This window comes from Eptesicus fuscus, chromosome 22, assembly GCF_027574615.1.
Source record: "Eptesicus fuscus isolate TK198812 chromosome 22, DD_ASM_mEF_20220401, whole genome shotgun sequence".
Classification (NCBI taxonomy): domain Eukaryota; kingdom Metazoa; phylum Chordata; class Mammalia; order Chiroptera; family Vespertilionidae; genus Eptesicus; species Eptesicus fuscus.
This window is the reverse complement of record NC_072494.1, coordinates 12,894,167-12,962,712: the sequence shown is the minus strand read 5'-3', so window position 1 is coordinate 12,962,712 and position 68,546 is coordinate 12,894,167. Positions and strand designations below refer to the sequence as shown.

The 68,546-nt window shown below is 45.1% G+C and overlaps 3 protein-coding genes across 3 annotated transcripts; all 3 read right to left on the bottom strand.

The window, feature by feature from the left end:
- Window positions 1-14,863: 14,863 nt before the first annotated feature.
- On the bottom strand, window positions 14,864-20,276 carry S100A11 (S100 calcium binding protein A11). Its single transcript, XM_008147256.3, has 3 exons — window positions 20,193-20,276; window positions 16,161-16,313; window positions 14,864-15,175 (listed from the first exon to the last, which is right to left on the bottom strand). Exons 1-3 carry the CDS (start codon window positions 20,193-20,195, stop codon window positions 15,023-15,025), a joined length of 309 nt encoding a protein of 102 aa, XP_008145478.3. The 5' UTR covers window positions 20,196-20,276; the 3' UTR covers window positions 14,864-15,022.
- Window positions 20,277-25,045: 4,769 nt separating this feature from the next.
- On the bottom strand, window positions 25,046-40,083 carry TCHHL1 (trichohyalin like 1). The gene is given in 5 exon segments (XM_028154311.2): window positions 25,046-25,083; window positions 37,234-37,362; window positions 37,365-37,454; window positions 37,457-39,497; window positions 39,946-40,083. Coding segments are annotated over 5 exon segments (2,436 nt in total).
- An 8,018-nt stretch (window positions 40,084-48,101) lies between these two features.
- On the bottom strand, window positions 48,102-53,574 carry TCHH (trichohyalin). The gene is made up of 2 exons (XM_054712071.1): window positions 53,437-53,574; window positions 48,102-52,671 (listed from the first exon to the last, which is right to left on the bottom strand). Exons 1-2 carry the CDS (start codon window positions 53,572-53,574, stop codon window positions 49,156-49,158), a joined length of 3,654 nt encoding a protein of 1,217 aa, XP_054568046.1. The 3' UTR covers window positions 48,102-49,155.
- Window positions 53,575-68,546: the final 14,972 nt, after the last annotated feature.

Sequence of the window (68,546 nt, the reverse complement as noted above, 5' to 3'; positions counted from 1 at the left end):
GCGCCCTTTAGAAGAAATATCTGGAAGAAATTTAGCGAAAAACCGAAGTGTTTCCTAGCGGATGCATATCCCTCCCCCGTTCCATTTATTTTCATTGTGGTTTAGGGTGAAAGGCGAACCACTCGCAGCTGTTGGAGGAAAAGGGCGCAGTGTCCAGGCCTGGGTTTTCCTTTGTTCCCCCGGGAGGCCCTGGGAGGAGTGAGCGATCCCAAAGGAATGAGCAGACTCAGGGAACCCTTCAAGGGCCGAGAGGTGACTCATCTGGGCTCTTTCTTGCCAGGAATTCCCCACTTGGATCACAACTCTCATTCCTGCAACCCTAGTGTCCTGGGGAGCAGTTCTTCAAAATCTTCCCGTTGCTTCCAAGTTCTTTCCAGTGGAGAGAGTCCTGGATCCCTTGAGTTCCAGGGAAGATGCAGCTGGATTCAGAATAAGAACGCCTCAGTCTGATTAATCCCTATTTGATTTCTTCATTTGATTCACAAACCTTTGGAATGTTTAGTATGTTGCTGGGCCCTTGGAATTCAGTCACTCCTCTCAAAGAGCTTCAAGTCTTGTTGAAAGATAGATACGCAAACAATGAAAATCTGTGAGTTCGTTGAATGGTAAAGAACTCTATAGGAGCCCCGCCCATGTGGCTCAGTGGTTGAGCATCAGCCCATGAACCAGGAGGTCACGGTTCGATTCTGGTCAGGGCACATGCCTGGGTTGCAGGCTTGATCCCCAGTGTGGGGTGTGCAGAAGCAACCGATCAATGACTCTCTCTCTCATCATTGATGTTTCTACCTCTCTCTCCCTCTCCCTTCCACTCTGGGGGAAAAAAACAACACATTAGGTCTGATTGAATAATTGAATGGACACCCCTCCCCTGAGACCTGACCTTTAGACCACTTCACAACAGACATTCCCTTTTGCTTAGCACTTGCTAAGACCACATTCATTCCACTTGTATCTTTCCCCTCAGGACCCACCCAGAGAATTCTCCGCCCAGAAAAAGCCTGCCTAGAGTCCTTTAAAATCTCTGACTCCCTGTCCCTGGGTTCTGGGGCCATTTTGGGGCTCAGCCCATCTGGTCTCCAGATGACCTAATGAATTTATAATCCCTTACCACTTTGGCCTCATGCGTTCCTCCTTCGGCAACCCTACATATATACATTGAGTGGCCAGGTTATTATGATCTCTGAATGCATAATAATCTGGCCACTCAGTGTGTGTGTATATATATGTGTGTGTGTGTGTGTGTGTGTGTGTGTGTGTGTGTGTATATATATATATATATATATATATATATATATATAAATATATATATATATATATATATATATATATATATATATATATATATATATATATTAGAGGCCCGGTGAATGAATTTGTGCATGGGTGGGGTCCAGCCAGCCTGGCCAGGGGGAGGGGACATGGGCGGTTGGCCAGCCTGCCTACTGGTTGAACTCCTGGTTGAGGGGACAATTTGCATATTAGCCTTTTATTATATAGGGTATACACTGAGTGGCCAGATTATTATGCGTTCAGAGATCATAATAATCTGGCCACTCAGTGTGTGTGTGTATGTGTGTGTGTGTGTGTGTGTGTGTGTGTGTGTATCTACACTAATAAAAAGAGAAACATGCAAATTAACCATCACTCCACCACACCCACAAGCCATGCCCACCAGCCAATCAGGAGCAAGTATGCAAATTAACCCAACCGAGATGGTGGCTGCCCACGGAGCTGGAGCAAGCAGGAGGCTTGGGTTACCCCAGCAATGGAGGAAGCCAAGCTTCCCACCCGCCCTGGCCAACACTGGCCTCCGCTCAAGGCTACAAAGTTTCAGTTATAGAAGATAAATAAATCCTAGATACTTGCTTCCAGCTGGCCCTGGCCTCTGCTCAAGGAGGCGCTGAAAAAAAAAAAAAGAAAAGGATAAAAAGGAGGGGCTGGGACCTTGGGTCGCCGGGGAGTGATCAGGCCAGGATGGGATGGCAGGGGCCATTGGGGTAAGCAGACTAGCAGGGGGCCAGTTGGGGGTGAGCAGGCCATCAGTGGGGGTCAGTTGGAGGTGATCAGGACAGTGGGGGGGCAGTTTGGACTGAGCAGGCCAGCAGGGGGGCAGTTGGGGGTGAGAAGGCCAGTGGGGAGGGAAGGTGGGGGCGAGCAGGCCAGCAGGGGGCGCATTTGGGGGTGAGCAGGCCGGCAGGCAGAGTGGTTAGGGGCAATCAGGCAGGCAGGCAGGCAGGCAGGCAGGCAGGTGAGCAGCTGGAGCCAGCAGTCCCGGATTGTGAGAGGGAGTCCAACTGCCGGTTTAGGCCCGATCCCTGTAAACTGGCAGTAGGACATCCTTTGAGGGGTCCCAGATTGGAGAGGGTGCAGGCTGGGCTGAGGAACACCGCCCCCCCCGTGCACGAATTTCGTGCACCGGGCCACTAGTATGTATGTGTGTGTGTGTGTATATATATATATATATATATATATATATATATATATATGTGTATGTGTGTGTGTATATATATATATATATATGTTAGTGGCCCGGTGCATGAAATTCGTGCACAGGTAGGATCCCTAGGCCTGGCTGGCGATCAGGGCTGATCTGTGGGGCAACTGGCGGGGCGATTGCGGGGGGGCTCCCCTTGGCACCCACTTTGGCTGGCCTGGGGCCTGAGGGCTGGGGGCAGCTCCTGTGTTGAGCGTCTGCCCCCTGATGGTCAGTGCACATCATAGTGACCAGTTGTTCTGCCATTTGTTTGATTTACATATTAGGCTTTTATTATATCCTGTCTAATAAAGAGGGACTATGCTAATTGACCCTCACGCCATCACAAAGATGGCGGCACCCATAGCCAATAAGGAGGGAATATGCTAGTTGGCTGCCCCACCCTCAAAGATGGCAGCGCCCACAGCCACAAGATGGTGGCGCCCAGTCCCCTCAGCCCCCCCCCCCCCCCCCCAGCTGCCCAGGGCCACCCAAAGCTCAGGTAACCAGGGCTGGCCGAGGCTTGTGCTGCCAGCAGTGGCAGCAGCAGAGGTATGATGGGGCGTCGCCTTCCCCTGATTGCCCGGTCACCTCCTGCCCCTGAGGGCTCACGAACTGTGAGAGGGGGCAGGCCGGGCTGAAGGACCCCCCCCCACCACACTCCAGTGCATGAATTTTCATGCACCAGGCTTCTAGTAGGATTATACATTTACATAATATAGGGATTTGGGAGGATTTAAAAAAAATTAAATACAGAAGGCATTCTTGAATTTGATCCCTAATGGGAATTCAGAAAAGAGAGTTGAAGCAATGGACCTGGATCCACACTGTCTCTCACCTTTCACCAAACATAAAACTTGCCCACTGAAAAAATGGGGGACAAAGGAAGAGTTCCAGGTGCAACCCAATAGGAAAAAGACTCAGAAGTCTTCTGTACCTCAACAATGTACATTCACTTTTCCTTAAAGAAAGGAAAAGTGAATGTCATTAGGCATCAGCCCAAATTAGCAAATGATAGCCATTGTAACAACTGCTATTAAATCTGTTGGTGGGTTGGGTGGCAGTTATTTAGTGAAGGGTTAAAGAGCTGAAAATAGTTAAAAATAAGTAAATTTAACTTCTTTTTGCTTTTGATGTGATTCTTTTTTTAATTTAATTTTTCTTTTTTAAAACATATTTTTATTTATTTCAGAGGAAGGGAGAGGGAGAGTTAGGTAGAAACATCAATGATGAGTAAGAATCATTGATCGGAGGACCGAGCCCACAACCTGGCATGTGCCCTTGACCGGAATCAAACCCAGGACCCTTCAGCCTGCAGGCCAGTGCTCTATCCACTGAGCCAAACCAGCCAGGGCTTGATGTGATTCTTAAATTGTGATCACACTGACTTTAAAATTATCTATTCTATTTTATTTTGTCCCATAATACTTTATCTTGACTATTTTCATGCCATTAAATAGTATGAATGTTCATTCATTCACTCATTTATTTTGAACTTTTTTTGTTGTTGTTAATCGTCACCCGAGGATATTTTTCCATTGATTTTTAGAGAGAGTAGAAGGGAGGAGGAGAGACAGAAAGGGAGAGAAACATCAATGTGAGAGAGACACATTGATTGGTTGCCTTCCACACTCATCCTTTCCAGGGCCAGGGATGAGCCTGCAACTGAGGTACGTGCTCTTGACTGGAATTGAACCCAGGACCCATCAGTCCGGGGGCCAATGCTCTATCCACTGAGCCAAACCAGCTAGAGCTCATTCTTTTTTTCTTTTTTCTACCCAACAAATAATGATTCAGCTACACTGTGGCCTCTCTCTGTCTTTTCCAGCCTGCCAGCCATACTCCCAGGCCCTAGTGGCTTTGGTGCTACAAGATGGAAGGGACCTGGGTTTCTGAAACACTGCTAAGTGCTGAGGATACAATGGTGAAAATGGTCAGCAGCATGGACCCTATTCCTACCCTCATGCAGCTTTTGGTCCCTTTATGTACTTTTTTTTTTATATTGGGGCAGTGAAAGTTCTGTCTCTGCCAGTAATTTATTTAGCACAGGTTTGCCGTGGGAATTATAATAATGTCACAAGCCAATAGCATACAGGATAATATCTCTTAACTAGAGGCCCGGTGCACGGATTTGTGTACCAGTGGGGTCCCTCGGCCTGGCCTGTGGGGATCAGGCCGAAACCAGCTCTCTGACATCCCCCAAGAGGTCCCAGATTGCAAGAGGGCAGTTCTCAGGTGATGCACCCCGGAATCGGGCTCCCTCCTTTCTGGTTCCCGGTGTGTCGCCCGAGAACTGCAGCTGCCAAGTCACTACAGCTCAGCAGCTCCTGCGTTGAGCGTCTGCCCCTGGTGGTCATTGTGTTTCATGGTTACCGGTCGGATGGTCGGACGGTCGCTTAGGCTTTTATATATACAGGTAAGCCCCAAACTCCAAACAAATCACAAACTAAACACACGGTTGTTCTAGGCAAGGGAAGGTGAAGAAAGGAAGTCCAAATTGAATATGAGGTGTACCTTCTTACCAGAGGAGGCACTTGGGAGAATCAGTGACTAACCTGCCAGGGCACAAGTCCCATGTTGCTAGAGCCCGTTGCTAGGGAATGAAGACACCAGTGTGTATGTGTGTGTTTGTGTGGTGGGGGGGCGGATCTCTTTCACAGGCTGCTGTGGGGAAAATCTCAAATAGTCCTCGCAAACGCTCAGTATCTTTACGTGTTTTAAAATTGGTTTTAGAGAGAGAGGAAGGAAGGGAGAGGGAGAAACAGCGATAGGTCGCCTCCGCACGTACCCCAACCGGGGATCAAATGGGCAACCCGGGTATGTGCCCTGGCCGGGAATCGAACTTTTCAAATCAGCATCCGGGTTGCTCAGCGAACTGAGCCACACCGGCCAGGGCAAACTCTCAATATATATATATATATATATATATATATATATATATATATATATATTTTTTTTTAATATATTTTATTGATTTTTTTACAGAGAGGAAGAGAGAGGGAAAGAGAGTTAGAAACATCAATGAGAGAGAAACATCGATCAGCTGCCTCCTTCACACCCCCTACTGGGGATGTGCCCGCAACCAAGGTACATGCCCTTGACCGGAATCAAACCTGGGACCTTTCAGTCCGCAGGCTGACGCTCTATCCACTGAGCCACACCGGCCAGGGCAAACTCTCAATATTTATAGTGTAAATGTCCCTTTGCCAAAGTTGCTTCTCCACATGTTCTTATCATAATCTCATGGGGCCCCTTAGCAGCTAGGCTGCTGACTGCTTATCACAACAGATGAAGAATGATGACATCGTGGCGTGACTTACTTCATTCTTATATCAAAACAACTTTTTTTTTTTTTGGTCTTTGCCATAAACAAGTGCAGTAAAACTTCCCCTAAGTCATAAACAAGTGTATTTGAAATCACATCCAACCAATACACAACAGTACTGGTCGGTGCATAAAGCTCCAAGTACCTGCCAAGCCTATAATCTCTCTGTAGGAGAAGCGGTCCCAGGCAGTTCTTTCTGCAGGAAGCAGCTGTGTGCCTCGCAAACCACATGCACACCGCGACAGCTCTGCTTCCCTGGTGACAACTGATCAGACCAGGGACGGGCGCCTGAGCCAGAGCTGCCCAGCTCTGGGGCGGCAGGTGGTGAAGGAGAGATGCACAGGGAGGAGCAGACGAAATGGCACAAAGAGGAAGTGGCATTCAAGTTCTCCACCATGCCTGTGGTACATCCCAGGGTACAACACGCGGGAGCAGGAGGCATTGTTCTACTCATGAGGCCCACTTCTCCATCTGGCATAGCAACAAAGCCCATAACCCAGTGGTTTTCAATCCTTTGGGGTTTGTGGTTGCAGCAAAGACGTGAGCCTGTCCACCAGAAATGTGTGTTCTTCCCGTCACAGGGTAGAGGTGTCCTTGGGAAGTAGCTGCTCAGCCGGGGATGTGTTCCTAGCAGCCCCTGCACCTAGGTGGGACTGGAACTAGTCACCAGCAAATGGGACTGGAAGTGATATGTGTCACGTGCAGGCCCAGGTGATTAAGAGGTGACTTTTCACATTCTTCCTGTCTGTCAGACTCTGAGGCTTGAGGGGTGGAAGAGCCTGGGTTCCTGAATCACCTTTATTGGTCTAGTTCAGTGGTCGGCAAACTCATTAGTCAACAGAGCCAAATATGAACAGTACAACGATTGAAATTTCTTTTGAGAGCCAAATTTTTTAAACTTAAACTTCTTCTAACGCCACTTCTTCAAAATAGACTCACCCAGGCCGTGGTATTTTGTGGAAGAGCCATACTCGAGGGGCCAAAGAGCTGCCATGTGGCTCGCGAGCCGCAGTTTGCCGACCATGGGTCTAGTTACATGGGTGAGAGAGAACCCCAGATTTGGGGGGTTATCTGTTACAGCATAATTCTAATGCATAGAATGGCGTTCTTTTGAATGGTAGTATTTTTGGCAGCCCTCTCAAAAGGATTAAGTTGCATGAATAATAGCAATTATACTACTTTACTGATCACATGCACATTGTGACATTGTTTGAGTAGAACGATTTACTGCCCTGGTCACCCTCTCTTACATATGCTCACAGGTCCTGGCAAATGCATACGGTTTCTTGGTTTCTTCATGTGTATCACAAATTGCCATGCAGTCTAGCTCAGCAGTCTGCCCAGACACTATGTGAATCACAGCTGTAGCAAAGGGGAGAGTTCTCCAACAATTCAGGAGCTCTAGTAGGGAGTCACCACGGTCCTCCATGGCACTTCAGTTGAGAACCCCTGATTTACAGTAGCCTGCATAAGGCTTTGGCTGGCAAAAAAACGCCCCCAAAAAACACACAAAGCAACAGACCCCCAAGTGTGGCTATACTTGTACACCCTAAATAGGGAAATAGAATTTATTAAACATTTCCCATTGTTTAACATTTAGGTTATTACCATTATTACTGTCATAGGTAGTAATTAGATATAAAAAGATTGCTTTTGAATGAATACCTTTGCCCACATGTTTATTTTCTCAGGGTAGATCCCTATTGGGGGCCATCTTTTTGTTTGTTTGCATGTTTATATGGATCTTAAAGGACGAGTAGGGATTAGCCTGCCTATGGGGGCAGACAGGAAGGAGAGCACGTGTCGGAGCATGGAATTGGGAGGGAGAGTGTCTATTCTGGGAACTGCCCCAGTTCTACAGGGGGAGAGAGCAGGGTCCCTCAGGGCTTTGGATGAGGCTCAGCCTGAGAGGAGGTGCATTTCCGGTGGCCCCTGGATATACTCTGCTAAGGAGCTTGGAGCTCGTTTCTGAAGGTAACTAGGAGCCACTGAAGTGTTAGAGAGGGAGAGTGTGACTCCTCCACTCACCAGCTGTGTGGCTGAGTCTCTTCATGGAGAAAATAAAGACAGACACCTATCTGCTGGGGCCCAGAAAGAGAAGGAACCAGCTAATGACCATCAAGGCATCCTGTATATATATATATATATATATATATATATATATATATATATATATATATATATCCAGCCTCTCAATAACACTCAAAAAAGAGACAAGCAAAACCTTAAGGAAAACCAGTCGTAAGTTACGGAGTCTGCCTATGTTATGGGTTGGGGTGGCCGACAAAGCAAAAACCTGGGAATTTTAGCCCTCCTCTTCCACTTTCTAAGTCACAAGGAACCCTCATTTCCCAGGTCTCTTCCTAGAAGGAAGAAAACAAGATCCTGTCCCTTGAGGCAAGTAATTAGGCCAGAACAGAACACCAGATTGTCTGAACCCCAGGAATGCTTGGTGTTGGGGGAGAACTCTGCAAGACAAGACCTGCCCACCATGGGCTGTGGCCGGCCAGTCCAACATGCAGTTCCCTTTTCCTGATTACAACCTGAGAACAAGTGGTGTTCCAGGCAGAAATTCTGTGGGCTGCATGAAAGGGAGAGTTATTTAAGCCACAGATACTCCATGTTCTTTGATGTTAGAATGTGGCCGGGGAGGGCTCGGAGCCACAGCAATGTGACTCCATGGAGCCCATGACTCAGCCCCCTTGTGAAAGGCCGGCTGCTTGGTTTGAACAGATTTCCTCAACAATGTTAGCCAGCAGAGGCTCTGGGGTTTCCCTGGAGTCCTGTTTCCTGGCTGGAAGCTGCAGTGGGGCGCCGGGTCCTGGGAGAGGGTGTGTCCTCACTTCCTAGCTAGTGCTGTGGGGCCCTCTGGTGGCCGCAGAGTGAGTAGCTTGGCAGTGGGGTTTGCTTTCTCCTGAGTGGCCCTAGCAGAATTAGAAGCAGGAAGTCTTGTCTAGAAACGCAAGGATTGAATTTGGGCCTGGGAAGTGTACCCAGCTGGGGTGAGATGGAGGCTGTGATTTAAGTTGGCACTTTGCCCTCTTTGCTCATGCCTTAGGTGGCATTTCTCAGGACTTAAGCCAGGGGTCCTCAAACTTTTTAAACGGGGCCAGTTCACTGTCCCTCAGACCGTTGGAGGGCCGGACTATAGTTTAAAAAAAACTATGAACAAATTCCTATGCACACTGCACATACCTTATTTTGAAGTAAAAAAACAAAATGGCAAAAACACCCGCATGTGGCCTGTGGGCTGTAGTTTGAGGACGCCTGACTTAAGCGGTGGGAAAAATAATGCTTTGTGTATAAGATGACAAAATAAATAAATAAATAAAATAAAGATGACATAGAGATGTTAGGCTGAAGTAGTGTTTGGTGCTATATGGATCAAAAACCTCAATTAAGGACTAGAGTTTAACCAGTTTTATTGGTTGGATTTTGAGTGAATTCATTCCAACAGTTTTGAGCACAGATATTCTGAAAGCCAAAGTGCCTGTTTATTGGAGGAGGTACTTCCTGGGAACCAATGGTGTTCTCTTTGAGGTCTCTATTGGTCATATATAAGAATGAAAAGGTACCCCAGGTATTACTTATTAAAAATTAACGCCATAGTTTTATAGTCTACAAAGTTCTGTCTCATATGTTATCTTATTTGTTCTGTATAATCACCCCAAGAAGTATTTTAGATTGATTGTTATGACTATAGTAATCATTTATTGTGGTTTGCCTATATCATCTCTAAGTCCCACAAAAGACCTGTTAATTCTAAGTCTGTTATATCCAAGGCCATAAGCACAGCCCTATTAGGACCCAGATAAGTCTAGTCTCCAAGCCTCTCTTGCCACCATCTCACTCTGCCTTTCTTTGGGTAGAGACAGCTGCTTAGATAAATAACCAAATCTAGGCAGGACCACGAGGAATGCTCACCATTAGCTCTGATGGGAGGTGGTGTGTGTAGCCAGGAAGACCAGCAGGAATTCAGAACAGCAGGCTCCTTTCTGGCCAGGACCCTTAAGTATAACTTCATGGGAGCTATGAAGTGAGTCCTGAAGGTTGGGTCAGATTTGATAAGAATTGGTGGGGCGAGTGGAACAGGTGCTGAGAAGAGGGCAACCCAGGGGAGTAACAACACAAATAAAAACACAGAGCGGGTGGGTGTGTAGGACATTTGGGGAACAGCAGATGCATCTAGAAAAGGGGTTTGGGTGAGTGATAAAGGCTAGGTGATCGATGCTTTTGAATTCCAGGCTAACGATTTAAATGTAAGCTTGAGTAAGAACCACTGACTGGAGGTGGGAGAAAATGCGGGCAGGAGGTGAAGGAGGCGAGGCTGGCGATGATGCAGGCCTGGACTGGGAAGATGCTGGTCAGAGTGGGCAGGATGGTACAGATCTGAGAGAAATCTGCAGGAAGAATCCCCAGGGCTCCAACACTGAGCTGCGGGGCCCGAGGGCGAGGAAGGGCCACAACCCTCTGGAATTAGCAGCCGGAGACAGTGGTCTGGGAAGGAGGGTGCCGAACAAGCTGCCGGGAAATTTCTAGGTGGAAATGACCTGCTTTGTGATGAGTCTTGGCTGGTCCCACCCCTGGCAGGGTGACCTGCAGGGGAGAGTGTGCAGGCTCGCCCAGTGGTCACTGCTTCCCTGAGTGGCTCCCAGCACATGCTCTGTGGTCAGGCTGGGATCCTGGCAGGAGGCCTGGCTCCAGCAGCGTTTCCCAGCCAGGCTCAGCCATCTGGTGAGGAGAGCATCAGACTGGGATTCTGGAAGCTGCGCGCAGCTGCGGGGCGGCTGCCTGGGGGAACTCACAGATGAAGGCGACCTTCAGGACTCCCTTCACTCCTTGTGCTGGAGGAATTCCCTTTCCAGGTGAGGGGTCAGGCTGTAACAGAAGGCAGTGAAGGGAGGCCGGGACCTCTCCTCTCCCAGATTGGGCAGCCTCTAATTTGTCTCCCTCAGTGCTTGTAGTTCCTTGGAGCCAGAGATTTGTTTTGGCATTGAGGGGAAAGCAGAGTTTTACCCCAAATATGCCTTTTGGGGCATTGATTTTTTTAAGCTGGATATATATATATATATATATATATATATATATATATATATCCAGTATATATACAGAGTGGCCAGATTATTATGACCACCCCATCAGAACTTCGTTGGGCCACCTTTTGCCTTCAATACTGCGGTGATTCTTCTTGGCATTGACTCCACGAGATGTTGAAAGGTGATGCGAGGAATCTGACACCATGCCTGATGAATAATAGCACTGTCCAGTTCCGTGAGATTTGATGGTTGTGGAATCAGCTGCCTGATTGATGGCTCTTTTAACTTTGTCCCACAAATGCTCAATTGGATTGAGATCTGGTGATTGTGGGGGCCACCTAAGCAAGGTAAAGTCTCCCTCATGTTCTTGAAACCACTCCTGCACAATACGAGCACCGTGGCATGGCGCATTGTCTTGTTGGAAGAAGCCATCTCCACTGGGATATGCCATCAACATGATAGGATGAACTTGATCAGCAACGATACTTAGGTATGTTGTGCTATTCAGACGTTGTTCCACACGAATTAAAGGGCCCTAATCATGCCAGGAAAACATGCCCCAAACCATAACACTGCCCCCCAGCTGGAAGGGTTGTACTCATGCATGTGGGGTGCATGCTTTCATGCTGTTTCCGCGAAATTCTCACTCTGCCATCTGCATGATGCAACTGGAAACGTGATTCATCAGACCACATGACTTTTTTTCCAATGCTCGACTGTCCAATCCTTGTGTTCCTGTGCGAATTGGAGACGTTTTATCTTGGTAACTGCAGACAGCGAAGGTGTTCAAACAGGCCTTCGTCTTCCATATCCCATAGGATGCAGTGTACGGCTAATTTGCCTACAAACGTCAGGTGGTCATAATAATCTGGCCACTCAGTATGTGTATGTGTGTGTGTGTGTGTGTGTGTGTGTGTGTGTATATTTCAGAGAGGGAGGGAGTGGGAGAGAGAGATAGAAACATCAATGATGATCGGCTGCCTCCTGCACCTCCCACACTGGGGATCGAGCTTGCAACCCTGGCATGTGCCCTGAGCAGAAATTGAATCCTGACACTCATAGGTCAATGCTCAACCACTGAGCCATGCTGGCCTGGCTAAGCTGGTTATTTTTAAGAAAGGCTCAGGGAGCCGAAACCGGTTTGGCTCGGTGGATAGAGCGTCAGCCTGCGGACTGAGGGGTCCCGGGTTCGATTCCGGTCAGGGGCATGTACCTTGGTTGTGGGCACATCCCCAGTGGGGGGTGTGCAGGAGGCAGCTGATTGATGTTTCTCTCTCATCGATGTTTCTGACTCTCTATCCCTCTCTGTAAAAAATCAATAAAATATATTTTTTTAAAAAAAGAAAGGCTCAGGGAAAACCGTTAAGGGAGCTAGCATCATAGATAACTATATTTTAAGATGGACTAGAGTGTAATAGACAGGGAGGCACCTGGCAAGGCCTGTTTGATCCAAGTCTTCTCTGTGTTCATTGTTAAAGATGGCCCAGCAAACACTTGTTTACCAAACATTTACTTTTACTTTTCCATCTCCGTGTGTATTGCCTTTCTGCCCTTTGAAGGTTTAAACCACAACCTCCCCCCTTCTCCTTAGCTCAAGATGGCACATAAGCCTTAACTGCTCCATCTGTCTCATATTCTTAGGGAACCCCCGTATGTATGTACATAATAAATTTGGTCATTTTCTCCTGTCAATCTGTCTCACGCCGAGATCACACACTGGCATGTGGTAGGTTGAGGACCAGAATCCAGGCTTGCTAAGACCCGGGGAAGAAGACTCTGTGGCGTGGTGAGAATCCAGGGAAGAGATGACTTCAGGAGGCATGCATGGGTGCAGTCCACTGTTGGCAGTGCTGTGCCCCGAGGACTCTGAGGGTGGCGACCAGGTTACTGGATTTGCTAATGTGGTAAGGACTGGTGTGATGCTGGGAAAGCGATCCTCACCGTGGGGAGGAGAAAGCAGCCCAACTGCAAGGAATTGAGGAGGTCTGTGTGAGGAAAGGAGGACAGGGTGAGCTAGCATTTCTGAAGCAACCTCCGCTGCCCAGTTGGCATTAATTTATACCTTACCCATCTCCCACATTTGGGTGTCTTCCTCTGCCAGTTCATCTCTTTATGGGCTAGCTTTATAACGTTCCTGGATCCTTGTCTTTGCTTTGCATTTTTAAATATATATATATATTTATTGATTTTAGAGAGGAAGGGAGAGGGAGATAGAAACATCAATGAGAGAGAATCATTGATCAGCTGCCTCCTGCATGCCCCCCCACTGGGGACCGTGCCCGCAACCCAGGCATATGCCCCTGGCCGGAACTGAACCCGGGACCCTTCAGTCTACAGGCCGACGCTCTATCCACTGAGCCAAACCGGCCAGGGCTGTTTTGCATTCTTACCAGTGACTCCACAGGTCATGTTTCTTATTTTATTTTTCAAAATATAATTCATTTATTTTAGAGAGGAAGGGAGGAGAGAGAGAAACAATGATGAGAATCATTGATTGGCTGCCTCCTGCACGCCCCCTCCTGGGGATCAAGCCCTTGGCCAGAATCGAACCTGGGACCCTTCAGTCTGTAGGCTGGCGCTCTATCCATTGAGCCAAACCAGCTAGGGCTTATTTTATGTTTAAAAGAATATTTTTATTGATTTGTAGAGAGCGAGAAGAAGGGAGAGGGAGAGAAAGAAACATCGATGTAAGAGTGAAACATTAATCGGCTGCCTCCTGCACGCCCCCTACTGGGGAATGAGATGCAACCCGGGCATGTACCCTGACTGGGAATAGAACCATGACCTCCTGATTCACAGGTCCACACTCAACCACTGAGCCACAGGTCATGTTTAATGATAATGTTACAACTAAGTCGCTGTGTGGATAAAATATGAATCTGGTGACAGCAACACTTCTCTCTGCTTCGGTTGCGGTCTCAGTAGAGAGAAGTGGGGCGAGGGCTGGGATTACCTGTTCATACAGGTGCTCGAATTCATCGGAACCCAGTTCCCAGCCAGTGCAGACTTGCTTTTCCCTCCCAGAGTTTTCTTTCTTGACTGTGGTCATCCAAGAATGCACTCGGTGATGACTGGGGAGATTTAGGAGATTAGGGAGAGCAGAGAAACAAAGCATGATTTATCGCAGCAGCTGCGCGGGTGTGGTCCCCTCCATCTCCCTGTTCCAATTCCCAACACACCTCTCACCAGGTTCACGGCCGGTACAATAGGGTCATTGTGAGGTGGGCGGGTGAGGTGAGTCACCAGGTCTTCCCGAGGTGAGGTGGGCGGGAGATCCTCCCAGCCATCACCGGAGCTGGGCCGAGAACTGTTGGTGCAATGCCCAGCTTCATGATCCTTTATATATTTGCATGACTATATATTTTATTTATAAGTTCTCTATTTGATTCTTTTTCTCTCTTCATCTACTCCTGTTCTTGTTTTATGTATCCTATTTCTTGTTTTATTTACCTGAACATTTTAAAGATACATTCAAGTCCATTGCAGATTGCTCTCTCTTGTTACCTGGGTGCGAAGTCTCTCATCTGTTGCATATACTGATGGCCCCTCATGTGCAGTGTAATGTTTGTCTGTGAGCCCATTTTATTTTAAAATTCATGTTTGTTGTTGAAAGTATTACAGATGTCCACTTTGTTTTTTTCTCCCGCATTGACCGCCTCCTCCCCGCCCTCATCCCTCCTAAGCCTTTGCCACACTATTGTCTGTGTCCATTCAGTCCTCCTTCCCCGCACTGAGAAAGTAAGCTCAGTGAAGGTGGGACCTTGTCTGTCTCGCTGACTGTATCCCCAGAGCCTATGCCAATGCCTGTAGTAGGGATAGATATTTAATGAGTGAGTGATGACAAGTGACACCTCTCCATCAGTCTGAGCAATTTAGAGATGGTTCCGGTTGGTATCATTAGTCATATTATGAATATACCCAAGATGCATTTTTACTGTTTACTGTGCTGTTTCCAGTAACTGCTTTAATCAATTCAATTTACCTCCCTCCCACCGTTCTCCCTCCCTTACACAAACTTACTCTCCAGTGTGTGTTTTAAAAAATATGTTTTATTACTACCAGCAGAAGCGGCCTGCATGGGGTGGCAGGTACGCTGGGCTCAGGGTGTGTGTGGTCTGTGAGAAAATGATGATGACTGGGAAGCTTGAAGGAAAGGGGCTGGGGCTGGAGGCCAGCTCCAAGGGTTCTTCAGACAAACTTCTGGGAACGCTTAAAGGTATCATGGCAAGCTACCGCCAAGCCGCCGACAAGATTAAGAAATTCTTGGAAATCTAGCTGCCCATCAGAGTTGAGGTCCAGTTTCTTCATCATGCGGTCAAGGACACCGGGGTCCTTCTGGTTCTGCAGAGGCAATAATAACAATAATATTCATAGTATCTTTATGAATAGCTCAGGATAGCATATAAGCCTTAACTGCTTTACATTTATTATGTACGTATATACGGGGGTCCCCTAAGTGTCTAAAATGCTTTCAAATGTGCTGCCAACATTTTGTTCTTGCAAGAGTAGGGGCTCTAGTATTCCCACTACCCAGACACAGAATCAGAGGTAATGTGACCTGGCTAAGGGGAAGACCTGAGGCTTGAACCCAGGTTTTCTGGCTCCTAGTCCAGGGTACTTTATGTGACAGTTAGGGGTTATTCAATTTTATAAAAACAGTGGAACACTTCCCCCCCCCCCCCCCAAGTGTTCCATGCAACTCCAACATACAAACTCTATAAAAAGTAGAGTGATTTGAAGTGAAAATGGGATGCCCTGTTTATCAGCCTTATCTCCCACTCATCCAAACCCACAACACACGCACACAATTACAGCCACTGGTTCTACATGGCTACTTAAATGCACTACATTAGAAAGTCAACAGGCACATGTGGCCAGTGGCTACCATATCAGATAGTGCAGATATATAACTTTTTTTTTTTTTTTTATCATTGGAGAAGGGACCATTGGACAGGACTGCTCTAGAGGCTTTGGGGTAGAGGGACAAAATTAGAAATCTTTTCTATTAGGCCATTTACCATTTTGTAAGCTCTTTTCCCTAAATGGTGGGGAAGTTCTCCCTATGTCAGGTAATTTGATGACTTTGATCTTGAAAACACATCTTATTCAAATGAAAAGAGAGAGGAGGTCCTTTACTAGTCCTTCAGAGCTCACTCTGAGGCCTGGGAGCTCAGCCCAGGCTGCTCTGTGGACCCCCAGCTTGGAGTGAATGAAAAGGAGGCAGGAGTGTGGGGTGGGGGTTAGCTGCTGGCCCTTCCTTCCTGGCCAGTCTGCAGTCTTGTTTCCTGCTCTGGGTAGCGTGGGGGGTGAGGGCTGGGACCTGTACCTTTGTGAAGGCAGCCAGTTCCGTGTTCATGAAGGTGAGGAACTCCGTCTTGGAGAGGGTGAAGCTGTTGCTGTCCTTTCCAGCGTACCTCTGGAAAACAGCAATCAGAGACTCGATGCACCGCTCGGTCTCTGTAGGGCTGGACATTTTTGCCTTGGGAGAAGAAAAAAAAAAAAATTCAGGGCTTAGACGAGGGCAACGCATCAAGGACCGGAAGCTGGAGAACACTCCAGAGAATCTCATCTCTTCAGTTTGGGTCAAAGCAGTTCCTAAAGGACTGGGTTGTTTTTTAGGGGGCTGAGGGGCCTAAGACAAGCACAGAAAGTCACATCCTGTGAGTTCCCCTCCCCCCACCCCCATCACGTCATGGTTATTCCAGGTGAAATACAGTGAGTGGAAGTATGGAGCATGTGGGTAAGTTTGAAAGCAGTAGGCTGCCAAGATGAGAGGAAGGGTGACAGGGTCTATTGGTATTTTTTTGTTGTTGTATTTTTTTATTAATTTTTTACAGAGAGGGAGAGAGAGGGAGAGTTAGAAACATCAATGAGAGAGAAACATCGATCAGCTGCCTCCTGCACACTCCCTACTGGGGATGTGCCCGCAACCAAGGTACATTGCCCTTGACCGGAATCAAACCTGGGACCTTTCAGTCCGCAGGCCGACGCTCTATCCACTGAGCCAAACCGGTTTCGGCTCTACTGGTATTTTTGGAACACGTGCATAAATATATGTATACATCCACAAATTCATGTGCATCTCAAGTATTGTGTACAGATTTAAACATGTCCTGTTTTCCAGCGTATAGAGAGTCTACTGGGATGAACGAAATGGCAGTTCTTTGTAAAGCAATACTGAATTCCTGGGACTCATGCATTTCTAGTTGAAAACTAAAAGCTATTATTGTGTGTGGGGTGAGAGATCTGAGAATTTTTTGGATGTTCAAAAGCATCTTTCATATTTTATTTATTTATTATTATTTTTAATCCTTACCTGAGGACATGCTTAGAGAGAGGAAGGTTGGTGAGGGGGGGCGGGGGAGAGAGAGAGAAGAAGAAACATCGATTGGTTGCCTTCTATATGTGCCCCGACTGGGGACTGAACCGCAACCCAGACATGTGCCCTGACTGGGAATCCAACTGGCATCCTTTTGGTGCACAGATGATGCTCAACCAACGAGCCACTCCGGCTGGGCAGCAACCGTGTATTTTACATGTGAGGAAATGGAGGCATGAGAAGGGCATAGCAGAGTCATCCATGGAATCTTGCCCTCCAGATCCCTTTCTGCAGCCCTCAGCCTTTGCTCCTTCTCCTTCCAGATGTCATGAATTCCCACAGGAATGACTGGTAGAACTTCTCTGGTTACTTCAAACCAGGAAGGTTGACATGGGGGCTCTCAGATGGCTGCTCACACAGTTCCCAGGCTTTCTACAGAGCTGAACCACGGGCTGAGGTTACACCAGGAGCAGATTCAAAGCCTGTGCTGGGCTCTGCTTTCCCTTGAAGAGAAATCTTCAAGTAAGTTCTGTCCTGCTGAGTGTGCCCATCATTCTAGTGGGCACCTGGGGGCCCCAGAAGTGAGGGACTGCTGGGCTCCCCCTAGTGGATAAGAGCAGCAACTGCAGACTTCCTGGAACACTCACGGGGCCACACCCTTCCTCTGAGGCTTTATCTGGGGCATTAACAATGGTCTGTCTATGTGTGGATGGTGACTTTTCTTGAGTTGTACTTCCTGGAGCCCAGAGGTGGAGGCTTTCAGGCCCCATAATGAGCTAAAGATTGATCAGAGCCCCGAGGCTGTGGTGGCTGAGGGTCTCCCTCCCTCCTTCCTGTAGGCTTTTCCCTTCCCAGTCTCTCTACTAGTAGGTGCTTTACCAGCCCAGCCAGGTGCCTGCTGCCCACTTCGTCTGGGAGAATCTATGAAGCCCTTCCAGAGGAGAGTTCTGAAGCCCTTCCGGAGGCGGACTCTTTCCCAACAGTCACATTGTTGGAACTTTTTCTTAAGGAGAGAAAAGTGTTGGAAGGTTCAGGGTTTGGGGGAGAAACAGAATAGCATAGTCTAGAAACATGTGTTTGCACAACAGCTTTTCTCATCAGGACTCCTAGTAAAACGCACCGTCTTACTAATGTGTCAGATGACCAGAACAAGATCGGCTCGGAACAAGATCGGCTAGGAGGGTGTGCCAGATGGGGTAGAAGGTTCTAGACCAAGGGGCAAGGGACTGGTGACCTTTTTATAGGCCCACAGAGGCCTCCTCTGCCCCGTTTCCTTGTGGAATTCCGATTGCTTTGCTTTTCCAGTTTTTAAAGTGGCTTCTGCTTTACTTTTTTCCGCTTAACACTGTTCTTGCCTGCAGGAATTTAGACTATTTTTGTCCTCTTGAAAACTTGCTATCAGCCACAGGGAGAAACCTTGTTTCTCCTCAGGGGTAATTTTCCAGAGCAAACGGCAAGCAACGCCACGATCCCATGAGATCCCATGACTGACATGGAGCTGTGAAATTTGTAGAGCTGGAGGGGTGTGGGGAGACAGTGCTCAGGGCGGGGCGGTTGCTGAAAGGGAGGAGAGCAGCAGGTCTCCTGCCCCGAGGCCAACACTCCACACAGCTCATTGCATCCTCAGAGTCGTATTTGGTGGGAACTATGGTAGTGGCAGAATTTTAACAAGGCAAACCAAACACTCAACATTTGAGGGGAAAAAAGAATAAAATAAAAAGGAACGTGAAGAAGAAGTAACACTTGAAAGAAGACTCAAGGACTGAAGTTCTCATTCTTAACCAACACCCCCCCTGTTCCTCCCAAGGACCCCCCGGTGGCACCCCCCTTCCTCCTCCAGGGCATTCATTGCCAGGTTTCACCACCTGCTGGCGCCGCCTCTGCCTCTCCAAGTTCCCCTGTGACTTTGTCGGTTGTTGCATGGAAAGGAGAAGAGGAAAAGAGTAGGTGGGGACACAGATTGACACACCGGAGCAGGGGTTGGCCCATGTGCTCTGTAAACGGCCGGATGGTAAGTATTTCAGGCCAGTGTGGTCCGTCGTGGCTCCTCACTCTGCTTTTGTAACGGACCAGCAACCACAGGGACACCTCGTAATGAATGGGTGCGGCCACGCGCCAATAAAGCTTGACTTGTGGATGCTGAAGTTTGGTTTTCATACACTTTTCACGTGTCACAAAGTACTATTATTCTTCCTTTGATTTTTCTTTCAACCGGTTAAAAATGCAAAGTCTACTGGTAGCTTGTGGCGGGAACAGAAACCCCATCTGGTCCCCGGGTGGAAGTTTGCTGCCTCCCTGCACCAAAGAGGAGGCAGGTTTTGGAGGTGGCTTCATGGCAAAGGTAGAGAAGTCAAGGATTCAAGGTGGGGATGGCAGGAGCTAAGGGGGCACACAGGTGGCGCAGGGAGTGCCTAAAAGAAAGTGTGTGTGTGTGTGTGTGGTGGGGGGGCAGGCGAGGGAGGAAAAGGAAGGGAGGGGCTTAGCTGGGCAGGGCTCCTTCCACATTCTTGGCTGAGGTTCTGCTCCGGGGACGGGCTGGCTTCCGTCTCTGTCCTGGCCCTTTGCCTGCAGTTACTGAAACTTAGATTTTCCCAGGGCTCCGACGACTGTTCTGAAATGGGCCCTTCCTGGTCCACAGGAACAGCCGCGCACAGAGCTCCACCCCAGTCTGCGAGGTGTCTCCCGGCTCCGGGACCCCCCGGGGGCGCGGGCCGCAGCACCAGCAGGACCCCCGCCCCTCCCCGCCCGAGGGACCCGGAGCGGCCGCCGCCCGGCTGGCCAGGCGATCCCCACCCCTCAGCCCGAGCCCTCTCTTCCCCCCGGAAAACAAAGCGTCTCCGGGGGCCGCCCCTGGGCTGTGACTCCAGGTGGAACCTTAGGGCTTTCCCCCTTCCGTCCTCTCTTCTCGGCTCCCTCCCACGGATGGCGTTTTCCTGCCACGTCCACACGGAAACCACCGATCAAAAGCCTGGTGGGAAGGATGCGGTGGCTTTTTTTTCTTTTGATTTCAGAGGAAGGCAAATAAGACGTCGGGCTTACCATGTCGGAGCGGAGCGAGGCGCAGAGGCTGTGAGCGGGGCGCGGCGCGGCGAGGTCTGGGCTGGGGCGCCCGCCGGGTCCCTGCCCCGTCCCCCGCCTGTCCCCGCCCCGCAGCGCGGCCTGACTCACTCCGCCCGCCCCCTCCCCGCGCCCCCGCCGAGCGGATCTGGACTTGTCCGCCCAGCTCACAGGAAACCCATCGGAGCCTTCAGCAATCTCTCTCTCTCTCTCCTTGCCCTGTGACCCTTGGAGCTTTTTTTTTTTTTTTTTTTTTACTTTTTTGAATTAGAAGTTGTACCGGCCACATCTGTGGGCGGGTCTTTTCCTTGGAGGAGCTCCTTCTGCTCCTGATACCCGGAAAGATCCCGTTTGAAATGGGGTGTGGCCCACTTTGCAGAGCAGAAGCTCCCTGGAAGCGGGGCGCCGAGGACAGTTAACAGAGCGGGGATGTGTGCCCAGGGGAGCACCTCGCTCTTCCACTTCTCCCTAAACCGGTAACCGTTCAACAACCACAAAACTCCAGACCCCACACTAACTGCAGTTACAAACGGACCCAGCCTCAAGGCCTGGGGTTGAGTTCCAGCCCTCCCTCTCTTATTGGAGGAACTGTTTCCTAATTCTGAGCTGTAGTTTTCTCGAGGGTAAATTGGGGATAATAATTAAGGAGATAATAAATACAAAAGGGCCCTTTTAATGGTGAGTGTTATAGAACGCGAATGACTGCTTGTGGTATTGCTGTGGGTTCCATGAAATGTGCTTTGTAAACTGTGCTCTGCTGATGTTGGGAGTCATGATCCCTCTAACCAGTGGTTCTCAATCTTCCTAAGGCCGCGGCCCTTTAATACAGCTCCTCACGTTGTGGTGACCCCCAACCATAAAATCATTTTCGTTGCTACTTCATAACTGCAATTTTGCTACTGTTCATGAATCGTCATGTAAATACCTGTGTTTTCCGATGGTCTTAGGCTCTACAGCAGCGGTTCTCAACCTGTGGGTTGCGCATGAATCGTAATGTAAATATCTGTGTTTTCTGATGGTCTTAGGCTCTACAGCAGCGGTTCTCAACCTGTGGGTTGTGCAGTTCTCAACCTGTGGGTCACGACTGCTGTAGAGCCTAAGACCATCGGAAAACACAGGTATTTACATGACGATTCATGAACAGTAGCAAAATTGCAGTTATGAAGTAGCAACGAAAATAATTTTATGGTTGGGGGTCACCACAACATGAGGAACTGTATTAAAGGGTCGAGGCCTTAGGAAGGTTGAGAACCACTGCAAGCCCTTCCCTCCTCTCACTTCCCGTTGCCTCCGTCCTCGGAGCCGCCCTCATTCATTCCCTCACCTTTGAGATGGCATCTTCAGAGCAGCCAGCGTCCCTGGGCAAGCAGGTGGGGGCTAACTGTTTTAACTGTTGGCTTTCCTCCACTGTCTGCCCAATTTATTTATTTATTTTTGAAATGTGTATTTAATTGATTTGAAAGAGAGAAAGGAAGTGGGGGTAGAGAGAGACACATCGACTTGTGGCTCCACTTACTTATGCATTCATTGGTTGCTTCTTGTGTGTGTCCTGACGGGGGACCAAACCCACAACCTACGTGTATCTGGACGATGCTCTAACCACGGATCCACCCAGCCAGGGCCACATTTAGTTTTCTTTATGTTCTTCCAGATATCTTTCATGCCGATGGTTGGGAACCAGTCATAGTCCTCCCTCAGAGTTGTTTTTCGGTCCTCAACTGTTGTTTCAAAGTTGAGAAATGTTCTCTTTCCTAATGAGCCACAGGAAATTATCACATGCACGTTACATTTCTACTCCCAAAAGGCCACACACTATCAGATCCATGTCCAATCTGTTGTGATCCGAATGTGTCGACAAAATATTCTGGGTGGCTCTGTATTGCTTACTCTTCGTCTAAATTCTCCATCTTGGAATTCAAGGTCCCTTGTGGTGTAATCCCAGCTGTTTTTTTCATTATCTCCATTCGCCGTGAACTCGGGTTAAGTGGAACTTGTCACTGTTGCCTGTCAGCAGGGTTGACCCTTTAGCCAGTTCTCAATGGAAAGGCCACAGTAGTTGTGAAAATATTGAAATTCTTCTCTGCCAGTTGCTGAGTGGCCTCTTTCTTGCCTAAATCCCGAGTGCCATCCATGTGAAGCTCCAGCCAGCCCTGTCCCTCTCCTGAGCAACGAATCCCCAAAGCCAAGTAACGAGGGTTAATGCATGGTGTGGTGAGGGCCTCTTGGACTTGCTGCAGCCATGCAGCCAGGCCACTATTCTGATTGGTCAGTGCTAGGTCATGTTTTGAATATCTTCCAGCCTTTAAGAGCCCCACAATTTCCCACCTGTTTTTTTTTTTAGTAATCCTCACCCGAGGATATGTTTTTTTAAAACTAAATCTTTGTTGTTGCAAGTATTACATATGTATTACATATGTCCCTCTTCCCCCCATTGACCCCCTTCTAGCTCCGCTCCTGCCTCCCCCTGCCTGCCAGACCTTCACCACCCTATTGTCTGTGTCTATGGGTTATGCATATATGCATACAAATTATTTGGTTGCTCACTCCCTACCTACCCACCCTCCCCCGCCTTCCCTCTAAGATTCCGCAGTCTGTTCCCCCTGCTTCTGTGTCTCTGGATCTATTTTGTTCATCAGTTATTTTGTTCATTAGATCCTACATATGAGTGAGATCACGTGATACTTGTCTTCCTTCGACGGGCTTATTTTGCTTAGCATAATACTCTGTCGCTCCACGCTGTCCTCAAAGAGTAAGAGATTGTTCTTTTTTACAGCTGCATAGTGTTCCATGGTATAACTCTACCACACCAGGCCCTCAGAGCCAGGGAGTCATTACAGTTTTGCATGTGAGAAAGAGCTAGTTAGATTTGTTTTTAATGAGTGGGGAAGTCACATTTGTTTCACCAAATAGGCCTCTTTGCACAAAAATCAGCTTAAAGACCAGGTGTTTGCTCACACGCACACGGTGTACCGTATATTTACTAAAATGCCATGAGTGAATTACTCTTCATTCTTTTTCCTATTTAGCCAGAAGTTGGCTTTTAGGCCCACAAGTTGCAACCCCGAATGTATGTAACCTCGTCTGTCCCACAGCCAAAAGGGGTCCAATGGACCCGTGGTGAGCATTGGCCATATTTCCCCACTGGAACCACAGACTGTGGGATGGACTCTTATCACAGTGTTTACACAACAGTCAACAGTGCTCTCTGTAGGAACTTCCATTACCCCCCGCCCCCATCAAACGAAACATTATTGTAGCAGTAACTCCTGCTGTTAGTAAAATAGTGATTTGTATTATGTAATCAACTTTGTGAAGGAAAGTGATCTATTTTTAAAAAAATATATATTTTTATTGATTTCAGAGAGGAAGGGAGAGGGAGAGAGAGATAGAAACATCAATGATGAGAGAGAATCATTGGTTGGCTGCCTCCTGCACACCCCCTACTGGGGATCAAGCCCACAACCCGGGCATGTGCCTTTGACTGGACTCGAACCCGGGGCTCTTGGCTCAGTGGATAGGCCAACGTTCTATCCACTGAGCCAAACCGACTGGGGCACAGAAGAGATATTTTAATGGTTCCTTCCAGGTCAGAAATCCTCTGAGCCTGACACCCTCCAGAGGCGTAGTATGTTTGGAGCCTGCCTCTCATTTCTCAAAGTTCAGACTTGAAGCACCGTCTTCACTAGCTAATTTGTAGTTGCAGATTTAAATATTGCTGAAATGTGGGCGGTTTCCTCTCTGTTGACAGCCTTTTGCAAAGTGCCTGCCGAGGTGGGAGGTGGCCTGTTCCTGGAACCGGCTTTCATGTCTCTGCACATCCTTTGCCCTGCAGCCCGGCCACAGCCCAGCTTATGTGGAACATCCCAGCGTTTGGCAGGAAGAGAACAAGGTCTAGATTCCCAAGGAGAGAATGTCTCCTCTCTCTCCTCCACTGATCAAATGTGGAGGCGACTTGGGTTGTTTTCTGGTTTATAAGACGAGACATCCCTGGGGCTTTGATCCCTCTGGGTTTTTATTATGATTTCAAGGCGTATGTTACTCAGGCCACTGAGACACTCAGCTAAGTGTTTGCTGGGTGAATGGATGATTTTCATGTAGCGGAATCTTGGAGCCGATTCCACTTTTGAGATCCAGGAGCAGGGGCAGGGTGAGAACTTGGTTTCTGGGCTTTCCTGCAAATACTCGCTCATCTTACAATTCAGCAGGGCAGCCCCTTCTTCCCGAGAGCTTTCCTGCCGGCCCCTCCTGCCCTCACCCCGTCCAGGGAGCTGACCGCTGGCTCCAGAGTACCGTGCACAGATGTCCTCGACTGTGTCGGGCAGCTATTTATCTGCACGTACACCTCTTTTTGCAGAGGCTGCCAGCTCCCTGAAGACAGAGGCCATATCTGACCTTTTCAAAATCTGCCAACTCATTGCACAGTTTTGGCTTCCAATCTGTAAATCTCCTGTGACCGTAAATTTCAACCTTTCTGTTCTTCCTCTCTGTGATCGTACCTATCAAACCAAGTCTTCAGCACTTTACAGTGAAGTGTTTGCTGTAGACATTGTAGATATGTCTCTAATATGCACGTTTTAATTTTCTCTCTTTAAAGTAATTCTTATTACCTAAAAAGCAATATAGACTTATTATTTAAAAATTTCAAAGATGCTGAAGTGAAAAGCAAAAGCTTCTTATCCCCCTTAGACCCACTGGCCTTTGTCATTTGTTTCTTGGGGTGTTTTCAGTGGTTGTTTTGATTGACATTCGTGGAGTCCCACGGCATACACTCATTCACCACTTGCTTTGTTTTCACGTAATGATCTTTTTTGGACATTTTTTTCATATATCAGTGCCTATATTTCCACCTCCTTCTGAATGACTACATAGCATCCTGTAACACAGATACAAAATCACATACTGTATCTACGTTACAGATATATATTTGTGGGAACACTAACAGTGGGCTTTTTATTGAAAGACAACTAGATAGTTTCATTTTTTTCCCCCTAAGAAATATTCTAGAGCCCGGCCGGTGTGGCTCAGTGGTTGAGCATCAGCCCAGGAACCAAGTGGTCACAGTTCAATTCCCGGTCAGGGCACATGCTCCAGTGGTAGGCTTAAGCCCAGTGTGGGGGGTGCCGGAGGTAGCCGATTGATGATGTTTCTCTCTCACCGATGTTTCTATCTCTCTATCCCTCTCCCTTCCTCTCTCTCTAAAAAAAAAAAAAAAAAAAAAAAAAAAGTTCCAGAAATCCTGCCCATGCACAGGCATATCTGAGGAGAAACACTTAGAAGTAGAATCAATGGTTTCCAGAATATGAGCCTTTACAATTTTGACAGATATTGCAAAATTGTCCCTCAAGAGTTAATAGTTTTTTTTTAAATTGCAATTTTGTTCAATTACGATTGACATTCAATATTATGTTAGTTTTAGGTTAGACACATCTCTCTTGCAAAGTGATCCCCCCATAAATAAGCCTCGCACCTACCTGACACCACATCTAGTCATTACAACATTATTGACTGTATTTCCTAAGAGTTAATAGTTTTTGATAGAAAACAAGTCACTTCTTAGGTCTGTGAATCGGCAAGTCTGCTGAGACACAAAACGTTGAACGGACACAAAGGAGTTAAGTGCTGTGGTACATTCTTGTGTTTCAGCCTGAATTGGCAGCATCTCTGGAGCCTGTTACCTCGAATGTTGCTTTGGTTTCTGGCTGCCTCCTTCAGCTGCCCTCTCCTCATTTCCCAGCCCAGCCCACAGCTCCCCTCCCTCCACACTGAGTGGCTCCCCTTCCCCCCCCCACCCCCCGGTAAAATTTCCCTCCGTTGCTTAGTCACCCCTTGCAAACAAACCCAGCCACGCCCAGGAACAGGAATTACCTGTTTCTCAGTACCTCCCGCTGCTGAAACCCGCTGCGATTTCCCAGTTATTACCCTGAGTGCCTGAGCGGGCCTCCCCTGGTGGTTTGGTGGGCATTGTTTAGGGGAAGAGAGAAAAGCAGATGCTCTTCTAGAGCAAGACGGTGTGAAGTTTAAGAGGGCAAATTTAAAACACGAAAGAAAGCAGGCTTCAGAGGCTCACAGTGGCCCTGACCGGTTTGGCTCAGTGGATAGAGCATTGGCCTACGGACTGAAGGGTCCCAGGTTCGATTCCAGTCAAGGGCATGTGAAAGATGAGACAGAGGGCCCAAAACCAGGACTACAGGCTTTATTAGAGGAGAAGGACCCCTGCCGGGCTGTCTCGCAAGGGGAGAGTAGCAGAACTTGCAGAGGGGAGCACGCCTTTTGAGGGGAGGAATGGGAAGGGATGGGGCTTAGGGTACTCGGCACGCGCTGATTGGTGGTTTCATATAAGGCACATGATTAGGCACTTAGGTATTTAGGAATCAAGAGCTTAGGGTATTTGGCAGGTGCTGATTGGTGGTTCAATGTATAGTCCATATAAAGTGCCTGGTTAGGTGCTCAGGAATGTCCAGGCCGCAGGTGCAGTTTACATCACACTCCGTCCATCAGCTGGGGGAAGGGAGGATCTATCAGCATATACCTTGGTTGTGGGCACATGCCAGTAGGGGGTGTGCGTGCAGGAGGCAGCTGATGGATGTTTCTCTCTCATTGATGTTTCTAACTCTCTATCCCTCTCCCTTCCTCTCTCTGTAAAAAATCAATAAAATATATTTTAAAAAAGAGAGGCTCACAGTGTGGGGATGGGAAGATTATTTAGTCTGTAAATATTTATGGAGCTCCTAGCTCCTACCCTGTGTCAGTTTAACACACCAAGGCACCCCGTGCGTGCCTGTGGGGTGTTGGGCATGAGTAGGGCCGGGTGCCTGCCTGGGCCTCCTGTTCTGGTCCCATGTGCCAGGAGTAGAGCGGGGCCTCTCTGTACTTGTGTCTCTGGGTTTTATTTCTTACGGAGAATGGCCCTGTCCCTCCCCTCTAGGTCAGGCTAGTCAGTAATAGGTCGAGTTGCGGACAGAAAACCATAGTGGTTTTGATGGCCTCAGTGGAAAAAATGACGTTTGCTCCTGTAGGATTTGGGACCTGGGGCAGGGTAGAAGCTCGGAGCCACTACCCAGGAAGTGACTCAGGGACAAGCAACGTCCGAGTTCTGCTTTCCTATCTTCAAGGAGAGCTTGTGGGGAGGTCCGAGGGTGGGTCCCTGAGTGGAGCTGCTAAGGGCTCACAGGACCCAGCTGGGGGCGTGGTGTGGGTGTGGGTGGTGGTGGAGGTGATGGGGGTGGGGTGGTGGTTGGGGGAGTTTGGGGATGGGAGTGGGGTGAGGATAGGGTGAAGGGATAGGGGGTAGGGTGGGGTGGTGAGGTGGTGGTGAGGTGATGGAGTGGTGGGGTGGGGTTGTGCCTATTTCTGATAGGCTCTAGGTTCCACTTGATTTCTGACCTAGGACACCTCAGTAGCCAGAACTCTGATTTAGAGGTAGAATACCACCTGTTGGCACAGATATTTGGGGGCTATTAAAATGCCAGGAGGCCTTGTCCCAGAAGCTGCCAGAGGGAAGTGCTGTCGTGGTACCTCATTCCCACCCCCACCTTCATTGCCCACAATCTCAGAAGGCAGCAGCCCCTGGGACTTCAACTGTGGGGAGGACAGCAGGGGCTGGCGTTGCTGCGGGTGCAAGCTGGTGGGGGGAGGGTGGGGCAGACACACCTCCTTCATTTCAGGTTGCAGGAATTTTATGAGGCCTTAAACCTTCAGTATACCAGGAAAACTAATCCTCAGCATTTATCATCTGGACCCAATACACCCTTCATCTATCATCTATCTATCTTTGAATCGTTTTATAATTTGTAAAAGTAAAGACTAGAAATCTTACCATTTACAATAGTATGGATGGACCTAGAGGGTATTAGGCTAGGTGAAATAGATCAGTCAGAGAACGACAAATAGCATATGATTTCACTTATATGTGGAAACAAAGGACAAAAGAAACGAACAAAACAGAAACAGACCCATAGACACAGAGAACAGACTGATGGTTGCCAGAGGGAAGGGGTGTCGGGGGCTGGGTGAAAAGGTGAAGGGATTAAGAACTACAAATTGGTAGTTACAAAACAGTCATGGGGAACAGAGTTAAATGAATAAATGGCAATCAGTATGTACCTGTCAATAATTGCTTTAAATATAAGTGGCTTAAATGCTCCAGTCAGAAGACGTAGGGCAGCTGAATGGATAAGAAAGAAAGACCCTGCATAGATATGCTGCCTAGAAGAGATCCACCTCAGAACGAAAGATGCACACAGACTAAAAGTGAAGAGATGGAAATGGAAATGAAGACCTGTGAGCACTTTCTGCCCTACAATCTCTATTACAGATGAACATGAGAGGGTAGAATCTTTCATCCATTTGAAGCTCCATGAAGGAAAACAGGGTGTAACCTCATTGTCAGCCCCGGGGCCAGAGCAGTGAAGTGGGGTCTTTTCCCCGAGTCCCTGTTGCCTAAAGATGGATCTACTTGGGACTTTGCAGTCAATTCACCACAAGGTGGCGAACAAGCCCCAGGCATGAGGTTCTGAGGCCCACACACCTCCCGGGTTGGGTCCTTTCTGGATGGCCCCTGAATGACCTGTTGTAAATGTGGGTAAAGACACAGACTCCATGGTACATCTGGAGGAGGGTGTGATCCCAAATATGGAGAGAAGTTAGGATTCATTCATTAGGGTAACGACACCTATTGAGTGAGTGCTTACAATTGGCTGGATGTAGGGAATATGGGTGGAGAATAAGACAGAGACAGAGTTTGTGGTCTAGTGGAGTTAGCATAACTAGTGTGGTCAGTGAAAAGGGAGAGCTCCCTCCAGTGTCCATAGTCGTGGTTCAGATGGCAGGAGACCGCCAGGTCATTTCACGGGGTCAGGTCCCCTGTGGGAGAAGTCTGGAGATGAGAGAAGTCACTGCTGCGGGTAGCTACCCCAGTGCCCATTCTGACTCTGCCTGCTGTGCAACCTCAGACAACTTACACAATCTCTCTGAGCCTCAGCAGCAAGATCAGGTGGTCATCACCTCCTGGGTGTGTCATTGGGATACCGTGCGGCTCAAGGAAACTCTGTGTTGTGGTGTCTTTTAAGATCAGCTGAGGAAAAGCCCTGTACAAATCCCAGTTATTACATATATTATGGAGTTCAGTGTGATTGATTAACCATGAGGCATTTTTCCATCTGATAAGGCTTTTTTAAATACACTCAGACCAGTAATTACAGAAATTTAAGACTTCCCCCAAACACGTTCACAATTACTGGCACACAGAGTGGACTCCAAGATCCCTAATGCATTCTTGCTCAGCTCAGTCAAGCTTTTGTTGATCAGAAAATAGAAAAACACACACCCAGAAAACTCTTGTTCTTTGTGTCTTTCTTGTAGGAAGATAATAAACCCAGTGACTAAAGAATAATTACATTTAACCAATTTTCCTTATGTATCAAGACCTATTTCTGAAACTATGATTGTTAAGGATTTTATTTTAATTTTTTAAAATATATTTTTATTGATTTCAGAGAGGAAGGGAGAGGGAGAGAGATATAGAAATATCAATGATGAGAATCATTGATCGGCTGCTTCCTGCATGTCCCCCTACTGGGGATCGAGCCTGCAACCTGGGCATGTGACCTTGACCAGAATCGAACCCAGGACCCTTCAGTCCTCAGTCCTACGCTCTATCCACTGAGCCAAACCAGCTAGAGCTAATTGTTAAGAATTTTAAGTAAGACCCAAGTCAGTATGGGGTATTTTCTTTTTCATGGTTCATATGGATGTAAGTGTAGATCTCAAAACAATTTTGATTTATACACAATAATGTATAACTTCCTGATTTTTGAATTTTTAAAAAACATTACAGATAAAATCTAAGATTTCTTTGACTAATGCCATCACTCCTGGCCCCTTTTCCCTCTTTGCCGAGGTAATGACCACTATGACTTTGGTGTTTTTCTTTCAGATCTTTACCTTTTCATTTTTATAGGTAGAGAAAACCAAGAAGGATATGCATATAGGTCTTTACATATTTCCCCCTATGGCTTCTTCCACCACTAGCAACCTTTAATCTTTTTAGGCAACAGGATAGGGTATGGATAAAAAACAAATAAGTAATGATTTACCACTTTAAGTGTTAAGTCCTTAAGAAGAAGAATAGAATTTGATCTCCATGCCCAAGTAGCTTACAATATAAACGAGGAGACCAGACATCCTTACAAAACAATTGGAGAACACGCGGATGCGGGATGAAGGCCTCATCACTGAAAAGGTAGAATTCTCCCGGAGGTGTCTGGGGGCACATGCTGCCTGAAGGGGCAATGAGGGTCACAAAGGCTTTAAGGCTGTTCTGGAAACCTCAGTAATTGATTACTGACTGGGTCATCAATGACGGCAACTCCTGGCCGGAGTCACATTGACCTTAAGGACAGAATGGATTTGGGTCCTTCATGTGAAACTCGGGGCCCTGCTTGTAGGAGTGTGGCATCTCTGACTGAGTATCTCAACATTTGTGGACCTTCCTTCCTTCATCCTAATCTAGATTCTGAAAAACATATTCCTGCCATTAAGAGTAAAATTGAAAATACATATTACTGTATATAAACCAAAGTCTTTCTTCACTGTTTATAATCTTGGAGAGGAAGAGAAGGCTTAAATTCCCCCCTTTTCATCTATTTCGTTAAAGCCTCTTCAGGTAGATTTGAAGCTTCTGACAATAAAACACATAGACAATAAACTAGTAAAATAAAAAAATAGGAAAAAGGAAAATTCAAAGGCACCAACTATAAGGATCAACACAACCGATGTTATTACACCTCAAACTTTCTGGCTGCAGTTCCCAGAAGACAATATCAGTTATTTGGTCCTTCTGATAGGAAAGCAAGATGTCATTTTTACATTTTTTTTATGAAGAAAGATAGCATTTCTTAGAGTTAAATTTTAAAAGGAATGCCTCCCGTGGGGCTTTATAAGGGTGCGCACCTCCTGGTGAAATGGACAAAATTCTCAGCAGCGTTTTGGCAACCAAACCAGTGGTGAAGTTTACATGTCTCTTCTGTGTAACGGAAACTGAAGATGCGCATGGGGAATTGTTATTTTAAAAATTGGGTAGGTGACTTTAAAACATATCTCAGTGAAGGCGATTCTGCCGCAGAGATAAGTGTAGTCCCTTTATGTGGCCTTCTTGTGATTTTGTGCAGGCCAGGGACAGAATTTAGGCTACTTGAGGAGAGGAGGTCTGTGCCTCCTACACCCTCTGTGAACAGCGCCCCCCAGCAGGCGTGTGAGGTTGTCCTCCGTGGTGAGCACAGCGTGCTGGTGCTCCCTCAGCTCTGCCAAGGAGGGTTGGTCTTCAGACTCCACACACCAGAGGAGCGGGTGTCAGGCAGAGGGACATTATGAAAACGGAGGCCCTGACGGTCTTCTCGTCTGGATCGAAGACCGCACATCTCTGCGTGGAGATGGGCCACGATGGCAATCTTTCTCTTAATGAGAATCCCCGACTTACGCCACTCTGTGTCATGTGTCAGGAATGACTGAACGGCGGTGCGCACTCTCCTATGGATCATGGGCATGAGATGTAAGTAGGAGGTGGTTCCGATTGACTTGGGGAACCTGGCCTCTACCTGCCCGATTTGGAGGCTTTGATCTGAGGCCACTATTCAGTGCAGCGGCATCTTCAGTGGATGTGTCACAGTCCCTGCAGCACCCGGCGGCGATCACTGACTCAGCGCGGTGTCTCCCGGGGGTGGGGAGGCTGGGCTGGAAGGAAAAGGAGGCCTTCGTGCAGCTGTTTCTTTAGGCTGCTCCATCTTCTCGTGTGTATCCTGTTTACATTTGTGGACCCAGAACCTGAATGTCCTCTCAGGGATCTAACAACGAAGTAAGGGGATGTATCCTTTGCCCAGAGGGCCAACCTCAGAGATCTGGAAGGAGCCAAGATTGTGAACTCCTGAGGCCAGTGACCTAGCCCTGGCTCTGGCAGCTGACACCAGGCCATTGGCCTACATGTACCCCTCTTATGTCACAAAATGGAGAACCTGTCCCTGCCCCACATGGGACAGAATAGCAGTGGACTATGTGCCTTGTGATGTATTTATATGCTTAAGCAGAACAATGGAGTCCACAGTGTGTCTGAAACAGAGAAAAATATTTTTATACAAGGTGAGATTGCCACAGGCTGTGTGGGCTCTTCCACGCCTAGTAAGAGGGAGTTTCTAGGCCCAAGGTCCATTCTGTGCGGCCGAGTACATGTCAAAGACTGTATGCAGGAGCTTGCCTTTCCCAACAAGAGCTAAGTGACGCTGGGCAAGCCGCTTCCCCTTTCGGGGTCTTACTCATCCTTTCTGCAGACTATGAGTTGACCCCCTCTTCTGAAGTGGTTCCTAAACTGTGTCCAGGACTAGTTGATGAACTTCCTGAGATTTTTATGCAACATTTTTAGCAGATACACAAACTAAAGCACAGAGAGGTTAAGTAACTTGCCCAAGGATGCACTGTAAGTGAGCGGCAGACCTAGGATTGATTATAACCTGGGCACCACCGTCTGACTCCTGGATCCATGTTTTTAATATTGCTCTATTCTGCCTTTATTCCTCATTTCCTCACTTCTTAAATACTTCGCTCCTGGCATTTTGAGGACCAAGCATGATTTTTTGTTCACCATTGTCATAATAGCTAGTACAGGTAATGCTCCTGGAATGATATAGACACACGCTCAAGTGCTTTGTGGGGCATTGATTTCCAAGGGTTGATCCTCCCAACCCTGCTGTCCTATTCGAAATCAATCATGAAGACAACACCACTTTCTCAGGCCCCTCAATTTAAATTAGATCTCCCTGTTGTTTTTTTCTCAGAGCACTTATCATAGTTTGTAATTATATATTAAAAAATTTTTTTAAAAATGACTATCTTCTTTCATCCGACTGTATTCTCTATGAGGTGAAGAATTATATCTGTTTTGTTCATCACTATACACCCTGTATGCATAGTTCAGTAGCTGGTCAGATGTTGAATTAATAGATAAACAAAGTGCCCCCCATGGATTTGATACGACTCTAGGCCCAAGATAGTAAACACACATGTATTGAGTACTTACTAATGCTAGGCGGTTTGCATATATAATATACATAACATACTTTTATGTATATTATTCCATTTATTCCTTTTAAACAAACTTTTTTAAATTGAGGTATAACCTCCAAATCTTAAGTGTACATTTGATGAATGATCACAAAATAGACACTCCCATAAAACCACCACCTCCATAAAAAAATAGCACATTAACCAGTGCCCCAGAAGTCCCCTTTCTTGCCCATACTCTCTCCTCTCTAGTGGTACCATTATCCTGACTTCTAGTAACATAGACTATTTTCTTTTTTCTGTTTGAATTTTATGTAAGTGCAATCACTTTGTATAAATTCTGTTGTGTGTAGCTTTATTTTGCTCAACATCATGCTTATCTAGTTCTTCGATGCTGCTGTGTGTGGCTGTAGTTCTCATTGCTATATGATAGTCCATTATGTGAATATAATACAAATTATCAGTCCATTCCCAGTTGATGGGCCTGTGGGTTATTTATCTTTGTATGCTCCTATGAATATTTTTGACCATGCCTTTTGGTGCCTTTCTGTTGGGTTCTATAGCTGAGGTAGAATTACTTGGTCATAGGGTTTGCATATGCTCAGCTTCAGTAGATATTGCCCTATCATTCTCCAAAATAATTAATAATTAATATATGCTCCTGCAATCAGTGTGAGAGTTCTACTTGCTCTTCTTCTTTGCACACTTGATATAATCACTTTTTAATTTCAGACACTTGGTATGTCCTCACTATAATTTATTTGGCATTTACCTAATATCTAACGAGATTGAGTGCCTTTTCATCAGCTTTTTTGATGTCCTCTTTTCTGAAGTGCCTATTCATGTCTTTTACTTAAAAACATTTTTTTTTTTTTTTTAGAAATTAGTGTGTTTTTTCTCATTGACTTATAGGCATTCTTTGTATATTCTGGGTACTAGTTTTATTTTTTTATTCTTCATAATAACCCTGTGGTTTGTTATAATGACATTTTACACAGGCAGATGTTGAGGTCAGAGAGCTTAAGTTGGGGAAATAACACTCAAAGAACAATTAGTGAGTAGTACCAGCCACTAAGCATTAATGTATTTATCTGGGTGGTGCAGGCTATGAATGTGATATAGTCGTTAAAAGATCAGTGAGCTTGTGGGAAGAGGTAGGACTTAGTCTAGGACTTTAAGGACAGGTATGATTGAGGAAGTAGAGAGGATTTTGAAACACTTTTCAGGGAAGGTGAATCACAAGTGCAGAAGCATGGAGTTGGAAGCAATAATTCGATGAACACCTTGGCTTTGAATAGTTCTTTGCAGTACTTTAGAGTTGGATTCTTCATGAGGGCAGGGACATGCCTTTTCCATTCACTAGGGCATGTCCAGTGCCCACCAGTGCCTGGCACATAGCAAGTGCTTAATGATTATGTTTAAGTGAAATGATTGAATGAAATTGGTCCAAACAATGTTCCTGCCAACATTGTAAGACAGGATTTAAATGATCAAGGTCAGGGTTAAAAGACAATTAGATGACCAACCCGATGCTCTTAGTAAGAGTTCTACATTTCTAAATTGTAATTAAAGGGATATTATAGAGAGTTTGATCAAGTTAGACTCAATGTGGTATGTAGGAAAGTGGAGTCTGTCACAGAGAGGTCTTGAACCGAGAGATGAAACAATGACTTGCAAAATTCTCGAGTGATTAAATGAGGAATTGACTGGAAGCAGGGGGACCAGCTAAGAGGTTATTACCATGATATTGGTACTTATTCACTAAACATTTATTGCAATGATAGTATATACCTGATGCTATGCTCCATACTAATGCAGAATAGCAAGACATGTAAGTGATGAACCTTGCCATCAAGGAGCTTATGGTCTGAGTGGAGAGCTAAGACAAACACACAAATAACTGTAATTCAAGGAAGAAAAAAGGCGTAAGTAGAAACTATGGAGTTAAGGGAGGAGGACAACATCTGTTTCGCGGGGGCCATCAGGAAAGGTTAAAGTAGTATTCTATAGCAGCATTTCTGCCTGCCTCTGCCTTCCTGCCCTCTCTATCATACTGGGATGACCTCGTGTATTTATTGTTGCACTCATTGCTTGTGTCACCCCTCCCTCATTGGCTAAAGAGTACTTATTTGTTTTGTCACTGTTGTACTTCTAATGCTTTACCCAGCATATGGAACTAATATGGATTTTTCAATAAAATCTTGGGATGAATGAATGAAGTGGCACTAGAGTTGGATCCCAGAGGATAAGCAGGATTTGGACATAAATCTGTAGAAAGAAGGGAGAGACAGTATTTTAAAGTGGAGGGAACTTGAAGTCATATAGGGAGAATGAAAGCTGGATATAGAAAATGGGTTTAAACAAGATCCTATAGTGAATTTATTATTCATGACCTTTGTTATTTTTATGGTCCCTGATATATATTGCCAAATTGCTGGCCAAAAGGGATGTTTAGTTTATGCTCAAATATATGTTTTTCTTTTTGTGTGAATTGTCTCATGTCTCTTGCTCATTTAAGAGAATACTTTTTTTTAGGTAGGAATATTCATTATGTTCATTCATGTTTGTAGGTAGAATGAAAAGACCTGAAAATGTTGAGGGGGAGGAAATGGAGAATTTTTGATTCTGGAAGAGGTATGAGTTGAAGTAGAAGAAAACTGAGCCTCAACAGAAGAATACAATGGGAAATGGGGTATTTTGGCTTCAGGAAACCTGTGATAACTACTTTATTCCTTTTTTTGTGTCATAATTAAGTTCTGAGAGCATCATCCTGTAATTATGGTTCTTTTAAGAAAACAGAAATTGCTAACATTGTTTTTGTTTCTGATCAATGTCTTTAAGGCTTGATGGAAAATAAAGGGGAAAAAATGAACCAAAAAAAGGTATTGATCATCAGATTGTTTAATTGTTAATTTTAATACAGTGCCCTTAGCAAACCATATGGATAAACATTTTGTAGACTTAGTGGATGGTTGATTATAAGGTCTTCTTGTGGAATCAAGCATACTTTAGATTTGTATTCTCTTTCCTCTTTATAATTATTCTGATTGCTTACTTGAGCCAGAAGCTATGAAAAGGCTGGGTAAGGAGTGGGATTTAATAAAAGTTTGTTGAATGAATAAATGAATGAATGAATATGTAGCATAGATTTAGTTGCAACTGGACATTAGTAAAGAAAGTCATAAATCTATTTTAATTGGGTGCTAGATATCACAATTATTTTAAGTTATGGAGATATCTGAGATTATTTTGAGGGATAACATTTTAGAATAAACTTAAAAACTGTGTGAAAAATATCATGAAACAGAATTATCTACAACTATGAATTAATGATATTTTATGATGGTAAGATAGTATTGTAGAGTCACATACGTCCTATTGCCACATTATAAAAAGCCAATTAATCAATTAAAGAAATTGGCACCTGTTAAAAATGTGAAGGGGATTTTTCCATTTTTAGTGACAGGTAAATTGTGATAAATTATCTCTTGACAAAGTCCATTTTAGCACTTGGCAATAGCATCCTATGATAGGATGTTTGTTCAGTGTGACATTTCTTTGGTAGTAGCTCTCACTGCTGAATACTTTATTATTTGCTCTTGTAAAAACTTAGGAAGGAAATTTAAAGGATTATTAATCTGCATCTGAATGTGTACATGTGCGTGTTGAGGGTGATCAAGAGGAAAGAAGTTCGGGGCATGTTGAGATGTACGAAGGTCTCCTGGGATAATGAATGATAAGGATTCATTGCTTTGTGGTCTTTTTTTTTTTTAAATATATTTTATTGATTTTTCACAGAGAGGAAGAGAGAGGGATAGAGAGTTAGAAACATCGATGAGAGAGAAACATCGATCAGCTGCCTCTTGCACAACCCCTACTGGGGATGTGCCCGCAACCAAGGTACATGCCCTTGACCGAATCGAACCTGGGACCTTTCAGTCCGCAGGCCGACGCTCTATCCACTGAGCCAAACCGGTTTCGGCTGCTTTGTGGTCTTGTTCCTCTCTCTGAGGGTGGCCTTGCTTATCTTCCAAGGCCTGGGCAGCTGATGTTTGTTGTGTGTCAGCAGAATCCTTACCAGGCAGAAGCTCCCTGGTGTACTATGTAATGCTTGGCTGTCATTGGAAAAGACAGGAAAATCTGAGATCTCATTGCTGAGCTGGTGATTGCAGAGGCTTATACCCTGGCTGTCTAAGCTTGATTTTGATGCTCCTCTTTGGTTATGTCTGTTTGCTGCAGAATCTCCTGCAGGTACTTGTACAGTGGACTGGAATAGACTGCACTGCTCTCTGCTGAATAGGACTCTTCATTCCTCTGAGTCCTCTCTTCAAGGCCTGCCTCAGGGACTGAAGAATTGGGTCCCTTCTTGGCTGGATTTTGTTCTCCTGCCAGCCCTTGGGGGCTTTTATCCTCTTCCTCTAATGTGAGAAGTTTCTCGGTTTCAAGGTGTGTCTGTGCCTCTGGGGGTTCACTGGGCTCCACAGCTGGACCTGGGCCTTTAGTCCCCGAGCCCTGAATCTTGTGCTCTTTGCCTTCAGGCGGTTCCTGTTCCTCGGTGAGCTGCTCATCCTCTCCTCCGACTGCCGCCTGAATTCTGTTTTCCTCACCCAGTGCTACCTGTTTCTGGGTGTCTGGGTTATTATTGTGACTTCCTTGCACAGACGCTTCGTGTGAGTCTACTTGACTCTGGGAATCCCCTTGCATAGGCGGGTCAGTTGTCTCTGAGCTGCTGTCACCATCCTCCAGAGCCAGGCTGTTGGGGGTTTCAGAAGACCCTTTATCCTTCTGGGTGACTGTTGGCTCCTGATCTTCCCCCTGGGAACCACGCTCCTCCTTGACAAGCTTGTCTTGAGTCTTGGTGACCCTTTTATTTTCTCCTCCAGACTTGTTCTCAAGTGGTGACGACTCCCATCTTCTTTCTCTTGCTCCTGGTATCCCTTCTGCTGCAGGGGCATTTTTGTTGCTCACAAGCGCTTCTCCTGTCCCTTCCTCTGTGTGTCTTGCCTCTTCTCCTGGGGTGTCTGCTTCTTCAATTTCAGGATGGTTCTGATCTCCTCCTTCTGAGCTTAACTCTTGTGTCTTAGAACCTTCTCCAGCATCCCTTTCTTTTGCCGGTTCCTGGAGTTCCCATCCTGGATGCTTGCCATCCTGTGCTTCCTCTTCCAGGGCTGGTGGCTGAGACTTTCTTTCGCTTCCTTCCCTCCCTATTATTTCATGGGCCTCAGGGCCTCTCCCCTCTTTCCTCTCAGTTCTAACATCAGGTGTTCCTGAAACATGTCTGCTGTCTTCGTGGACGGACAAGTTGTTTGTTTCATGTTCTTTTTCTTGTGCTGGGGGTTCTTGGGTCTCAGGTGTTCTGCCGTCCCCCTCTGGTTCAGCTGCGTTCTTTGTCTCCGGTGGCGTCCTGTCAGCATTGTTTCCTGGTTCTTGAGTCTCAGCTGTCCTACTGTCATCCTTGGAATCAGTTTGTTCTGGCAGGTCTGTGCCCTCTGAACTCAGTTGATCTTTTCCTTGTAGTGGCTGTTCTTGTGCATTAGAGTGTTCCTTAACAACCTTTTCTGCTGCAACTCTCTGATCTTCAGGTGGTCTCTGTGCTGTTTCTTCTGGTGGAGAACTTTGGGTTCCCAAGTTCCCTTCCTGTTCTCCACTCTGATCTCTTGTCTTAGTGTCACTTTGCTCCCTGGCTGGTTGAATCTCCTTATCCTGTCCCTCCTCCCCCTTTGTGGGACTGCCCTCCTGTTCTGATCTTGCTGTTGGCTTATTTGTCTCATTTTCAGCCCCTTCGTCTCCTGTTGATGCTATACCTTGGGTCACTTCCTGACTCTGTCCATCTCCTTCCGGGTGTTGGTTCTTAGGGTCATTGTGCCCAGAGGCTTCTCCTGGCAGTTTGTGAGTCTTGGTGTCGCCCTGTGGTTCCACCCTGTTGTATCCTCTTTCCTCAGGGCTGAGCTGAGCTGATGACACTATTCCCAAAGGAAGCACTAATTTATCTTGAGTTGGTGGAGTTCCCTCTGTGGGCTGGCCAGTTCTGCTGGTTGCCTGGAGATTCATATCATCTGGCTTCTCTTCTGGTTTAGGCCCTTGTCTTGGTTCTGAATTTAGTAATGATTGTATGTCAAGATAATGGAGGTTCAACAAGTTGAAGATTGTAAGAACAAATTCATCAAAACTGATGGTGCCATCACTGTCAATAGTCAGAAGATTCAAGTTTCTTTCTACAGCATGAATGACACGTGGCTGCATGAAAACACAGTGAGAAATCAGCCTATTTACAAGAAGTCAAGTGTGTTGAGTGTCTACATGTTTCCCAAGAATACTCATTTTTTTTTTTAGCCTATTCTTCAGGCACTTGTGAGACTTCCCAAAATAGTAAGAATTTTTTTTTTGATTCTGGATGCCATTTTTCATGAGAGAGCAAAGGAGCATTTACATCACTTATGAGTTGCATTTAGATATGTACTAGTTCACGATTCCTCTCAAAAGCTTAGTTTTGAGCTAAGCAATATTGGCTAAGCAATTGCACAGAGTAGGGAGCTGAGAATGAAAAGAAGTTATTCAAAGGCAGTGAGTGCCGAGAGCTGGTAGCCAGGTGTAAAACAGGCAGGGATCACTTATGCCCGTCCTGCTTGGATTATGGAGAAAGGACAAGTGGAGAAGGATTTGTACAGCTCTGTGAGCACCATACCTGAAGCGTGTCCCCAAACTCTCCCTGGATGAGCCTTTTCAGCTCTCTGCAGGTCAACGTCGCCTCATCACCGTCTTCCCTGGCGTACTTGTGGAATGTCTCGATTACGTGGAGGACATCTCTCAGGAGCCGAGGCATCTTGACAAACTCAGGAGACTCTGAGAAAGGACAAACAAACTTGATCTTCTAGGATGGGCCCTTCAGGAAGGAGATAACAAGATCGTCGTTCTTTCTGACGCTGTCCCAGCTTCCCTGGCATTAGCTGCTCTATTCTGCATCTTAAAATATTATATTTGAACTTCAGGGGTGATTTAGTTTTGTACCAGGCAATGTGGCGAAATCAGACCTAGCACAGGTAAATATTAGAAGAGACACTTCACCCTATCCTTCGGAAAACAGCAACACTCATCTGTTCAGAGAAGGCTTTATTGTAAAAGGAGGGCGGAAAAAGAACTCAAATGTAAGTGCTAAAATACACAAATAAAACCAACAGAGTGAGACCAATCCTTCCAGCCTCATCTAACAGTGCCCACCTGTTTTCCTTCCACCTTGACTCAGTCTAACTCCTCTGCTTACGGAAGTGTAACTTTTGAAGTTAGGAAAGCTTGTAGAGGAAAGAGAAGTAAATCAACTGCTATGTATGCAGGCCAAAGCAACTTTTATTATTATTTTTTAACCAAGAAGACATGGCTCAGGGGCTCAGGGAACTTACTGGTAAAAGAGAGTCCTGACTTTCCCCTCTCCCCGCATCAATACCCATCATTTAAATAACTCTGCATTTTTATTTTAATATAGGTCTGAGTTCTATGTCTTGTTAAATAATATTCATGCCTATGTCATACAAACAGTTTGTATTTTTTAAAACAGAAAATTATCAAAGAAGTTCTGGAAGCAAGGGATGCATTTGGGTGGCTGGAACACTCCCCTCTTTCCCCCCCCCCCCCCCATTTAGTATCATCAATAGTGTTTCTTCTGAAATCCTTATATAATCTCACATAGAAGCAAAGCAGTAGCTCAAGAGATACTCATTGAGACTTACCTTGTTCAGGAGTGAGACCAAGTGGGATGCGGGTCAGCTGGTTGTGAGCTGACAGCAGGCACTGAAACCTTTTATTGAGTCTCTAATTGCACAGTTTGGAAGGAGACACCCTCTGGGTCTAATGCCCTGATTCATCACCACCGACTCCCCTCTTTCTCTGCTGCCAACTTGTCTTACGTTTATTTCCTTCTTTAGGCAGATTCAGTTAAATCTTGGTTTCAGACTCATCCAAAGGAAGGGGAAAAGGTACCTTGGTTCACTACTGACTTTTTGAGGGATCTTTGGGGTGGTGATGGCTTTTTTTTTTTTTTTTTTAAACCTAAGGACACAATTACATTTCTGTTGGACAAATCATAGGCTGGCAGGAGCCTCAGAGTCATCTGATCGGTCTTTCTACTCAGGATGGACTTAATTTGACCCAGCCCAGATAGATGGGTGTCAATCATGTGTTTAAAAATAGAGGCCCCTTTTAGCCATGTGACAGAAGTGGAGGTACCAGTTGATTCAGGTGTTTCAATACTCTGCTCTCCTTGCTTAGAGGCAGAGTTAGGGGGGAAAAAAATCTCAGCTGGGTTGTGCAGCACTTCACTTACCTTAGATGTGCTATTTAAAAAATGTGATCAATATCTGCTCTTTAAAGGCATTTTCACAATCCAGGGAGCATCTATTTAACTGTGTTCTTTCTGTAAAGGGGAAAGGGAGACAGAATCTTTCAAGCTGAGGACAGGTAGGAGTAAGCCCCAGATGGTGAATTGGCAAGTGTTTTTATTTCCTCCTAGAACTGGGTTCCTCTTAGAAGAGAATATATAACTAACAAGAGAATTAGAATCAGTTTCTGTTTTAGATATTTAAAAAGAGAATAGAGTATGTTTTAAAACATTCGTGCCAGCTTATAAAAGGATGTAAGAAATTGATCCATGAAAACAAGTGTAAAAGATAGACCGAGATAATGGAAGGGTGGGGTTGAAGGTAATTTATTATATGAGAAGTCTGAGACTAAGGAAAGCATTGATATTGATCAGAATTGTTTTATCTTGCTGATAATCAAGGCAAGTATATGAGGAAACTGAGTGTTGGGGGAGGGGGATCTACATTGACAGATTCTGTCTAGAAACAAAATTTCTCAGCATGCCCCTAAAACAGGGGTGGGGAACCTTTTTCCTGCCAAGGGCCATTGGATATTTAGAACATCATCGGCTTAATATAATTCACTTAATATAAATTTATGTTGCTGTGAAAAAAGCTCCTCGGTTTGTTGAATTCCAAGTCCCGCCAGCGGTGCCTTTGCAGGGCCAGACCAAATGATTTTGTAATATGGCCCGAGGGCCAGATGTTTCCCACCCCTGCCCTAAAAGGAAGACTTCTCCTGAGAATTGAGATTGGCATATAAAAGTCATTTTAATTCTTATCAGTCAACATCCCCTGAGAACCAACTATTTCTCACTCACTGTACCAAGTACTGGGATGTTTAAAGTTGAGTAAGTTATGTCTCCCTGCCCTGGCACTCACAGGCCAATCACTTGAGAAATGGTTGAAGGAAACTAAGTATGTTCAAGGCTGACTTGAAAAGAAAGACTCAGTGGTTGAGTGTTGATGTATGAACCAGGAGGTCAGGGTTTGGTTCCCGGTCAAGGCATATGCCCAGGTTCCGGGCTCCATCTCCAGTGTGGCGAGTGCAGGAGGCAGGTGATCAATGATTCTCTCTCATCACTGATATTTCTATCTCTCTGTCCCTCTCCCTTCCTCTCTGAAATCAATAAAAATATATTTAAAGAAAAGACTTAGAGAAGTTGTACATCCATATATTGAGGACCCTTGTATAATAAACATATGCAGTGTATTTATGCTCACTTGAGGCCCTTGTACTAGGTGTACCGGTTACTAATGCAGATTTTGTAATCAAAGAAAACAGGATAATTTCAAGAGAAACATCAAAAGTGCTTTATTCAAAGTAATGTCCATTGCTAGCTACACATTTCCCTCATCTTTCAGGTAATTTGTGGATACCGTCCCAATAGAATTTTTCTTGTTTTGAGGCAAACCATTCAGAGACCCAATTTGCCACTTCTTTGTATGTTTTGAAGTGCTGCTCAGAAAGTGCGTGTGCCTTCGATCCGAACAAGTGGTCATCTGAAGGAGCAAGGTCTGGTGACTATAGCGGGTGGGTTAATACTTCCCAGGCAAGATCTTTTAACGTGTCTTTAACTGGTTTTGAACTGTGTGATGGTGTGTCATCATGGACCATTCTGGTCATTTTACGATCAAAGCATGGTTCAAATTGATAATTTGTTGTCGGTAATGATCAGTATTAATGGTTTCACCTGGGTTTAGAAGCTCATAATACCACACCTTTCTGATCCCACCAAACGCAGAGCATTGACTTCTTTCTGAAGCGATTTGGCCTTGCAGTCGATGTTGATGGTTGACCTGGATCAACCCATGATTTTGTGCGGTTGGGATTCTCAAAATAAATCCACTTTTCATCGACAGTCACAATTTGATGCAAAAAAGACTTTCTTTCGTACCGTTGAAGCAACATTTTATTGATGACTTTTCAGTTTTCCATTTGTCTTTCGTTCAGTTAATGTGGCACCCATTTTCCTTCCTTTAAAATCTTTCCCATTGCTTGTAAACGATCGGAAATTGTTTGCTGAGCAACGTTTAATCTTTTGCAAGTTGTTTCCGAGTTTGCCATGCATCTTCATCCAATAATGCTTGTAATTGTTGGTCTTCAAACTTTTTCGGTTGACCTGGATGTTCTTTGTCTTTCACATAGAAATCATCGCTTTTAAAGCGTTTAAACCAGCATTCACATTACTTTGAGATGGAGCATGTTCACCATAAGCTTCCCAAAGTTACTAACTTTCAGTAACACTTTTCTTCAAAATAATGAATTAAAACTTCCCGCAAATGCTCTTTTTTGGGCACGAAATTCGACATTTTTAAGTGTAAAAATGTCTATGATGTTAACACCTTCAGAAAATTTGACATATGAAGTTTGGAAGCTTGTTGTAAATACAACAAAATAGCCTAAAAATGTTGAATTTCATGCCAAAAAAAGAGAGTATTTGCGGGAAGTTTTAATTCATTACTGGTTTTCTTCCTACTTCTCTGACTGCTCCAACTTTTAATTCCCCTTTCTAGTTTTTTTAAATTTTGTCTTTTCCTTAAATGTTGCTGTTTCTTAGAGTTCTGTCTTAGCCCAGCTTTCTTATTTACTCTTATAGCTTCTATTACTACTGATAGGCTGATACCCCCCTTTTATATATCAAATCCAAACCTCTCACCTGTGCTTCAGACTCATAGAACCAGTTACCAAATAATGCTTCCTGGAAGCCTCAAATGTAACTCAATGTAACCCAACTAAACTTGCTTTCATTTTGACCCTCTCCAGCCCATCGTCCACATTGCAGCCAGAGTGATCCTTATAAACTATCCAACTCAATGTAACTAAACTAAACTTGTCATTTCCCCTCACTACAAACCTGAGGTTCCCTTATGCTTCCATCTCAATAATGATACCGCTACCCACCCAGCTTCTTCAGCTATAACTCTAATATCGTCTTTTATCTTCTCTTCTCTATCATCTCTTCAATGTATCACCAACTCCTACTGTCTCTAATTCTCAAGTAGGTCTCAAATATACCCACTTTCCTTTATCCCACATCTATTATACTATCTCAGGTTATCATTGTCTCTCACAGGGATTATTGTTGTTGTTTTTACAATATATTTTTATTGATTCCAGAGAGGAAGGGAGAGGGAGATAGAAACGTCAGCGATGAGAGAGAATCATTGAATGGCTGCCTCCTGCATGCCCCACATTAAGGATTGAGCCTGCAACCTGGGGATGTACCCTGACTGGGAATTGAACCATGAGCTCCAGGTTCATAGGTAGATGCTCAACCACTGTGCCAAGCCAGCCGGGCCTCGCAGGGATTATTGTAATATCCTGCTAATGCTTTCCTTTTGACCCTCTCCAGCCCATCGTCCACATTGCAGCCAGAGTGATCCTTATAAACTATCAATTTGGTTAATTACTCCCCTGTTTAAAATGACAAGAATTCCTTGTGGTAGGGACCAGAGTTTAAAAGGTGGGTTGCCTCTAGAAAGTGGAGGGCCTTAAATTCCAAACTGAAGACTTTAGACTTTATCTTGCAGAAAATAGATTTTTTTTTTAAAGGGGGAGTAATGACAAATAGAAATCAGATTTTAAAAATGTTTTTGTAATTTGAGTGCCTGCCATGGATGTCTGGAGGGTTCAGAAAATAATACCTATTCAGAAATCTACTTTTGTTTTGTTTCAGATTATTGCATGTGATGTCAGCTTTTACTAACAAGGGAAACACGTGCTTATTACTTATTACATAGATTATAATCTTCAGAAGATTACAGTCCAGTACACTTGCTAAGCAAACATAATTACTATGACTGAATGAAAATATTAGCAATGTGTAATTAATGTAGAGATGGGTTCATACTTAACTAATGGCCACAGACTTTCAGTTCAAGTGGAACTAAGTTCCAGGACTTCGCTTTCTCTTCAGAAAAGAAATGAGAGTAATTAAGTGCATATGTGAAGTTCACAGATCTTGCAATGATCTTTGAAAGTACTAGGGTCGCGGAAAATGGAGTAGGTAGGGGTCTTATCCTTCAATGAATAAACCTGGGATGATAAGCACTCTGGAGAGGAATTTGGGAGACAAATTGAGAGAAGTTCAGGTCTAATTGGCTAGAAAAGAAAGATCTTTGAAACTGGAACTAGGCTCCAATGATCACCTTCAGTAGTTAACTTTCCCCCCTGTTTTCTGTAGAGCTGGGCTGAGGGATTGAGTTGCTTTGAGAGTTTCAGTTGGACAAGCTGAATGTTGGAATTCAAATAATTATTTTTCAGTCCTGGGAATAACCTTGGTGATAGCTATTCTAGACTCACAGTTGGAAATATGAAACAATGGAGGCCCAGAAAGCTTAAATGGCTTGCACAAGGACACACAGATAGTAAAGTGAAGGAATAGGCCAGAATGTCTACTTCACCACTGTATGCATATTGCCTAGAATGTCTGACACATAGCAGGAGCTCAATAAATATTTATTAAATGAATAAATAATTCTCAGGCTTCTTATTACTTGTAGTATTATTTCCACTGCACCATAGAGAAACTATGACAGATTTAATAATAAAAAAATAAATAAAAAGGAAAAGAAAAAGAGGGTCTTTGAGCAACCGGGACAGGCCTGCACAATGTCAGAGGATAAAGGTCATTACAATACAGATAGATTTCCCTAGCAAAAGAACGTCCCCTTACATGATGTATTAGTTTGCTACGGCTATCATAACAGCCACAGAATGGGTTTCTTAGCCAATAGAAACTTATTTTCTCACAATTCTAGAGGCCATAAATCTAAGATCAAGGGGTTGGTAAGGTTGGTTTTTTTTATTCTGAAGGTTATGAGGGAAGGATCTGTTACAGGCCTCTGTCCTTGGCTTGTAGATGGCCATCTTCTTCCTGTGTCTTCACATCATCATCCCTCTATCATGTGTGTCCAAATTTCCATTCATTTTGGACTAGGGCCCACCTAATGATCTCACTTAAAGAAAATATTTATTTAAATACTGCATCTCATATTTTCTAAAGTACTGGGGGTTAAAACTTCAACATATAAACTTTTAGAGCGGGACATAATTCAGCCCAAAACACATAGAGACCAGCTTTGCTATCACAGAGCATTTTAAACCCTCAACCCCATTCTTTAGCAGCAGCCAAGGTAATGTTAATAGAGCTCCCAGTTTATATTTAAGCAGTCAATTGCCCAAGAGCCTCAAGCTTCTGCTCATGTATGTATATTAAATATGTGAAACAGGAGGGATAGCCTGCCAGATTGCTAAAAGAAGAGACACAGGGCATGGGCTGGCTGGCCCATTTTTTTTTTTTTTAAATGAGGTTATTATAACTGACGAAACAATACTTTCTTCTTTGAAAATGGCTCTTTCCTCATCTTGTAAAATTCTGTAAAACATCGGAAGGGCTTTGATTGTTTTTACCATAGTTATTATTGTTGAACTGTAGCTTAGATGATGAGTGTATATTTCAGGAGTGTCCTGAGGCTCTGAAATAAATGCCTATTGAATGGATCTTGGAGAAAGCCAGTGAGGCTCTTCCATGGTTTCTAGGAAAACCCTTAAGTAAGGAACATACACTGATCTTAGGGGAAAAATAGTTTTGTAGTTAGAAATCATTTGAAATAGGTGATGTTCCATGGTAGTGTGTCAGGGGATTTCCAGGTTCTGTCTTTGGTGGGCATCTGCTATTTGTGTTCAAGTGAGGGAGAGGCTGGTGCTCCTTGCAGAAAATGCCATCTTACTCCATCAGAATGATACTCAGCAGCAGAGCTTTCTGGTCTCCACAACTGACAAACATGATGAGTATCTATAACATAGGACATCTTCTCATCCATGACCCTCACAATTAGAAATACTATCCTGGATCAGGGCCTTCTTTGGACTTATTCCTAGTACCAAGGCTTGAATACTAAATATAGCCTCCAGCAGATGGCACAGGATCATTAGATAATAATCTGATATTTTTGGCATTACTATTAAACACATTCTGACTGTCATTTAATAGACTGTTGCTTAAACCAACAGCTCATCTACAATTTCTATAATGCTGAGCTAAACTTTCAGGCCATTTCCTACTATCAGCTCATTAGACATCAAAGACAAAGAAGCTGCTGTATTCTTGAATGGGAATATTAACAAACATTGGGAGCACCATTATTTGCCATGAACAGTGAATCACTGCAAAAAACAAACAAAACAAAAAACAAGCACAGAAAGCTGTGAGGTCAAAAATAAAAACACTTGGGCAGAGAATCCTAGCTTTGGGGGCGGGGGAGGGGGAATGCGGAGGGGGCAGATAATATAGGGTTCACCCTAACAGGGAAAAATGGTTGGGGAAAACAAAGATTGTGTTTCTCTCTCTCTCTCTCTCTCTCTTTTTTAAATTTAGACATAATCATAACCAAATACCCTTAAGTGAATGGCAATTTTTTTCAGTTCCTAGACCACTAGATACTGAGCTATGATTTGATGCATAATTAAAACAGACAAAAATAATTGTTTGCTAAACATTTATTCTTAATTTTTAATACAGTCCAATTATTTCAACAAGAATGTCTCCAAGGTGGTATTAGTAGGCTTCAAAGGATTGTGGGCTGATGGGTCTTCTTAAGGACCTGTAGGAACTTGCCCCTGTTTACAAATTTTTTCCCTTCCCTTCCCCCAAAATGCTCTCTGTGATCTCTTATTGGCCCTAGAGCAAGATAGATGTCTACAGGATCCTAAGCAGGTTTCCTCTCAGGTAAAATTAATGAAGGTAGTAATATTCTGAAATTTATCAAAGATTGGGGGAAGAGAACTGAGCACTATAGACTGCAGCAAACACAGTTTTAAAATTTGAGTTCTGGAGTTGTTGAGAAACACATTACTTTTGCTTTATGAGATTTTAAGTGTTTATGGAGTCAGGTGTAAAAAAAATCCAATTCAAATTCTAAGTTTTAAAGCTAAATGTTATTCTTAATAGAGATTTCTTCCAATTATGGACTACTTTCACAGGGAGTTTTTCTGTGGAAGTCAGCTTCTGTAGAAGTCAGTTTCCCTACAGTAAAAATCCAGTCCCCTTTCACAATCTATGCTAATTATGCCGAAAAGATGAGAAGTTATTTGGAGGTAAATATAAATGTAATTTAGGCCCAAGAAGAAATATCAACTTGAACACTAAAAATATCTTAATTCTCCACAAGATAGGTCAACCATTTAAAAAACAGACCCAATTCTTTTGACTCTCACATCTGATTATCCTTGTTACTTCTGAAAGCAGTAAATTAACATGTTCCCCAAACAAAACTCCTAAAAACAAATTAAATGACTTGTTTTAAAAATGCACACCACATCTGCACCAAAGAGCAAAGACATCCTGCAGTAAAGGACTACTTGAAGAAGACTAAAAGGTAGAAGTACATGAAATGAGTATAGTTTAAGACTTTGGAAAAAAGACATTCTAACATAACAGAGTTTTCCCACAACCAAAAACATTTGTGTCATCTGGTACCCAGGGTTTCCCATTTTCCTTTGCTGAAGCTTTGGCAAGTGTCGGATGTGGCAGCATTTCTTAAGGACGGTATTGGGACCTTTGCTCTTGGATGTACTCATAGAGAGGGCTGGAGCGCACCGGGGCACTGGCAAACGGACGCTTGCCAGACTCCAGAATCTGCTGACGGCCCTTATCTTTTTCCTCCCAGCCGCGGCCGCGCCTCTGCGCCTCTTCCAGCTGGCGGAGCTGCTCTTCTTCCCGGAATTTCCTCTCCCGTTCCTGCCGGCGCCTCAGTTCTTGCTCGTCCCGCAGCTGCTGCTCTTCTCGGCGACGTAGTAGCTGTTCTTCCGGTTCCTGGAGGAGCGGTCGATCTTCACGGAACTTTCTGTCGCGTTCCCGGCGAAGCTGTTCCTGGACTTCCCGGCGGCGCAGCTGCTGTTCCTCCTCGCGGAGCTTTCTGTCGCGCTCCTGGCGAAGCTCTTGTTCGAGTTCCTGGCGGCGCCGCTGCTGTTCTTCCCGTTCCTGGAGGAGCTGTTCCTCCGCTCGGAACTTTCTGTCGCGCTCCTGGCGGCGCCGCTGCTGTTCTTCCCGTTCCTGGAGGAGCTGTTCCTCCGCTCGGAACTTTCTGTCGCGCTCCTGACGACGCCGCTGCTGTTCCTCCTCGCGGAGCTTTCTGTCGCGCTCCTGGCGGCGCAACTGCTCTTCCTCCTGGCGAAGCTCTTGCTCGAGCTCTTGGCGACGCAGCTGCAGTTCTTCCCGTTCCTGGAGGAGCTGTTCCTCCGCACGGAACTTTCTGTCGCGCTCCTGGCGGCGCCGCTGCTGTTCCTCCTCGCGGAGCTTTCTGTCGCGCTCCTGGCGGCGCAACTGCTCTTCCTCCTGGCGAAGCTCTTGCTCGAGCTCTTGGCGACGCAGCTGCAGTTCTTCCCGTTCCTGGAGGAGCTGTTCCTCCGCTCGGAACTTTCTGTCGCGCTCCTGGCGGCGCCGCTGCTCTTCTTCCCGTTCCTGGAGGAGCTGTTCTTCCTCAGGGAACTTTCTGTCGCGCTCCCGGCGGCGCAGCTGCTGTTCCTCCTGGCGAAGCTCTTGCTCGAGCTCCTGGCGGCGCAGCTGCTGTTCCTCCTCGCGGAGCTTTCTGTCGCGCTCCTGGCGGCGCAACTGCTCTTCCTCCTGGCGAAGCTCTTGCTCGAGCTCTTGGCGGCGCCGCTGCTGTTCTTCCCGTTCCTGGAGGAGCTGTTCCTCCGCTCGGAACTTTCTGTCGCGCTCCTGGCGGCGCAGCTGCTGTTCCTCCTCACGGAGCTTTCTGTCGCGCTCTTGGCGGCGCCGCTGCTGTTCCTCCTCACGGAGCTTTCTGTCTTCTTCCTGAAGGCGTCTTTTCTCCTCTCTTTCCTTCCTCAGCAGCTGCTCTTTCTCCCGCTGCAGCTGCTCCTCCTCGCGCTGCAGCTGCTCCTCCTCCTGATACTGCCTCTCCCGTTCCTGGCGCCTCTTCTCCCGCTGCAACCGCTCCTCCTCGCGCTGCAGCTGCTCCTCCTCCTGATACTGCCTCTCCCGTTCCTGGCGCCTCTTCTCCCGCTGCAACTGCTCCTCCTCGCGCTGCAGCTGCTCACGTAGTGCAGGTTTGGAGTACACTGTGTGGCGGCGTCTCTGGCCTTCCTCCTCTAGTTGCCACCTCCATTTTTGGTCGCGGAGCAGCTCCTCCTGGCGCCGCTCTTCCTCCTGGAGCTGCTCCTCCTGCTCGCGGAACTGCCGCTCCGGCCTCCTCTCGAATCTCTGTAGGCGCTGCTCCTCCTCCTCCTGGCGAAGCCGCCTCTCACGTTGCTGTCGGAGGGGCTGGGAGTCCTCCTCCCGTTCCCGCAGCCGCTGCTCGCGCTCCTGCAGCCGCCTCTCCTCCTCTTCCTCCTGCTCCTGGCGGCGCCTCAGGGGCCCCTGCCTGCGGGGCCTCGAGTAGACCTTGCTCTGCCGGGCTTCGGCCTCGCTTTCCAGCTGCCGCTGCCACCGCAGGGCGCGGCTCTGGCCCAGCTCGCGGGCCTCTTCTTGCAGTTCCTCCTCCTCAGCCAGCTCCTGCTCCCGCCTCCGCTGCTGCTCTCGCCGCTCCTCCTGCTCGCGCCTCAGCTGCTCCAAGAGCGGCTCCTGCTCCCGCCTCAGCTTCTGTTCCAAGCGCGGTTCCCTCTCGCGCCTCAGCAGCTGCTCCCGCCTCTCTTCCTGCTCCCGCCTCTCTTCCTGCTCCCGCCTCAGCTTTTCCAAGCGGGGTTCCTGCTCGCGCCTCAGCTCCTGCTCTCGCCTCTCTTCCTGCTCCCGCCTCAGCTTTTCCAAGCGGGGTTCCTGCTCGCGCCTCAGCTCCTGCTCTCGCCTCTCTTCCTGCTCCCGCCTCTCTTCCTGCTCCCGCCTCAGCTTCTTTTCCAAGCGGGGTTCCTGCTCGCGCCTCAGCAGTTGCTCTCGCCTCAGCTCCTGCTCGCGCCTCTCTTCCTGCTCCCGCCTCAGCTTTTCCAAGCGGGGTTCCTGCTCGCGCCTCAGCTCCTGCTCCCGTTCTCGCCTCAGCAGTTGCTCTCGCCTCTCTTCCTGCTCCCGCCTCAGCTTCTTTTCCAAGCGGGGTTCCTGCTCGCGCCTCAGCTCCTGCTCGCGCCTCTCTTCCTGCTCCCGCCTCAGCTCCTGCTCGCGCCTCTCTTCTTGCTCCCGCCTCAGCTTTTCCAAGCGGGGTTCCTGCTCGCGCCTCAGCTCCTGCTCGCGCCTCTCTTCCTGCTCCCGCCTCAGCTCCTGCTCGCGCCTCAACTGCTCCAAGAGCGGCTCCTGCTCCTGCTCGCGCCTGAGCTGCTCCAAGCGCGGTTCCTGCTCCCGCCTCAGCTCCTGCTCGCGCCTCAGCTCCTGCTCTCGCCTCTCTTCCTGCTCCCGCCTCAGCTTCTGTTCCAAGCGCGGTTCCTGCTCGCGCCTCAGCTCCTGCTCTCGCCTCTCTTCCTGCTCCCGCCTCAGCTCCTGCTCCAAGGGCTCCTGGCGCCCGCGCCTAAGCCTCTGCAGCTGCTCTTCCACCTCTTCCTCTTCCTCCTCCTCCAGGCGCTCCCTCCTCAGCTCCTGCCGTTCCCGCCGGGGTAGCTGCTCCTCTTCCTGGAGCTTGCGCAGTTTCTCCTCAAGGCGCTGGCGCTCTCGCTCTCGCTGCTCCCGCCTTTCTCGCCTTTGCTCTTCTCGGTCGGGAAACTCCTCAGGCGCCCGCCCCTTGCGCTCCTGCAGCTCCTCTTGCTCCTCGCGGCGCGCTTCCCGCTCTCGCCTTTGCAGCCGCTGCTCGCGCCTCTCTAGCTTCTCCCTCTGCTCCTCTTCCTCAGCGAGCTCCCTCTCTCGTTCCTGCCTCTTCTGCCTGCGTTCTTCTTCCAACTCTCTGTCCCGGGGATCAAACCTCCTTTGGTCTTCTTGCCTGCGATCTAGTAACGGGGCCCCCTTTCCCTCATACTTGGCTTCCTCCTCCAGCCCGGAGGCCTCGGCCAGGGCGTAGTAACAAGCTTGAGCCACTTTGAAAATGAACAGGAGGTACTCATTGAAATCTACCAGCCCGTTACAGTCGCGGTCCAGAAGTTCCAGGATCAAATCTACCGTTTCAGGATCATGTGGTCGCTATGAAAAAAAAAAAAAAAAGATGAAAACAAAAGTTTTTTTTTTAAATGTACCATTTACAGCTAGTAAACTTTCTCACACAATATACATTTTACGATATGCAGACGCTCAAAAGACGTAAGAGCAATGAGAAAAATCCCAGTGTGTATGGTGGAGTTTTGTTGTCCTCATGTAAAATGTGGATACCTCATTTTATAGCATACATTTGTTGGAAGTGTTTGCATCTTGTAACTTAATGCTGATTAAAAGAACGCAAGTTCTCTTTAGCTGGGTGAATAAGAATGAACTCATCCTCAACAGAGAAATACAATGGGACTTTATGAAGATGTGCAACAGCCATTTCTGTCTGAAATAGCTAATTGATTTGACTTGACTTTTATTCTATGTTTGAAAAGAGAACAAAACATTTACGGTAACACCATTTTACTGGTGAACAATATTAATTTAATTATTGAAATTTGCAACTAATTTTAAATTCCTTCCAAGTCTAGTTTGATCTGACATCTTTGGTGATAACCTCCCATGACCACCAGTTCATCCACATTGCCATTGCCATCAAGTACATGAAATAATTGCTAGTAACTTCTTTAGTACTCAGACTATAATGACAAGTATCTTCAGGCTCAAAAATGAATGGGAATGTAGTGTAGAGCTATCATGGTGTAAAATGAATATAAAGTCACCATTCCTTGCTCTGGTTGCTCCTGAGAGGGAAGTTCATAACCCAAATGAATAGAGAAATGTCCTTTTCTTCATATGTCTTACCCGAAGAATAGCTCCAAATTCCCTTTCAAGGAGGTTCTTCAGGTCTTTCTTGCATAGTGCTGCCCCATCACAATCATGTGAGGCATATTGATTGAAAACTTCAGTGATATCGAAGATGCTTCTCAGAAGTGGAGACATTTTTTTTTTCCTTTCTTAAGTTCAAGTAAACCTAAAACAATAAAATGGGATCCAGAATTAAACTCTGTTTCTGATCTATGAGAGGTTTTATCCCCACTGTTTTGGGCAGATCCTTAAATAATTTGACTTAACAATAGTAGTTATTTTCAACCTGGACTTTCAAAGCATTTTATTTTTCAATATTGTACAGCCCTTAGAAAAGGGAAGAGAGATCCTGAGAAACTTCAAGCCTGGGGATTATCTGCAGACTATCCTGTAGTCAGCTTTCAGATTGTTCACACAAGCTGAATTATCCATCTCTTTTCCTCTTCTCTCTTTCTCCCCCCTAATATATTTCAGATCAGACAGTGTAGAGTATAATGTAGAAATTTAAATTTGATATGTTGCTACTCATAGCCTCTGCCTCTAAAATTGAACAAAGAGAGTAGGTGAAAGCCAAAAGGTGAAGGAAGATCTGAAAGTATCTTAAAGTGACTAGAAGCCACATACACCTAGGTGTGGAGCAAAACATTTAGTGGCAACTAGAACATTAAAAAGGGAATGTGGATTATTTCCCAACATTATAGCCCATAAGAGATCTAGGAATATAATTCATAAGTCAGCAGTTCTAAGATTAAGCACTACTTCTCCGTAGTCAAAGGTGGCATTGCAATATTCAGATAAACCAATGCAGAAAACAAAGAGTACATTTTATCTGCCTTAACTAAGATATATCACAGATATTCAATTATTGAAAGCTTCTGAGAGGTACTTCCTGACTGGCTACCAGGGTCAATGAGTCAAATTGAACCTGGACAAATTTGAATAACATTGCTTTTATTGTTAGCTTTTGTTAAACCCAAATAAACCATTTGAATCTTGGCATTATAAAAAATGGAACTTAGCCAGAGCAGATCCATGTTAAAAAGAATACATGGGAAGTTTCACTGACTGGGTGAGTATAGTGGTTCATCTAGCTGGCTTCTTTAATTACTACTGAACTTGAAATACTGCAGATACCATAAATACATGAAGATGGCCCATATTGGATAGAACCAATATAAAAAGAGAACCAAGGGTTGGTAAACTTTGGAGATAGCAGTTTTTAGAAAGATGAACCCCATCAGAGTCACACATAACTCTTCCAACCCCTGACATGCAAACATTCTTATAGAGTTCAGAGCTTTGAGAGGAGACCATGTCTCTATTTGAGTAATGGCTCCAACCATAAGAAGATGGCATGGAGTTAGACATCTCTGTAAGATACTGATGTCTTCTGACACAATAGACGCCCCCCATACCCCTCCGCCTCCTACCAATATCTACAACAACTGGAAAAAGAAGAATCATACAGAAGAACATGATCCCATTGAATGGGACTTACCCACTTCACCAGAGGGAGAAGTCGAGTGCTCGCTGACACCACTGGCAAGTGTACTGGGCAGCTGGTAGCTGGGTCTTTTATAGGGGTTCTAATTGTGCCCTGGAGACCTACTTGGAAAGGAGACACCCACTCTGTGGGATGGCCTGATTCATTCCTAACCAAGCCCAGCTCCACCTCTGTCTCCACAAATGGTTTGTTTATCTCACTATTTGCTCAAGTACCTATTTGGCATGAGGTTCACAGACCTTGCCTCCTGACAGCGTACTCGCCCCACCTAACATGAAAGGATAGAATATTTGACAGAATCTCTAATTTTTTAAATTGTTAAAGTGAAATAAAACAGTAAAACAAAAATTAATGTTCAGAATCTTAATTAATTATGATTTTATTTCAAAGTAGTGACTTCTAAGCCATTTACTATATAAAAAATCTAACGTATAGGCGGGGGTCAAACAGAAACGTTGACATAAACTAATGAGAACTAGTTAATTTCTCCCTGGGATGTGACAATCCGCAGGGAGCTGCGTATAGCCCTGTCTGAAACAATTCTAGGACAATGAAAGGCTATAAGGAATTGATTTTAGTTTCTTCTCTAAAATGCAAATGGGAAAAAATTGCACTTGTATTCTTGGGTCTTATAATGATTTTCCTATAGGTTGGGGATTGTCTTAGTAAACAATTTTGGGTGTTAGTTTAAAAATGTTTCATTAAATTATTTATAAGAGAATTTGAAATCTGTCAAATTTCTTTCTTAGGGATGTTACATCTAAATGAAGTTTGCTCTTTTCTCATTAACATATTGATGCTCCTGGAGAAAAAAAGCTGGCGTAATCTGTTTTTTTTTTTTTTTTTTTAAAGATATAATCATCCTGCTCAGCTCAAGTCACTAATGATTACAACACCGAAACACTTGACTCTGCTTCTCCTGGAAGTGCATTAAGGTAATCGGTCACTCTAGCCCATTATATCTGCCAGGGCTTTCTCAACCGTGGAGATCATTTGCAAACCCCAGTGCTGTTTTATTGTAAGGAACTGGATTTTATCCTTGGTTGTCAGTGACTCCCATCCTCACATTTCAGACTATATAAACTTTGCTTCAAAATAACGTTTATGGAGACTATTAAATGATCCAGTGGCTTTTGGCATTTTGGTCTCCTTTGTCCAACCGAGGCAAGTAAATTTTGAGGAGACTCTGAAGGGTCCTTCAATGGAATGTAATTTGGAGCCTAAATCTCGATGACTCTTCCTTTATGTGCAGATTGGTCCAAATGGTGATGGAATTGAATTCTATTTGACTCCTTGTTTGCTGCCCTCCCGGAGGTGGGGGGAGAGGAAAGGGGAAATGATAAGGTGATGGGAAGGCAACTGTTAGCCTGGTCCCCTTCTGTGATCTAGGGTTTTTTCCCTACAACTGTCACTTTTCTTGGGATCAGTTAGCAAACTTGATGTAGCAGCTCCTTAGAGAAGGGTAAAGATTTCTCTCCCCCCCCCCTCCCTTCTATTTAGGGTTTTATTCAATTATTTTCATCTTTGAATTCCAGGATAGAACTATCATGAGCACTACAACCACAAATCACCATGAAACCTCTATCTCTCACAGAGGATATGTGCCTTAAAAAAAAATCCTCAGAGAAACATGGATGTGAGAGAGACACATCAATTGGTTGCCTCCCACCTGTGCCCTGGGGCTAGGAATCAAACCTGCCACCCTTTGGTGCATGGGCCATCACTCTAACCACTGAACACCACCAGCCAGGGTGCATATGAGCCTTTTTTATGAATGTCCTTCAAGGAATTCTCTGGACAAACCCTGCCTATGTCTGGTTCTCTTTTTATCCACCTGTGTGTGTAGTCTGTGAGGAACCTAAGCCCAGGTGGTGGGATGCGTTTGTGTGATTCCATTACCTTACTATAGTCAAAGCAGTCCAAAGAGGACCGGACGTTCATTAGCTTCTATGAGAACAAAGGGAAAATATTAATCATCCCCAAATCATGTTTGAGCAAGCAAATCAAATATAGAAGCAAACCCAAAAGGAAAATGCTTCCAAACAGCCTTAAGAAAATGGCCGAAATTGCATTCACCGTAACAAAAAACTCCTTCCCCACTCTGAATGAAGCTAGACCTTAAATCCAGTGATGGCTCTCTTATCCACTCTCTTTTAAAGTCAGGACACCACAAGGAAAAATATTAAAAAACCTGAACCAACCTAAGAGAATTAGCCTGTCTTCCTTGCTGCTCTTGGTCCATCATCAGAAAGACTGTAAGGAGGTTCAAAGGCTAAAATTCTAAAATCAGGTTTGATATTCTTCGAATGAAGTGGCCCTTGTTGCTACATCATGTCCTTTTATTTAACACAGTGTCATTATTTAAAAATATCATTTTAAGTGATATTTAAAATGTTATGCCCTGGGACACCACCTCTGCCCATCCAAAACCAGAGAACGTAGAAAAGAATCAAGTACTGACATTGGTTCAGTCCATTTTTTTGGAAAGACCAACTGAGAATCCCTGAAATGAGGCAGTGTCCACTCACTGTGGCTCATCAAGAAAGAATGGTGTTTGTATAATCTGAGCATCTTAATCTCCTTTATAGACAAAAAGCCTCATTATCTTTCTTTTATAAGACTGGAGACTGAGGCACCAAAAGGTCAGAGACCGTTCCTGACTGGCCCAGGAATGACCTATGTACTCCTGCTCCGTTCTGTAAGAATATCCTTCTTGACCAAGGATTAAGGCCAGTGGGTTCAGAGCATAGCTACAGGATTGTACTGATACTTGGCTTTGAGATGTGAGCTCTTTTTTTTACAGCAGAATTGAAAAGAGAAAATACAATGTATATCATTCATTCCTGAAGCCTCATCCGTGCTTGACATCTTTGGGGGTGGAGTTCTGCTGGGTTAACAAATAGAACTAACCAAGTACCAGGTTTTCCTGGTCTTCAACTCATTCAAAGGCTCTTTTCCCATTTTTTTTTCTGGTCAGAATCCGGAAAAAGTAGATAATGGATTTGACATTCTGAGGTATTTGACCAGGATCAAACCCTGTCTTGCTACCTTATTGTGAAAATTTAGATAAAGCAGAGAAGGTGCTAGTGTCATTCTCAGCCTAATGGGCTTTTCCAGAGCCCACTATGGGCCATGACATGGAACTCTGGGAAAATGTCCAAGTGGGATGATTTTAAGATGGCTTTATAAAAAGTAAGATTCTTTTAAAAAAATATATTTTATTGATTTTTTACAGAAAGGAAGGGAGAGGGATAGAGAGTTAGAAACATCAATGAGAGAGAAACATCAATCAGCTGCCTCCACCACACTCCCCACTGGGGATGTGCCCGCAACCAAGGTACATGCCCTTGACCGGAATCGAACCTGGGACCCTTGAGTCCACAGGCTGACACTCTATCCACTGAGCCAAACCAGTTAGGGCAAAAAAAGTAAGATTCTTTGGTGAGCTCTCTAAATACCTCTCCAATGAAGACCTTTTCTTTAAAATTATGTGTTAAACCTTTCAAGGTTTTCTATTATTTCTTCTTATTCATTGACCCATGCCCTGGAACACTACCTCTGCCCATCCAAAATCTACTGTATTTTCTCTGAAGTCCCATGCAAATTCCATCTGCCCTCCCAACCCTTCCTTGACCTTTCCATATAACAATCTTCCAATTAAAAAAATTTCTTTCCACAGCATGCATAGTCAGCATCATACAACCCAGGACTAGTTAGTGTGTCATTTCCATATTTTCCTCTAATTTAATGGGTGCTTGCTTTGTCTTCTTGATTAGGTTTTAAGTTCCTTGGAGGCAATGCTGTATCTTTTATTTCCACCAGGTGTTTAGTAAAATCCTTGCTGATCTGATGTAATTTTATTGCACTGCAGCAGTTTAAATGGCCAAGTTTGAATGGGATGAGTCGCTTGATCTGGGATGGAGTTCTGTGATTTGGGTGATGGCCTGAGGATGAGGGCACACACCATCACGGGAGTCAGCCCTTCTGAGGCCTCTTTCTAGTTTTGCTACTTACAGGACAGATGACAGAGGAAGCATCACTCCACCCCTCTCTGCCTCCCCCATGCCCATCACTTCACCCCTCTGTTAAGCGAGGAGCTGTAAGATATGAATCCCTTCCTCAGAGGGGAGCTGTGATAATTATAGCTTGTAAAGCACTTTGTGACTCTTAGATATAAAAGGGCTAATTATTATGATCATTAATAATTCTTAATTTTTATCTCCTTTAAGGTAAATTACCCTTACTTTAATTATATCCCCACCCTGGTGGTAATTATTACCTCTGAGAGTCAGCAGATGCTTTTCCATCTTACATCATGTTATACAGGGTGACCGAGCATGGGCGAGCACCGGAGGGCACTTCCACCTTCTGCCCACTCCAGCTGTCACCCAGAGTGCAGAGAGCTCCTGGCTCTCTTTGCCGTGGAGGTGGCCATAGATTTCTGTTTTCTCTGGTTTCTCTGTTCTGTCACTGTATCTTCCTCCTAACCAGCAGCTCCTCAGTTTCACAGAGCTTTGGGATTTGTCAAAAGACACACTGCATGGGGGAAAAAAACCTTAATTTTTTTGTATTTTGGTGAATACTCTGAATGAAGGAAGCAGGCATTTTTGATTGGGCTGTGGAGATTTTTTCTTTTTTCTTTTTGGTATCTCAGGTAAAAAGGTTGACAGCTGCCATATGGAAGAAGGGCCATAGCTTTGCAGAGGTAGAGGTGCTGTGTGACATTTTCTCTTTTCTTGGATTTAGATCTGTTTCTAGACAAATGGTTAGTCACTCTTTGGGATGAACCAACCTAAGAGAATTTGTATCTAAAGAACAACAACAACAAAAAACTTTGTGAGAGAGGTTTTGCTTCTGGTAACAAGGCATAACATAAAGGAGGTCGGAAGCTAAGGCTTCGCACTCAGTAGATGCTTTAGGTTGTGTGGGTTAAAGGTCATGGCCTCCCAAATGTGGAAAGAGCACTTTCAGCACAAGCAGGCATGTGCCAGTTCTGGCTCGGGATGGTTCCTCCAGGGCCAGACGTTCCATCATCACCTGCGTCATGGTACAGTTATTGAATCCTAATCTTGAGTGTTTCAGCACCCTGAATCCCACCCTGCAGTAAGTATGGGAGTGGAACAAGGGTGTGAGTGTCAGTGTCTAGAAGTTTCTGTGGCTTTCATTCTGACCCCTCCCTCCCAGACAGGTGCATGCTTCTCTGGAGTCTGCACCCCCCAACTCTTCTGCACACTTCTTTCAGTCACCTTCCTGTCTTCATTTCTGATTCTCTTCTACTTTTTTTTTTTTTATGGCAAAAGGTGGAAATTTATTGAGAAACAAGCGCTGACTTCCACGTGGGGAGGGGGAAAGAATCCCCTGATTTTCTTCTACTTTAAAAAAAATTTCCCTTTCCCATCCCATCCTCAAAAGCACTTGAAATAGGATAGGGTTGAAGGGACTTTGGGAGTCCAGTCAAAGTCCCTGTCCCTTGGCCTCAAGGAGGATCTGACCCAGTTCATAGTATTAGTGGAGAAGCAGAAGACAGGCTGTGCATTTCTCTCTTCTTTCCACAGTAGTCTCTTTTGGTTCACAAGCATTTATTGAGTCCTCCCTTCTACACCAGGCATGGTGCAAAGCACTGAACCTCTTACCAGAAGACACTGATGATTTGGAGTGGAAGATACTGTGATAAGAAAGATTTAGTTCGCCCTGGCTGGCTTGGCTCAGTGGATAGAGCACCGGCCTGTGGACTGAAAGGTCCCGGGTTCGATTCCTGGTCAGGGGCACGTGCCTGGGTTGCGGGCTTGATCCCCAGTGTGGGGCATGCAGAAGGCAGCCAATCAATGATCCTCTCTCATCATTGATGTTTCTATCTCTCTCTCCCTTTCCCTTCTTCTTTGAAATCAATAAAAAAAAATATATAAATAAAAAAAGAAAGAAAGATTTAATTCTAAAAATAAAGCCCTGACCAGGAATTGAACCATGACCTCCTGGTTTATAGGTTGACACTCAACTACTGAGCCACACTGCCTGGGCTATGATATTTTTCTAATAACACACACACACACAAAAAAAACTAACAGTGGTTACCTGCAGGGAGAGGGATGGGAAAGTGCCTTTTTACTGTATACTGTCTTACACTTTTTGATATTTGAACCATGTGAATGAGTTACCTATTCAAAAATTGAACACATTAAACTCTGAAAATAAAAGTTTAACTCCAAGAGAAAGGAGATGAAACACACAGAAGATAACTATCAAAGTATCATCAGGAATTAAAATTTTCATTCTAGGTTGAAAAAGAGCAGAAACAGGAGAATTTCTAGGGCTCAATACTTCTAGAAGACAAGAATGCCTATTACTTCCTTTATGTTGTGCCTGGCAGGGTACTTCTTAAGTGTGATGAGGTTAAATTACCCTTAAAACTTTTCAACCTTAAAACTCACTAACGAGGTTGTCTTAGCCTTTTAGCTGTTCTGTCAGATGTGTGATAGGAACTTTTCAGATACATGTTTTTGAGGCTTTTCCTTATCTGCAGGTGAAGAGTGCTGTGAACCCAGCTTCTCTGGGTGTCTTTCCTAGCTGGGCTCTCTGCTGGCTTGCTGGCAGATCTGGGCAGAGGGCACACCATTAAAGGCTCATCTAGAACCACATCATGGGAAAGCATTTCCCAGGTTACACGAGCAAGGGCTTTCAGCAGCACAAATTGGGCCTTGGTAGTGAAGCACATTTTCTACAGGGTGTTACAAATGGGGCGTGATTATAACTTCTTATAGGGCAAAAAGTCAGTTGTTCTGATATTAATGTAATCCCTTCTTTCAGTGCCCATATACAGGTCGGGCAAAAGTAGGTGCACAGATAGAAAATAATACAATCATTAATAAATAATAATAATATAAGAATAAACCGTGTTTTGCATACTCAACATCATTTTGCCATGCCCTGTATTTCAAGATTAGATTTGGGGGTCCTTTCTGTTATGCTTTTCAAGGTGCAAAACTTTTTGAAAGTCTCTGAATGCATGCCTTAGAATAGTGATTTATGTACCCTCCCCTGTCCCATGAATGTTCAGAGTGCTTTTGCTACTCAACTAATCTAAAACTTTTGCTAAAAACCTGTTAAATGGAAGGCCCTGCACTAGGTAAAAGGGACTAGAGCATTGGAAGATACCATCTCAGGAATTCAGAGGGTATGATATAATTGTGGAGTTTGATTGTAATTCACAAGCACTCTACAGGTTGAAGGAGGTACCACTGCTGGCCAAAGTAGTTTGGGAGGGTTTCTGGGAGGGTATGGGTCTCGTTCTGGATAGGATGAGTGGATTATAGGCAGGTCCAATGGAGTAGGGAGGCATTGCAGACAGTGTGAAGAAAGCTGGGGAGTAGAATGGACAAACTATATTTTGAGAAAGAGATAGTTGTTAACCGGTCAGATTATAGTGGAGATTCTATCACTCTTTGATAAAGGGCTGTATCTCCTTGGTTCTTTCAAAGGTTGACCATACAGAAGAGATGTTGGGTTTAACCACCCTTTTATTCATTTAGGAAGGAATTGAGTACAGTAAGATGTAGGTTCTATGAAAGCAGGTTCCATATCTGTTTTGTTTGCTGCTGAATTTCCAGAGTCTATCATAGAGCAGGCACTCAGGGAACATTTATTGGTTGAAAGAATGAATGAATTGCATTTATGTGCCATATCTATAAGACCTGATCAGAAAGTAGCCCTATAGGAGTTCAGAAAAAGAAGCCACTTTCTGATGGGAGATTAGGAGGAAGAGAAGGGATAGAAAAGGAACACGTGAGAGAAGTCACAATGAACCATAAGACAGAAGACAGGGAACAATTTTATTTCTTTAAAATCTTACTGGGAGTATGGAATGGGTGGTAGAATAGATATGGCTAGAATGGTGGTCAGTATGCAAGGGATTGGAGTGAGGATGAGAAATACAAGAGTAATGATATTAAAACTAGTATGCTAGTTCTATCTACACTGGCCTGGTCAGTGCTTTCTTTTGGAGATTAAAAACAAAGGTTGGGAAGAAGAAATTATTTTTGCCAAAGGGCTGGTTTCATATCTATATCTTAAAAGCAATTCCAAGAGTATCACCTGAACCAGTCTGAGCTTCCTCTGCTATTATTATCCAAATGAGGACTTGAATAAGCAGAATTTGTGTCAGTGAGGAAAACTGCTTAGGCACCAGTCTAGATGAGGCTAACTGGTCTAGTTTTGTCCATATTTAAACAATGGCTTATGAAGGAGGCCTCATCTTTCTAATCCAAGCATCTGCCATTTTTTAGTCTAATCCTCTGCACTCAGCATATTTAGCCTAATCAAACTTACTGAGCACTGGCCCAGGACTGAGAATGCAAAGATGGGGAAGAGATTACCTCTGTCCAGTTTAGTAGAGAGAGTTTTGGCCTATATGGCATGTGGTGAGGAATCTATTTTTTTTTTTGTAATCATCATTATCATCACCATCATTACCACCACCATCACCATCATCATCATCATCATCATCACCTAAGCCAGAAATGACAAGTAACTGTCATCTCATTTAATTCTTAACCAGTTTTGGTAAGCATGACATTCCCATTTTGTAGATGGAAAAACTGAGACTTTGAAATATTAAATTGTTAGGTAGGATAGATAGCTGCTAGGGCAAGAGGAGGGGAAGAGGAGGTGGAAAGGGGAGTTTATCTTACCTACTGAACAAAGACGGCAGCAGTCTTGGGGTTGCCAAGATGAAATCACCTTGAAATCTAGTCTGTTGCCTAAGGTATTCAGCAGGGGAACTTTGAAACCTATAGAGGCAAAAAGGATAAAACCCTTAAACCCCCACCCACCAGGCGGGGCACTCAGACTAGCTGAGGTGCCCACTTGTGCTTTATGCCAAGTGTATTCTTAATAAATCCACTGGCTTTGCTTCCTTAATAAATTTGCTTGCTTTGCTTCAACACTGCTTTCTGTCACTCATGTGAATTCTTTCTCAGAGCCAAGGAGGTGAGAGCTCCCTCCAACTTGGGCGGCTCTCTAGTAACAAAATGACTTACTTAAGGTCAAAGAAGTTGGCAAATGGAAGAACTGCTATCTGAATCCAGATACATCTGACTTTAAAACCCAAACTCCTGACCATCCATCCAACACTACTCCTTTAAGTCTGCTGCCTATGTGGACTTATAAGACTTAGATATGGAAAGTAAAAAGATCTTCCCTTACCCCTCTCCCCCATCATAGTTCACGTGATGCCTTTGCCCCCTTTGATGTGGTTAGAACGAAGACATGCTGTACAGTGGGTGGCCCTCTGAAGCAGGTGTCTGTTTCATGAAGGTGGTCCCCTCAGCCTGCCACAAGTATACAGAAGTTCATGGTCTTTGTTAGGAGGCTGGGAGGATCTTGTCCCCAATGAGACACGATGATGATTAGATCAAGATGACGTGACTTCAGCAATGGTTTCCCCCTGACAATTTTGTGTGAAGAAACCAGACTTGGCCAAGACCAGTTGGTGCAGCTCATGGAAACACGGGGGCTGAGAGCGTCCTGTTATCAGATACCAGTGCAGTGACTGCTGAAGGTCATGTGCAGACCTAGCAGACTTGTAGCCACAGCTTGATTATAATCATTAAGCTTTTACAGGACAATGAATGTATTGCAAAGGATTTTATGATCTTCTTTTCCCCATCCTGCCTCGCCTGATGAAAGGGCCGCCACCTCTGCTTTCAAGATATGGAAACAGGGCCACCGTGAATTGAAGGTTTCTGCCAGAGGTCACCCAGTGGCTGGGCTGGAGCTCTGACTTGCTGGACTGGCCAGATGTGGTCTTCTCCTTTAGGCTGATCTGTTTATGTGGGAGCCGTGGAAACTTAGAGCTAACGAAATAATACGTTGGGGGTCTGGAAGGTAGTAGGACATGTTGTTTGAAATTTGTCATTCAGTGAGAATTTTGGTTTTGATTCATCAGGATTTGACAAATCAAATGTAGAAGAACCGAGTCATACCTATTTCCCTTCGGCGGTTCTCCCCCTTTTCTTTTAAATTAACATTAAAAAATATTAAAGTATAGTTGGCATTACAACATTATATGAGTTTGAGGTGTACAACATAGTTATTTATATATTTTGGATATTAACCCCTATTGATGTATTATTTGTATCTGCTCTCATTCAGTGGGTCGCCTTTTCATTTGGTTGATGATTGCCTTCACTGTGCAAAAGCTTTTTAGTTTAATGGAATCACATTATTTTGGCTTTTGTTGTCCTTGCCTTGGGAGACATAACCAAAAAAATATTTCTTAGATGGATGTTAAACAGTTTCCTACCTGTGTTTTCTCTTAGGAGTTTTATGGTTTCTGGTCTTATAGTGAAGTCTACAGGGTGTCCCAAAATATATGTACATACTTTAAGAGCCGTTAGCTCAATTTTGAAAATGAAGTGTATTTTAATAAATACTGCCTTTATAATTATTCAAAGTGTGTATATACAGTTTTGTGACAACCTGTATAATACATTTTGAGTTTATTTTGTATATAGTGTAAGAAAGTGGTTCACATTCAATTTTTTTTGCATGTAGCTATCCAGTTTTCTCAACACCATTTATTGGAGAGACTATCTTTCCCCCCATTGTATATTCTTGCCTCCTTTGTCATAGATTAATTGATATGATATAATAATATAAGTGTGGGTTTACTTCTGGGGTCTCTATTCTGTTCTATTGATCTATGTGTCTGTTTTTGTGCCAGTACTCTACTGTTTTGATTACTATAGCTTTATAATATAGTTTAAAATCAAGAAATGTGATACCTCCAACATTGTTCTTCTTTGGCTCTCCCTTTTTTATGCGCCATCTTTTCCTCGGCTCTCTAGAAGAACTTGGTCTTGAATGAGTGATTCCAAGTTCCAGGCTTTTAGAGAAGGATCCAAGTGGTGGGTGGGTCTCACCATGCTGATTGCACACCATGTGTGAAGCTTAAGATCACTCTCTTTCGTTTGGAGGTGGCATTATGACACCCTCTTCTTCTCCAGAGGGTTTCTAGTTAAAGCATTAGTTTCATGGGGTGGCATTCAGGTACTTCAGGCCCTCATGTTAACTCATTTTGGGAATTCGGGGTTAAGCAAACTGAAATGTTATTTATTAATTTTTTATTTTTCTTGCACAGTGGGATGTCTCAAAGCCTCATGTGTTTTGTGAGTTCCCAAGGAAGGACTCAAGTGTAAATCATGTCTGAAACTTGTTAACCACCAACTCTATTTTCTCCTGTGCTGTCTTCCGACAGTGTCATTCCATGGAATAGCCCTGAGGAAATTCGAGCTCAGAGATTCTCAACATGCCCCATTCAGACAGGCAGCACACAGTCCCCTCCCTTCTTCCTGTGGCTCCTCATGGGCTTCATTTGCCCCGTGGAGTTATGGGAAACAAATTTGGGGTGAAGTATCTTTACTGCACAAACCTACTAGGCATGAACTTGTACCCAAGGCCAGGAAATGAGCCAGATATCTTCTGACCTGCACTTTTCCCCGCCCTGTTCAATTATGCCAACAGTACTATAATAGGTAAGTTTTGATTATAGGGTATGTATTAGGACATAAATTACTATAGAGGTCTTAGGAGTGCAGATCCAGTAGGTTATATTATGAACAACGTCTTGAAATCATTTATGCCAAGAATTTTTCTTTTTTCTTTTTAAAAAAATATATTTTATTGATTTTTTACAGAGAGGAAGGGAGAGGGATAGAGAGCCAGAAACATCGATGAGAGAGAAACATCGACCAGCTGCCTCCTGCACATCCCCCACCGGGGATGTGCCCGCAACCAATGTACATGCCCCTGACCGGCATCGAACCCGGGACCCTTCAGTCCGCAGACCGATGCTCTATCCACTGAGCCAAACCAGTATTGGCTATGCCAAGAATTTTTCAACATAATTAGAATGGCCTTGTGCTAGCCCCACCAACTTTTCTCCCAGAACTGTGCACTGGGATCTTTTTTATACATAGTAGTGTCAGGGGGTAAGAATGTGTCTTCTTTAAGAATCGTTAATTTTTAAATAGATCTGGCTGGCCATGTGGTAAATTGGGAACTGGTGGGGGGGCTGGAGGGGAAGGAGGGGGGAGGGGAGGAGGAGAGTTCCTGCTGTGGGCCCAGCTCAGACACTGGTATTCTCTCTGACCTTAGGTGAGTCACTTAAAATCTCTGAGTCCTGGTGTCTATCTCTGAAATTAGGATAATGACTCCTGCTTCCTCCCTTCCTCCTGGGGGTGGGAGGAAAATGAGATCATAAATTGTAAAGTGCTTTCAGCTTATAGGAAAAAAAGCAAGAAGAGGATTTTTAGAAAAGAGAGGGTTTTTTAGATTTTCTTCTTTTTAAAAAAAATCTTTATTGATTTCAGAGAGGAAGGGAGAGGGAAAGAGAGATAGAAACATCAATGATGAGAGAGAATCATTGATTGGCTGCCTTCTGCACGTCCCCCAATGGGGATCAAGCCCGCAACCCAGGCATGTACCCTTTACCAGAATCGAACCTGGGACCCTTCAGTCCCGCAGGCTGATGCTCTATCCACTGACCCAAACCAGCTAGGGCTTTTTTTAGATTTTAGAGAGAGAAGAAGGGAGAGGGAGAGATAGAAACATAGATGAGAGAGAAACATCAACATCGATGGCTGCCTCTTGTACATCCCCTGCTGGGGATCAAGCCTGCAACTGGGTACATGCCCTGACCTGGAATCGAATCAGTGACCTCTTGGTGCATGGGTCGATGCTCAACCACTGAGCCATAATGGCTGGACAAGAGGAGGATTTTTTTTAAAGGCTCCCCGTGTTCTTCTCTTAGTATCTAAATGCAGAATCCAGGGAACAGATCCATGAGGAGAGAATCGAGGTCTGGACAGATTCCTGTGTGTGGAACTGCCCAGGGGCCTTTGCAAGACTCCAGCTTTCACAGAGTATAGAATCTGACTGTCCTGGAAAGCACCGTGAATGCTGTGACACTTGTGCTCTCTGTCCTTTATCTATCAGTTGATCATCAGCTTCTGTTATTGTGGGATGTTCAGTCTGATTATTTCATAGTTCTGCATTAAATCTTATTCATGTCAGGATTCAGGTCAAGTCTCTTCACTAAACCTTGCCAAGCACCCACTTGCTGAAACTCAGGTACGTTTGCTGGAAATCTGTCCTTGCATTGGCCTTTCTTACCACGTGCCCAGCCAATTCAGCACTGGTGTTGTAACCTGTCTTTATCTTGGACTATCAGGATCTGTCATCTCAGCGACTTTTTGCCGTCAGGAGCCCAAACATTTCAGGTTTTTTTTTTAGTTTTTTTTTTTTTACTATGCTTATATTATCCTGATGTTCATTTTCTTAAGGATGAGTTGGAGACAGAGGTTGGGAGGACTTGCTTGCAGCCACAGGGTGACTCATGAGCACAAGGGAGAGAGGGATGTGAGTGAAGGATTCTTCTTCCCTGACCTCACTCCCAGACCCCATGCCATCTAGTCCATTGAACTTGTCTGCTTAGAAATCAGGTTCCAAAGCTATTTTGTTGCCTCCTCCCATCTGTTGTTAACCTTTGACGTAATTCATTTATCTAAGGCATCATTTAGCCCGTGATCGCCTTATGGTTCTCACTTGG

Excerpts from the sequence above, each read along its gene's own strand:
- S100A11 (XM_008147256.3), bottom strand. Across the intron at positions 15,176-16,160 it reads AACTGGCTGCCTTCACAAAG|AACCAGAAGGACCCCGGTGT; the intron begins GTACAGGTCCCA and ends TTGCCTCTGCAG.
- TCHH (XM_054712071.1), bottom strand. The coding sequence starts at position 53,574 with ATGTCTCCACTTCTGAGAAGCATCTTCGATATCACTGAAGTTTTCAAT. Across the intron at positions 52,672-53,436 it reads AATTTGGAGCTATTCTTCGG|CGACCACATGATCCTGAAAC; the intron begins GTAAGACATATG and ends TTTTTTTCATAG.